At 45.5% G+C, this 71,580-nt stretch overlaps 3 protein-coding genes across 6 annotated transcripts in view; 2 read left to right on the plus strand and 1 right to left on the minus strand.

The window, feature by feature from the left end:
- Positions 1-2,395, plus strand: part of TECTB (tectorin beta) — a 21,443-nt gene extending 19,048 nt beyond the window's left edge. Inside the window, exon 11 of the mRNA XM_002756599.5 lies at positions 625-2,395. Within this exon, the coding sequence (XP_002756645.1) occupies positions 625-674 (50 nt within the window). The 3' untranslated portion in view covers positions 675-2,395. The remainder of the gene's footprint in view (positions 1-624) is intronic.
- Positions 2,396-8,486: 6,091 nt separating this feature from the next.
- LOC100406390 (guanylate cyclase 2G-like) lies at positions 8,487-46,233 on the minus strand. Its single transcript, XM_078346863.1, is given in 21 exon segments — positions 8,487-8,525; positions 8,527-8,647; positions 9,451-9,591; positions 12,045-12,062; positions 12,064-12,217; positions 16,611-16,766; positions 19,081-19,115; positions 19,117-19,247; positions 27,452-27,523; positions 28,043-28,147; positions 31,301-31,438; positions 32,976-33,249; positions 35,245-35,488; positions 38,131-38,275; positions 40,320-40,354; positions 40,357-40,501; positions 40,926-40,948; positions 43,390-43,723; positions 45,843-46,075; positions 46,078-46,119; positions 46,122-46,233. Coding segments are annotated over 21 exon segments (2,697 nt in total).
- A 14,036-nt stretch (positions 46,234-60,269) lies between these two features.
- The window catches only part of ACSL5 (acyl-CoA synthetase long chain family member 5), a 52,911-nt gene continuing 41,600 nt past the window's right edge, over positions 60,270-71,580 (plus strand). Inside the window, exons 1-3 of one of the 4 annotated variants that reach the window (XM_054243314.2) lie at positions 60,270-60,417; positions 62,119-62,544; positions 64,916-65,016. In XM_054243314.2, the coding sequence (XP_054099289.1) occupies positions 62,474-62,544; positions 64,916-65,016 (172 nt within the window). In that variant the 5' untranslated portion in view covers positions 60,270-60,417; positions 62,119-62,473. The remainder of the gene's footprint in view (positions 60,418-62,118; positions 62,545-64,915; positions 65,017-71,580) is intronic. The other 3 variants (XM_078346491.1, XM_078346492.1, XM_009010281.4) reach the window with 3 other exon arrangements.

A 71,580-nucleotide genomic window follows, 5' to 3' on the forward strand; every position in this document is an offset into this window, starting at 1 on the left:
AGGGTGAGCCATGATTATGATGACTGTACCAAGAAGTGGCCTTGTGGCTACTGCCATGAGCAAGACGGACAAGGCTCCCCAATATGTGTAAAGTAGTGGGAGCGATCGGAGATGTGATTTAGAGAATAGCCAGGGACTCCCCTTAGAGGAAGAAGCATTTCAGCCAAGACCCAAGATCTCGCCTGAATGATGAGAAGGAAGCAACAACACAAGAAAATGGGGTAAGACGGTTCAATTTATTAATAATCTCACGGACATACATTCTGCTCTCATCATTACAGGAAAATCGTGTAAATCAACTTTTAAAACTCCAATCCCAAATTCTCATCTTTTTTAAGTTCTACAGTGAAAGCCCTACAGTGCAATGCACCATCACCGTATTATCAAAGTGTTTATTTCTGTTTGTCGGAGGTTCACGACCTAGGTTTATCTGTCAGGTGCTTTGTACTCATAAACGTGAGCTACAGAATCCCCAAGCGATGAACATAAATGACTTTGTCTAAAATGTGTGGAGTTTTATGAAGACCCCTGAGTTGACTCTTGTGGCATTAACTCTTTTGTTGAGTTGGCTTTACCCTGTAGAACTGTCTCTAAGTGCCATCTCCCTCCCCTTCTGGTCCACAGTTGTTCTCTACCACCTCATCGTGATGTTGGGGATTTGTGCTGTGTTATAGGAGTCAGCCGGGCAGCTCCGCTCCTCCACCCACAAGTGTCCTCAGCAAATGACAAACATGTTTCTTGTGCTGCCAAAAGAACAAACAGAAGAGCAAAGAATAGCACTTTGCCAAATATGTGTTCCAATCATTTCTGTGAATTCGGTGATGGTTTTCTCTTCCTAAGAAAAACTGAGGCCACTTCCTTTGGCCCTTAGCTCCCACAGTCCTTCTAACGCTGGGGGAGGAGCCTTCTTTCTCCATACTCAAGTCAGGGCTGCAGTGAATTCCTTTGAAAGCTATTTTAACTTTAAAAGGTTAGCAGACCCAACCAAGAACTGCTGAGCATTTTGAAGAGAATGTAGGGTGCAACTACAAAGTCAATGCTAAATATAAAACGCACATTAATAGCCAACTTTGCCTAAAAGGGGCTTTGTCATTGAGGCAGTATCATGCTACCTAAGGACCAGAGCTGAGTCCCCAGGCAGGGGGTTCCAGCCTTTCAACTGATGACGTGGGAGATGATATGGGAATCAGAGTGAAATACATTAGCTTTGCTCAAACCTAATGATATAAAGGAAACGGATTCTTGAAAGCCCCTAGTACTGACCTAATGTGTTTCTATTACACAGTTTGTTAAATATAGAAATATAATATAGGTATAAACTCCTTGTCTTTATAGCTGATATATACTTCTAAGGTCAGAAGGAAATCACAAATTAAATAGGAATATTTGCAAAAAGAATAACTACAAGAAGAATGCAACTCACATTAATTTAACCTAATAACGTGGCATTGCCCCAGTGAAAGTGCTGCTGGAAACATGACCGTGAAGTGTCTCCCATGACATAAGTGCTATGACTTTGGTGACCCAGTCCTACAAATAAATGCCTTGTGATGCTCAACGCTCACTATTTTTCCTCTATTTGCTCTACTACAAAGTTTTCATTTATAAGAAATGGTCTAACCTCATTTAGCTTTTACTTAAACATGGAAGCTGACATCTGTTGTTGTCTTTTTCACTTATGATCATTAGAATGAAGCCCACACACAATCAGAAATGGAAATGCAGATGCAAATACAGCCAATGAAACTATGCAGCAGAACATATTGGTAACTGGCCACCCCAGTGATCCAGAATATGCCCATAGAAATGATTTACGTTGTCAACAAAATAAAAACTGAGTGAACCAATTCTGGTAGAGAATGGGCTGGATTGTGATAAGAAAAGGCAGAGTTCTAAGTTCTTCTCTTAGTTATATAAAGAGTTAATTTAGTGGGCTTATGATTTGAAAACACCACATCAGTTTGTCTCTCAGTATTTAATATATTTGAGAAGTTTTGCCATCTGCAGTTTTATGATTCTTTTACAACATGTTTTAGTGAACTCAGAAATTAAACGAGTTATGAAATCTCCGGATACATGAAGTATATGTTTGTTTAGCAATAGGCTACAGTAAAAGGACTCCATATAGTCTAGACTTGGTCTCTAAGCTGGAGTTCCAACCAGTTTAGAATCTCTTCTTTCTGTAAATTTAGAGTTTGTGTAGTCAGGAAAACAGAAGATCTATTTTATTGGTTATGGTAGGAAACTCTTAAATAGCATATGCATAGCCACACTCAAATCCTCGGCTGTCAGAATAAACCAATGTGGTATTAGTTTTGCTGTATTTTATCATTATGTTTTATGATCTTGTACCTCTACCTGGTGCTGTGGAATAAATAAAATGCCTTCAAATAAATAACCTATGACTGCAGTTTACAGTGTGAATACATCATGTTGATAGCCAGTTCCTCAATTCTCCCAGGGCTCTCTATAGCTTGAGCTTCTCAGACTCACATATATGCCACAGACTTTTAATAATTATATCCTACATTTACATGTGAAAAACTCTAGTACTGGGTTTCTGGTTCAAGGAGGTAAAGCCATTCTGTATGATTAACATTTTGGGGGAAAGGTCTCTTGGGTCATCCCTGACTATAAAGCCCTCATGTCTCTCAACAGCGACTGGATGTGTTTCGACTTGTCTCACAGCCTCGTGACGTTTCCTTACCCTTCTTGTCTCATAACTTCTCCTTTGAGAACATAAGAGAAAGTACTCACAGAACAATCTCTTGTAAATGTTCATTAGTTCTAAACATAATAGGAACATTAAGAAAAAGAAGAAAAGTCATTCTCTCCTAGGTTGATATAGAAAAAGTACTGAATATAGATTTAGGAAAGTGCTCTTATCAAAATTCTTAGTTGTGATCCATAAAGACTCTCTCTCTCTCTCTCTCTCTCTCTCTTATATATGTGTGTGTATGTATGTGTGTGTGTATATATATGGGGGTGTGCACATAGATGTATATATGTGCATGTATGTGCACGTGAATATCTGTGTATGCACACGTGTGTGTATGTTTTTGGATGTAGGTGTGTCTAGAGGCCAAATATTTATGTTATCATGTTCAATGAGAAAGGCAGAACAAATAAATCTGTTGAACATAACTTATGCAAGCACATGGGCTAGGACTGGAAGAAAAACACACACACACACACACGCACACACGTACACAATACAAAGACAGGATAATAATAGACAACTGCCTTATCTGGCCCCATTCCTTCTTCTGTGTATTATTTTCTAATGTTCTTTTAAAGTCACAGTAATAGACCACTTAGTTACTGCTATGCTTTTGTATATAGCTCTATTAGCTTTAATACTGCTTTGCTAATATTTATGCTTTCTTCTCCCTGACTAGACTGCAAGCTAAAGATCAAGGGAAAGTTCATATCTTCTTGTGTACCCCAGAGTGGCACAGAGGAAGCGCTTAATAAATGCACTCCTTGGATTAAAGAAGTGTTCATATGAATAGATGAATGGGTGGATGGAAGAATGGACGGACGGATGGATGGATGGATGGATGGATGGATGGATGGATGGGGACTACCCCAGCTCTCTAGGAGGCCTCATAGTAGAGGTGGTCTTGTTTTCCTTCATGGTTGAAGAAGGTGTTTGAGATCCAGAGCCATTATCTCAAACAAGGAAAGAAGTTATGGGAAATGAGAAGATAAATGTGGCCCACTATCTCCATGCTAAAGTAGCAGGAGAAAGTGTTCCTCTCCTCTTCACATAAATGTCTTCTACCTCCCCTCCTTCTAAGCATCAGTCTAAAGCCTTTGGTCCTCAATGCTGAAGGCCTCTGAGGAGGAGCGAAGCCTACCACAATGAAAACAGAATTTCATATAGAAAACGGAGCCTGTGACAGATGTAGAATTCAGTCATCCCTCTCTGGGCAGAAGAAAATACCAATACTGGAAATGGTTAGGAGCTCAATGAAGACTGGATTATTTGAGAGTGGAAGTGCTTTTGTGTCCCTCTTCCTAAAGAAAGACAAGAATGCCACCAAACCTTTTATATAATTTGTGTCAAAAGCCTTCAATAAACCAAAAAGTAGTTTATTTCCCATAAAATTCTCAAAATTATCTCCACAAAGGCAGCTCAGAGGCTTAGCAAGAAAGAAACGATTCCTGGTCTCATTTGTTTTTGCTCCTTCGATCATGGGAAGTTCAACTGGAAAAGGTTTCAAACACATCCTTTCATTCAAATGGCTCTGCCAGATTCAGTAGCAACCACACGAAAGATATCTGGATGTGAGGTGTTACAAGAGATGAAGAAAGAAGTACTATAAATGCATCAGTGGTTCAGTAAATCTATTAAAAGATCCACTCAATGAAACAACATGGAATCCTATTCATTATGTAGAAGGGAAAACCATCATAGCCAGGATAGATGGGTTCATCTTTGCCTACTGGAACTTTTTACAAATTAAACTCTTCACAAATGATTGAGAAATTCTACTTAAAATTCAGGCCTTGACTGCAGGAGTTTTTGCTCAGTGAGTAGGAAAGAAATTAGGTAATACATTGGGAAGAGGACGTTATGCATTTGGGAGCTGCCTGGTTCACAGTAACTCGGCTCAGAACCAGGCTTTCCCGTAACTGCAGAGAGCCAAGCTGCTTGAAACAGCAATAGCCTCCGCCCTGTTGGATTTCAGGGGCTGTTCATGCCTTAGAGCACTTTCTCCCAGAACACGTTCTCAGACAGGGGCTCCTATCTCCTTGCAAGCTGATTAGCTGATAAGGAAAATAAGCACCAAAGGTTAGAGAGCGGGCACCTTGCACAAGAAAGAGGCTCATCCTCTCCACTTTCCCTTCCTACAGAATGAAACCGGGGTCACTACAAATTCATGAGTTAATGGGCTGTGAATACCCGACAGCGAGGGCAGTCACACCGGGCTGGGAGCCACAGGCTACAGGAAATAAGTTAATCATCTTCAGCTCCTCCAAGTCTACATTTGTGGGAGGCACAGGCTGGGAGCAAACACAGGGGTTGGAAGAGGAGGCCGGCTAGACAGCTCCCCCTAGTGGGAGACTCTTTCAATGCCCCGGAAACACCCCTCTTAAATGGGATACAGACTGCGACCCAAAGAAGGGTCGGCAAGGACTTTCATGTGACTCCACAAACATCTTGAAAGAAAATAGCCACCTCACAATATCTCTGGGACTTTGGCTTCTTCCTCAGCAAATTCGGGGAGTGGGAGAGTGAAGCCTTCTTTACCTTTTAACCAGAAAGTTGTTTTCTCTCCTTTGCCCTGTGGGAGGCAGAAGAAGGCCCTGGGGCATCGCTGGCAGGGTTGGGTGGGGCTGGGGGGCTGCCTGCAATGCAGGACCTCTGGGCAGATGTCTGAGGTCTGGCTGGCTGGCTGGGACTTTGCTGATAAGCCTGCATGGACAGGCAGCAATGTCCTAGGGGGTGACAGTCCATGGAGACTAAAGCTTGTTGCAAAGAAAATCTTTTAAAAATAATAATAAGGCCAGGTGCTGTAGCTCATGCCTGTAATCCCAGCACTTTGGGAGGCCAAGGCAGGCAGATCACCTGAGGTCAGCAGTTCAAGAACAAGCCTGGCCAACATGGTGAAACCCCGTCCCTACTAAAAATACAAAAAGTTAGCTGGGTGTGGTGGTGGGGGCCTGTAATCCCAGCTACTCGGGAGGCTGAGGCAGGAGAATTGCTTGAACCCAGGAGGTGGAGGTTGCAGTGAGTCGAAATGGCACCACTGCGCTCCAGCCAGGGCAACAAGAGCGAAACTCTGTCTCAATAATAATAATTAATAATAATAAAAGCTATTGCACTCAGTATGAGCGGGGCACCCAGCAAAGCACCTCACATACCTGTCCACATTTACTCCTCACATCCACCCTTCAAGGACAGTATTCTCACCACCCCCATTTTGCAGATGACAAAAACAAGCCCTCAGACTCAGACAGCAGGTCAGTAGCAGGAATGGGTTCCAAGCTATGTCTAAATGTTGCCTTCTAGAAAAGTCTTCCTCTTACTGAAGTCAGTTGATTGAATACAGAATGCCAAGGCCAGGCTAAGCAAAACCAGGCAGTTGATGCCACTGCCTTCCCTTCCACTTCTTTATCTGGACTGGGGCATTCAAGAGGATGCTAGGGGACCATTTGTTACCAAAAAAAAAAAAAGAAAAGCATCACTTAAGGGGCTGGTGTAGATAGGAGTTCAGGTGTTCTCTGTTGAAGATTCCACATTTGTTCATTCCTGTCCTCATCAAGGCTCTTCCACAAAGCCCCTTCATTTTCCTTCCCCCAGCCTCTTTCCCCACAGTCACTGCTTCCTCCTCTGAAAGCTGGTAGTAATGGTGGCTATTTCCCCAGCCCAAATTCAGAACCAGTGAGACAGGGAGCAGTGTACTCATGGAGTCAGCCTTGAAGGATGAGGTGGATTTGTCAAGCAAAGACCGTCTCACCCAACCTGAAATGCCCTCGCCCCATACAAGGGCTCTTACACATTTATACATGAGGATGCATTACACATTATACAAAATATATTCATTCATATATATAATGTATATGTCTGCCTGTCTATCCTCTTCCCCCTCCATCCTCCTAATAAAATCAGCTTTCAGATCTGTAATTCACAATAGAGAAATCAATGACAAGTAGAAGCTTAAAGTTACAGCCCTTTCCAGAAACATTTTCATTGTAACAGAATCCAAAGATGATGTGGTAAAGACTGAATGCCAGGCATTAGCCAGACAGTAAGAACGCCTCTGTCCTGGCAAGCCCGAAATTACTCAAAGTCAACTAGTCAGCAGCCTCACCTGCTTCTGGGTTACCTCTTCCCACTGTGATAACATCCTTTAGAAATACAAACTAAGTTTTAATATGAGCTCAAGCAAAACACAACTGAGAAAGTAATAAGAGGAAAATCCCAGAAGACATCCTCCTAAGCAGGACAGGTTCTGGTTTTGTTGGGTGTGTGTGATCTGCTCCTAAAGGTTATCTATACCAGCTGGGCATGGTGGCTCACGCCTGTAATCCCAGCACTTTGGAAGGCAAAGGTGAGTGAATTAGGAGGTCAGGAGTTCGAGACCAGCCTGGCCAACATGGTGAGACCCTGTTTCTACTAAAAATACAAAAAAATTAGCCAGGTGTGGTGGTGGGCACCTGTAATCCCGGCTACTAGGGAGGCTGAAGCAGGAGAATTCCTTGAACTCAGGAGGTAGAGGTTGCAGTGAGCCAAGATTGTGCCATTGCAATCCAGCCTGGGCAACAAAAACAAGATTCCATCTCAAAAAAAGAAGAAAAAAAGGTTATCTATACCATCCTTTCTATCACCCTTGAACAGAGGCATCATTTGTGGAGAACACTGGGAGACAAACATTGAAGATGTGTCAGTGAGATATGGGACCATCTGACCACACTGTCCCCCAACCTCGCTGTCCCCAGGGCCACAGACAGAGGCAGGGCCCTGAGATTGGGGTCAGAGCTGCCGCACTTGTGGCTGCTCACAGGTATGTCTGAGCACAGGCACATGGTGCTGTCCCTGGAGTCAGGATCCGACCCCATCTAAAGAGTCAGAACACACAGAAAGCAGTGGTCACCACCACCACCACCCAGCAGTCCTGAACAGCCAGATTACTACTGTTTTTTTTCTGTTTTCCCCATCAAAAATGGTTGTTACTCTAGCTGACCGTGTCCTTCTAGCTCCCAGAGTATCATTAGATAGGTAATTGTTGGTGTCCCCCTTTTAGCCACGAGTCTGATCGTCTAAAATTGGGAGTCTTTCTTCACTCTGAATTGCTAAGGATCAGGACAATGAAGTGAGACCCACACAAGATCCAAGGACAAGCTTTGGGGGAGAGTAAACAAGAGCATCTGAAGGAAATGAATATAGGTCAGTGACTCTTTTTAAAAAGTGTTTAGTCTGGGCACAGTGGCTCATGCCTTTAATCCCAGCACTTTGGGAGGCCAAGGCAGGTGGATCACAAGGTCAGGAGATCAAGACCAGCCTGGCCAACATGGTGAAACCCTGTCTCTACTAAAAATACAAAAATCTGCCAGGCATGGTGGTGAGCACCTGTAATCCTAACTACCTGGGAGGCTGAGGCAGGAGAATCGCTTGAACCCAGGAAGCGGAAGTTGCAGTCAGCTGAGATCAAGCCACTGCACTCCAGCCTGGGCAACAAAGAGCAAAACTCCATCTCAAAAAAAAAAAACAGTGCTTACTGTGAGGTAAAATAATGGAAGGAAACAGAGGAAACTGGTGGTTTTTGACAAGCACATACATCTGTGACTAATCAAGACCTCTTCCAAGAAAGCAAAAGGAAATAAAATATTAAGTTTCTGCTGTGAAACAGAGCAGAAACAGAGCTTCCTCCTGGCTAATGTCTGGGGTCAGTTCTATCCTCAGTCATGCCCGGGAGACAGCTGGCAAGGAGCACTGCGGCCTCACAGCCAGGATGAGGAGTCTCATCTTATACACATCATAAGCTGTACAGGTCATTGAGGAGCTTGATGACTTGGAAGGGGGGAGCTGAGAGAACACAGCTTTGTGAATCCAACAATGTCAGAGAAAAAGACTGTCACAGACTCAAAATGTTCTGGTTCCATGAACCTGCCAGCTAGGAGTTGTTCGCCAATGAAGCTGAAACAAGAGAAAGGATCATTTTTGAATGGGATCTTATTTACCTCATCTCCTACAGACTCTGCGAAGTTGTCCTCATTGGTCCTTTCGCTTCAATGGCTAAGCTTTTGGTTAACAACATTCATTATCGAGAGGAATTCTTTTAACATCCACTTCTCCACTTGCATTCCCTCTAAAGAGATATTTTAATTGATGGGTATAAATTGTGGGGGAGCTAGGGGAGAGGGTCACATAATGCCTCTACAAAAAGGATTTTCTTCATGTATATTGGTTATAGAGTTAGAGTATAAAGACTGTGCAATTGTGGAAGCGAATATAATCATTCACCAATCCACGAATCAATTTTATTTCAGTCAACCGATCTCATTAAAAATCCCTGCCCCCATTTCTGGGCAAGAAGTGCAAAGGAATTTTAACAGCAAATACTTCTGCCAAGTGTTGAGAGGGTGAACATGTAGAAACAGAACCAAAAATGAAGCAATATTTGCATGTGAAGCCACAGGTACATATTATATACTGTGCAGAGATTTTGAATCTACAAATACCGGAGAGGTAGCAAGTAGTCGGACTCGTGAAACGAGGGCGCCATCTAGTGGCTACTCTCCTGTTCCTGCATCCATCAGCTAAAGACCAACTACAGCCTCGACTCACGGATTTGTACCAAACTGCACAAAATATGCTGGACCCCTTTTAGAAGAACCTGACATGCTCTTAGAAAAGTAAACATAGAAATAATAGCCCTTCGTGGGGCTTCTTAGATGGCAATGCTACAGCTTCATCAATGCCCCAGTGCTTCCAAATACCTGGGCACCATCATGGACAGAAGCTTCTCCCCCTTCCTCTTCTCTGCGGTCAGCTGGCTGGTCCTCTCTTGCACCACGTCCTCCAGTTGATTGGCATACACTTCCAGCTTGCTCATCATACTAGCCAGTATGCTCACATAGCTTTAAAAGAACAGACATTCATGTTTTCCCCTTAGGGCCTCAGTGGAACACAGCTTCCAACTACACATTCCAGGAAAACATCTCTTGCCTTTAAGGTGTCCTAGTTAAGGGTTACCAATGGGCATTGGGGAAGTGACGAAGTGACGATGGCAATACAGCCACGTGACAGGACAGAGCCTGCCTTTCACCAGCCCTCTGAACCTAAGCTGCCTCCTTCATTTCTCTGAGCCTCACTTTACTCATTTGGAAAATGAAGATAATCATACAGACCTCATAACATTGAGGCCCATGTTTTCTAAGTAAAAAGTCAGGATGTATCTTAAGCTTACTTAAGATGTACCATTAGGTTAATTACCCTGATTTAATCATTCCACACAGTATACATATGCTGGAACATCACATGATATAACATAAATATAAACAGTGTTTCACTTATTAATTTAATTTTTAATTTTTATTTATTTTCAAGACAGGGTCTTGCTCTGTCGCCCAGGTTGGAGTGCAGTGGCACAATCTCAGCTCACTGCAACCTCTGTCTCCGCGTTCAAGCGATTCTCCTGTCTTAGCCTCCCGAGTAGCTGGGGTTACAGACATGCACCATCATGCCCAGCTAATTTTTGTATTTGTAGTAGAGACAGTGTTTCACCGTGCTGGTCAGACTGGTCTCAATCTCCTGACCTCAGGTGATCCACCTGCCTCAGCCTCATTTGTTAATTTTTAAAATAATTAAAAAAAAATTTTTTTTAATGTCTGCGCTGAGAAATGCAGAACACAGGGCTATTATGTTAATGCATAGCTGAGGCCAGGTGTGGTGGCTCACTCCTGTAATCCCAGCACTCTGGGAGGCTAAGGCAGGCAGATCACTTGAGGTCAGGAGTTCAAGACTAGCCTGGCCAGCATGATGAAACCCAGTCTCTACTAAAAATGCAAAAATAAGCCAGGAATAGTGGCACATACCTGCGGTCCTAGCTACTCAGGAGGCTGAGGCATGAGAATCACTTGAACCTGGGAGGCAGAGATTGCAGTGAGCCAAGATCACGCCACTGCACTCCAGCCTGGGTAACAGAGCAAGACCCTGTGTCAAACAAAATTGTTTTGTTTAATATTAAAAGAAGAAGAAGAATGCATAGCTGAAGGTCCAAATTAAGAGTAGACATCTGCCGGGCGTGGCGGCTCACGCCCGTGATCCTAGCACTTTGGGAGCCCAAGGCGGGCAGATCACAAGGTCAGGAGATCAAGACCATCCTGGCCAACATGTGAAAACCTCTCTCTACTAAAATTGCAAAAATTAGCTGGGCATGGTGGTGGGCACCCATAGTCCCAGCTAGTCAGGAGGCTGAGACTGGAGAATCACTTGAACCTGGGAGACAGAGGCTGCAGTGAACCAAGACTGCACCACTGCACTCCAGCCTGGCAACAGAGCAAGACTTCATCTCAAAAAAAAAAGAGTAGACACCTGATTCCCAGCCTGGGGCTCTTTCTAGCAACTCAAGCTACCTCTGATATGGTCGTGTCTTCCTAAATTCATGCACCAAAAAATGATACAATTATCCTGGTGTATAGGAAACTACTATTGAGAAAGTTGTTGGGGAGGCTTGCGTAATTGAAGTTATACCTACTAGGAGTGGTGAGTAATTTGTATCGCATAGTCTAGTCCAAATTGATTAGTCTAACCCTTGGAATGCTTATTCAAAAAAGATTCTGAAGCCATGTCAAAACTCCCTGGAAACGAGGGTGTTAATTGATTAGTAATGTCTGAGATGGACAAAGAAGGCAGTAGAGTTTTTAACATCTGATCCATTTTCGTAGCATTTATGAAATAAAGGGAGAGTTTCTTACTCCACCGTAAGCAACATGTAGTACAGTGCTTTGTGTGTGGTAAGCACTGAGTGAGTGTATAAGGAAGGAAGGAAGGAAGAGAGGGAGGGAGGAAGGAAGGTGGGCAGGGAGGGAGAAAGGAAGGGAAGGAGGGAGGAAGGGAGGGAGGGAGGGAGGGATGGAGGGAGGCAGGGAGGGAGGGAGGGAGGGAATGAGTCTCACCGAACCAATCATAGCCATGTAGTTTTTTTTGTTTTGTTTTTTAGAAACAGGAGCTTGTTCTGTCATCCAGGTTGGAGTGCAATGGCACAATCATAGCTCACTGCCGCCTTGACCTCTGGGGCTTAAGCAATTCTCAGCCCCCTAAGAAACTAAAACAACTACAAGCTTGAAACTAAAACTACCACCACACCTGGAAAATATTTTATTTTATTTTATTTTTTGTATAAAAATAAAGGAGATGCAGAATCTCATCATGTTGCCCAGGCTGGTCTTGAACTCCTGGCCTCAAGGGATCCTCCTGCCTTAGCCTCCTAAACTACCAGGATTACATGCATGATCCATCCTACCTGGCAGCTTTAAAGCCCTCATGGTTAACTGAGTGAGAACAAACGCCTGTAGCACATCTAACTCACCCTCTGGGACTGGCCTCTCAACGTTTTCTTGATGGAAGAGAAACTGGGTCTTTTCTCCAGAGATTCATCCCAACATGCCCTCACCATGACCTCGATCTTTTCATTGTCCTTCTCCTCAGGCAGGGAAGGTCGCAGTGGGACTGCTGCGGGCTCTTTGATTCAGTTGATGATTTCTGAAATTCGTATTGGGTTTAGACAGCCGAACATCAGAGCCGTGTGCCACTTACTACACTTCACTTTCAGTAGTAATTGTGCTCTTATGTTTGTGAACCAAGTTTTTAAATAAATAGAACAGATAAGAATTCCAAAGAAATCTGGATATTTTAATAGGAATATCCTGAATCTGCCTGGAAAATGAACAATTCTAATGTAAAACATCTGAACACCCTCCTAATTAATGTTTTCAAATCAAGATTTTTAAAATAGAACTGTGCTAGAGGTGAAGCATAGCTCTACATGATTTCAGGAATGTATAAGCACTTCGTGTTGGAAACCCCCAACGTGCGCTTCGTGCAATTTTGTTAAATATTCCATAATATGCTGCAGAAATGCTATTTTAACAAATCATAAATGTTACCATCATGTCCTGCCTCTCTGTCCAATTTTGTAAACCTAATTTTTCCCCCTTCTTCATTGGGATTACAGGTGTGAGCCACCACGCCCGGCCTAACTCCTCACTCATGAGTGTGGCCTTCACACTTATGAGATTTCCCTCCCTAGAATACGTACAGAAGGAGGAAATCAGGGGTAACTTTGCAGTAGAGAAATTGACAAACACTTCCCCAGCCAAGTGATCAAGGTCAACGTCAGCAGTAATAATCAGTGAGAAGGACAATTTACCTGTGCCATCATCGTTCAAAACGCATATCCTCCAAACCGTGAGAGAAGAAAAGCAAATCAGACAAATTCCACACGAAAGAACTTCTACAAAATATCTGACCACTTCTCCTCAAGAGTGTCAAGGTCATCAAATATAAAGTCTGAGAAATTTTCCCAGAGAAGCTTAAGGAGACATGACGACGAATGTGGTACCCTGGATGGGATTCAGACACAGAAAAAACAGGCAAGAACTGGGAAATCTGAATAATGTATGGCTGTTAGTTTAATACAATAAAACACACAGGTTACAAAACTGCATAAAATGTCATCTTGTTTAAGTGTATATGTTTAATGCCTAAAAGTATTCTAAAAGTATGTGCATTAAAAAGCCCTCAAGGAGCCAGGTGTGGTGGCCCATGCTTGTAATCCCAGCACTTTGGGAGGCCAAGGCGGGTAGATTACTTGAGGTCAGGAGTTCAAGACCAGCCTGGCCAACATGGCAAAACCCTGTCTCTACTAAAAATACAAAATATTAGCTGGGCATGGTGACTGATGCCTGTAGTCCCAGCTACTCAGGAGGCTGAGGCAGGAGAATTGCTTGAACCTGGGAGGCGGAGGTTGCGGTGAGCTGAGATTGCACCTTCACACTTCACCCTGGGCGACAGAAAGAGATTCTGTCTCAAAAAGAAAAAAAGAGTACCCTGGGAAATTGTGTTTTATTTCCCAAACTAGGTACAATATGAGACATGAGACAGCAATGGCGCCAAAAGCAGAGACTGAAGAATTACTATGGCATATTCTGCTTTCTGTGTTTAGCTCCAAGAAATGCATGAAAGGATCAGTAAAATGATATAGGACTTCGAGAGCAAATTCAAAGCCATGGGTCTGCACTTCAGAGAACACGTGTGACTCACCTAGCAACTTCTCACCAGCTGTTTCCACTTTATAGTCGTTAACCATCCTTCAGTCAGGTTAGCACTGTTGCTCATCTGCTTTGGCTGGGGAGCTTGCTGAAACAGATTTCTGGAACAATTTCTCCAGTTTCCAATGAAGCAGGTCCGGAGTGGGGGCTGAAAATGTGCATTTCTGATGAGCTTCCAGGTGATGTTGATGCTGCTGGTCCAAGGACCTCACGGACCAAGGCCAGGGCTTCTCAAACTGTGGATTTATCAGCATCACCGGGGAGGGTGACAGAAATGCACATTCTCAGGCCTCATCCCAGACCTACTGAGTCAGAAACCCCAAGAGTAGAACCCAACAATTTTGTGTTTTAACTGCCTCCCGGTGATTCTGATACCCACCAAAGTTTGAGAACCATTGGTCTTGTGTGCCCAGAGAATCCATAGCTACTCAGTTCCCAGTACCAGCTTTGTTTGTAGGAAAGTGTCAGGAGTTAATTGAAGAAGCGTGTTTGCCACTGTATTCTTCCTGGTTGCCATCCTTCGGATACACAGTCCCATGTAGCCAGCTCTCGGTTCATTTTGTGAGCTCAAAAATGAGGGGGAAATACACTGATTGTCTACAGTGTCTTCACCTACAGACCCTAATTGGCAAAAACGAGGCAGTGATGGGGCTGAGGGACTGTCAGTGGGCTGGGCTCGGTCTGGGAATATTTGTGTATTTGCTTGATGCCAAAGTCAGATGCACTCAGATTTCGAGTTACCCTTTTTTGGATTAATCTCACCTCTGCCTTGTTTAGACAGAAATTAAAACTGGAATCTGGTCTAAAAGCAATTGCATATCTTTACAATAGGCTCCTGACTCAAAAAGTCTCCAGGTAATAACAGATAATGATCTAAAGATGAGGCTTCAGATAAGCCACTGGGGAGAGGCTGGAAATGGTAGTCAAGGTAAGAAACAAAATCCAGAGAGAAAGTGGGCTGAGTTTACTTAGAAACTCACACTCACATGCCTGCACACACACACTGGTATCCTCTCTCCAAGGAGCCTGAGCTGCTACATGCTACAATCACCCCGGGAGCTTTGAAACCCTGCCACTGAGGCAGCAGCCCAAACCAATGGTAACAGAATCTCAGGCTGAGATCCAAGCATCTGCAGTTAAGAGACAACCCAGCAAGAACAAAAAGCTGGAAAATATCCCTTGTAAGTGGACAAGTGAACAGCACTTATCATGAATTTTAAATATATTTATCTCCTCAATTTCATGGCTAGAAATCGAGCCCGAAGAAACATTCACCCACGTGTGCAAAGATACAGAACTGCGCATTGCAACACCTTCCAAAATGTGTATCAAGTTACCATTTACGGCATATTCTCATAATGAACAATTCTATAGACCTTAAGAAAGAATAGGGCAAATATGTATATAGAAATATGAGGTAAGAAGTGTCCAGGCAGAGGGAACAGTACACACAAAGGGTCTGCGGTAGAAATTTGTCCTTTTTTTTTGAGACAGAGGCTGGCTCTGTTGGCCAAGCTGGAGTGCAGTGGCACAATCTCGGCTCACTGCAAGCTCTGCCTCCTGGGTTCAAGCAATTCTTCTGCCTCAGCCTCCCAAGTAGCTGGGACTACAAACATGTGCCACCACGCCTGGCTAAATTTTTTTGTATTTTCAGTAGATATGGGGTTTCACCATATTGGCCAGCTGTTCTCGAACTCCTGACCTCATGATCCGCCCACTTCGGCCTCCCTAAGTGCTGGGATTATAGGCATGAGCCACCACATCCGGCCAAAAATGTGTCAAAGTAAATCCCCTACTCATTAAGCAGTTTCTCCATGTTCTCCCTGCCCCCAGCCACTGGTAACTACCACCAACCTGCATTCGGTCTCTATGGATTTGTCTATGTTGGAGACGTATGAAGTTGGCCTGTATGACCGAAAGGAGTGAATCATAAGAGATGGCATTAGGGGGTACAGTGGGCTGAATTGTGGGTCCTAAGGAAGATGTCCCCAGAATCTACAAACATTTCCGTATTTGGGAATGGGTATATATATCAGATATGCAAATATAATTAAGTTAAGGATCTCAGGTTGAGGAGGTCATCTGGGATTATAGGGGTGGACCCTAAGTCCAAGGACAAATGTCCTCATAAGCAGCACAGTCAGGAGAAGTACACAGAGGAGGAGGCAATGTGAAGATGGAGCCAGAGGCTGGGGCCATGTGGCCACAAACCCAGGAATGTTGGGGCAGCCATCAGCAGCGGGAAGAGACAGAGTAGGGAACTTTCCCTAGAGGTTTTGGAGGGAGCAGAGCCTTGACAATGCCCTGACCTTAGGCATCTGGCTTCTAGAACTGCCAGAGAATAAATGTCAATGTTTCAAGCCACCAAGCTTGTGGTCACTGTTATGGCCCCCTAGGAAGCTAATCCAGAGGGTCACAGAGTTTACATGGTTTCGAGGCCTTCAGTGGTCTTGTAGGCCATGAAGAGGACTTAGTTTTCACTCCCCAGCTGGGAAGCCAGGGGAGGATTCTGAAAGAGAAGTGACATCATCTGCCTTCTCTTCTAATAGGATCCCTCTGGCTGCTGTAATACAATAAGTTATATAATTTGGGGTCCCTGGATTTTTTTGGTAACCAAAATGCAATTCATTTTCTAATTTTAAAAAAGACTATGATTTTGCATTTTTCTTTAATTTTTTTTCTGAATCTGCTTACTAGGGAAAGAGCAGGAATTTTCAATAAAATATAATGGAATAAACTATAAATTAATAAAACAATTTTTAAAATCAGCATTTCAAAGCTAGCCCACATGACCAAAACCTCCCAAGCAGGCTCTCCTGCTTTACTATCCGGTGCCTCATGGAGGTCACCAAAGGGCCCGTGGTCCCAGAAGTGGATCAGCTCCCTCATCAGAATGGCGAAGCTGTAAACATCTCCTTGTGGGGTACCTGCCCAGAGCAACTCTGGGAGCTGCAGCAGCTCTGGGGCTGTCCAGTAGAGCTCTGCAAAGCAATGTGATGTCCCCACAGAGTGACGGTGCGGCTGGGCAAAACTGGAAGAGGCACTCCTTCACCCTTGGGGCCACAGGAGAAAGGAAGGCATCCAGCACCAAGCCGTCAGTGATTTGAAGAGCAAATAGGGATCCATGTATGTGAATATGGAGAAAATTAGCAGAAAGGACATGCACTAACATTACGGGTGGTTTACTTGAGACTGTAAAATTACAGCTGGTTTTCATGTTCACGTTCCTCCTCTGTATTGCCTTTATTTTCAAAAACAACTGTGGTATGACTCGTAGAGCATAAAATTAACCATTTTAGGCTGGACGCAGTTCATGCCTGTGATCCCAGCACTTTGGGAGGCCGAAGCAGGAGGACGGATTGAGGTCAGGAGTTCAAGACCAGCCTGGCCAACATGGTGAAACCCTGTCTCTACTCAAAATCCAAAAATTAGCTGGGTGTGGTGGTGAATGCCTGTAATCCCAGATACTTGGGAGGCTGAGGCAGGAGAATCCCTTGAACCTGGAAGGCAGAGGTTGCAGTGAGCCAAGATTGTACCACTGCACTCCAGTCTGGGCAACAGGGTGAGACTCCATCTCAATTAAAAAAAAAAAAAAAAAACTATTTTAAAATGAACAATTCGGTGGCAATTAGCATATTCACAATTGCAATTAATGAAACAATTAAGAAACCAGCATTTCAAAGCGAGTTGTGCAACCAGCACCTGTATCTGGCTCTGAAACATTTCCGTCTCTCTGAAGTAAACTCACTTAGTAAGCACTTTCTCCCTGTTCTCCCTACTCGCAACCCCTAGTAACCACCACCAGCCTGCATTCTGTCTCCATAGATTTATCTATCTATTCCAGATATTTTACACATTTACTTTTTTTGCGGTGAAGTCTATAGGCTTATGTCATTTTCAGTCACAATCATTAAAAGAAAATATATATATTAGAGGACGCGGAGGGGGAACTAGGACAGCTGCTAGCAGGTGTCCAAAATTTCTCCCCTTGGCTAGGTGAAGTGGCTCCCCCCTGTAATCCCAACACTTTGAGAAGCCAAGGAGAGCAAATCACTTGAGGTCAGGAGTTCAAGATCGGCCTGGCCAACATGACAAAACCCTGTCTCTATTAAAATTACAAAAATTAGTCAGGCATGGTGGTGTAAGCCTATAATCCCAGCTACATGAGGCGGAGGTTTCAATGAACCAAGATTGCACCACTGCACTCCAGCCTGGGCAACTGAGTGAGACTCTGTCTCACAATTAATTGATTAATAAAATCAAAATTTCTCCCCCACTTTTTCTTTTTGAGACAGGGTCTCTAAAGCCTGGCGTGCAGTGGCACAGTTCACAGCTCACTGCAACCTTGACCTCCCAGGCTCAAGTGATCCTCCCACCTCAGCCTCACATGCCATAACACCAGCTAATTTTCTTTTTCCAGTATAGATGGGGGGTGGTCTGACTATGTTGCCCAGGCTGGCCTCAAACTCCTGGACTGAGTGGTCCTCCTTCCTTGGCCTCTCAAAGTGCTGGGATTTCAGGCATAAGCCACCACTCCCATCCCCCATGTCATTTTATAAAACATCATCCTATTCTATGTTACAGAAACCTCCCAAATTGACACAAAAAAGCTGCTGGTGACATGCTGCTCCAGCAAAAAGGGGATCGGGGCTGAGAATGTTGGGCTCAAGAGAGCCCAGGATGCATGCAGAGGTAAGAATCCAAAGCAGTCAATTAACTGAACAGGTAGGAAGAGTCATCGAACCCCACTAGGCTCATATGGAAGGAAAATCAGCATTGAGGCAGTGGTTTTGTCTTCAGATGCACAGCAGAATCACTTGGGAGCATTTAAAAACCAATGCAGATGCCAAGACCCCACCTTCAGATATGCTGATTCAGTTGAGAGTCGGTCAGGGGTGGTGGGACCAGGCACCTAAAAGACAGAGAACTATGGAGCTGGATTATCTCTAAAATGCCTGGCAGGCCTATGTTCTAAGCTGAGAACACAGAATGAATGTGGGAGGGAACAAAGAGAACTGAAGAGTGGGGCAATAGTTGCTCCAGGGAGCCCAGCTGAGCTAGGTCAAGAACAGGTCTCCAAACCCAGAAATCACCCCACAAACTCAAGCCATCTTGCAGAGACTTCTTTTTTTTCTCATTCTCCTCAGGTGAACAGAACAGCCATGTATCACCAGCTCCAGAGAAAGGCCCACCTGTGGATACCTGTACAGATGAGCAGCGGGAAGCAAAAATGGAGCAAGGAACCTCTAACTCTTCGGCCAAGAGCTAGTGGGTGCAAGATCACCCAACGGTTACCTGAGCGGTCGGTCATTGTCCTATCGTATGTTCTGTGTCCGGCAATACTTGAGTTCCCACAGCCCGAATCCCGACAGCTTCACCTGCAGCCGACCATCCCCCAGGCAGTTGGAAGGTTTCAGGTTGCCATGGGAACCCAGGGGGCTCCTGTGGAGGAAGAACATGCCCTACAAGGGTGACAATGAGCAAATGAGGCAGAGCAGGTGCTGAGGACACTGCTAGAAGAAACCGAGGCAGAGAGACAGGTGGACAGAAACACAGAGAGGCCTGGGGCAGAGGATGTGCCCGTCTCTGTGTTCATTTGTTCAGGAGCCACCAGTATAGCCCCTTGTCCCTGGAGTCAACTGGGGCAGGAACACCCAAAATGGGGAAAACCATTTCCAGCTCCCTAGCATGAAGCCAAGAAGACCAGGCCAGCTTAAAACAAATACATCCTAGTGATCAGGCTAGAAGGAGTAAACCTGGAGTGTTAAATCGCTCCCAAGAAGTCAGGACTAGAGCTGCAATATAAACCCAGGTGGGATTGGCTTGGAAGCCCCGCTTCTTCCAAACCTCTAGATATTCCTGTTTCCTGTGCCCTGGGTGATGGGAGAGGAAAAGGAGAAGAGGGAAGAAGGACAGTCGAAGCACATACTCCCCCAGCACAATTAACCCCAACGTGTAATTACCGTTACACAATCTAGCTGAGAAAGGCAGTGAAGTCCTGCATGGGAGTGGCTATGAGGAGGTCCCAGGAGGAATTGGGTGGGGGGAACATCCTGAACAGAGGAGTGCACCCAGGGACAGGGTCTTGGGCCTCTTGGGCACCAGTGATGTAAGAGTTAGAAAGAGGCTGGGCACCGTGGCTCATGCCATAATCCCAGCTCTTTGGGAGGCCGAGGTGGATGGATCACTGCTTGGTCCTCTTGGCTTCACGCTAAGGAGCTGGAAATGGTTTTCCCCATTTCGGGTGTCCCTGCCTCAGTTGACTGCAGAGATAAAGGGCTATACTGGTGGCTCCTGAACAAATGAACACAGAGATGGGCACATCCCCTGCCCCAGGCCTGTCTGTGTTTCTGTCCACCTGTCAGGAATTCAAGACCAGCCTGACCAATATGGTGAAACCCCATCTTTACTAAAAATACAAAAATTAGCTGGGCGTGGTGGCAGCCTCCTGGGTGATGGGAGAGGAAAAGCTACTCTGGAGGCTGAGGCAGGAGAATCACTTGAACCCAGGAGGGGGAGGTTGTGGTGAGCTGAGATCACACCACTGCACTCCAGCCTGGACCACAGAGCGAGACTCTATCTCAAAAAAAAAAAAAGGTTAGAAAGAAATTATTTAGACAGTTTATGATGGTATGGGAGTCCTCAGTAAGGTTTTCCTTTAAATAAAAAGCAGCTCCCAATCATTTTCTTTTCTAACAAAGAGCAGCCTGTAAAAGCGAGCTGCAGACCTAGAAAGGCAAGCTAGATTTGGAATGATTTACATACGATATATATATTTTTAAAAGGCAAGCTAGAAACTTGCATGGGTGAATGCCTGCCGCTGTGCTAATAGGAAAGAGGCCACCTGGGGACTAGGGATGTTCAAAATGGCGGCTCCATCATCCCTTTTCTTTGGAAACCACGTGTACGGTAAGGAGCAGGCAATAAGGGCCAGCTAGCCAAAGCCATCATTTGCATAACAGAAGATAGGGTGAGGCAGCCGGCTTCCTTATTCTTATGTAAACATCACACCTGGTCCAACCAATCTTTGGGCCCTACTTAAATCAGACACTGCCTCCTCAAGTTAGTCTATAAAATCTGGTCCATTTCTCTGTGGGCAAGAAGCCCCTGGGGTGGGGTGGGGTGGGATAGGGGGTCCTCTCTCTATGAGAGAGAGGGCTATTCTTTCACTTTCTTTTGCCTGTTAAACCTCTGCTCCTAAACCCTCTTCTTGTTAGGAGAGATTTCCTTGGCATATTTACCCCAGACAACAACCAGCTTCACCAGCACAGGGATGACTCTCTTCCTTCAGCAGTGCTGTCAGGCCGAGCCACTATCCCCGCTGAGCCAGAACCATGAGGACAATATTGCTTGTGAAATATGGGACAGGGGCTGGGCATGGTGGTTCACTCCTGTAATCCCAGCACTCTGGGAGGCCGGGGCGGGCAGATCACTTGAGGTCAGGAGTTCAAGACCAGGCTGGCCAACACGATGAAACCCCGTCTCTACTAAAAATACAAAAATTAGCCGGGCATGGTGATGGGTGCCTGTAATCCCAGCTACATAGGACGCTGAGGCATGAGAATCGCTTGAACGCAAGAGGCAGAGGTTGCAGTGAGCCTAGATCGTGACACTGCACTCCAGCCTGGGCTATAGAGTGAGACTCTGTCTCAAAAAACAAATAACAACAACAAAAAGGAAATATGGGATAATACAGAAAACATCCAGGAGAATGGATACATACCTCCACCCCTGCCCCAATCACTCTCCACCTGTTACCCTATGTTTCTTTTTCAAAGCGCCTTGTTTTTAGATGGTAATGTTGAATCTCATTTTGAAATTCAACTCAAGTGGACCTGGAGGGGCCTGGCTGGGGCTGCCTCTGAGACTTCCCCAGGGAGGCTCCAACAGGCTAAGGTCCAAGCTTGAAAGCGGGTGAGAGCTATGTCTAATCCAGAGTTCTCTCTGATTCCAGCAGAAGACCTCTCCATTCAACAGAACTGTCCCTGAAACACGCAAGGCTCTTCTGCCTTCCCCCTGCCGTTGCTAGTGCCAGGCCTACCCCAGGCACGAGATATTTTACAGTCAACAATTTTACATTCTAGGATTTTAGCAGAACTCCTTCCATTAGGGTGAAAACAACATGCTTAGGGGCACTTAGAATCCTGGGTGTGCAATCTTCTCCAAGAGATGGCATGCATGTCCTTATTTTTATTTTCTATCTCGATGGAAATGTATGATTTTTATGTGTATTGTCGGAGAACAAATAGAGCTGTGAAAGGATTCGTTGTATATGTGCTAGACTTTATGCAGCAGGAATAACACAGGGTGGCCGCAGGAGAACAGAAAATTCCAGGGCAGTTACACATGACTGGCAAAAAGGAATTGAAATAGCTGCACAAGCTATTATTTTCAGGGCCAATAAGACCCTGGGAAGAACAACAGGATGTGAGCCAAGCAGGCTAAGACCAACTGGACCCAACATGGTACTGGATTTGACCTAGGGTGTGGTGGCTCATTTCTCATTATAAGCTCATTAACATACTAGGTCACACACACACCAGTGCTACCACAGTTCCGGGAATGACTATATTTGGTGTAAAAATGGGCAGCACTGCAGTTCCCAGAAAGCTCCATCTTTTTCCAGGAATCCACATGAATATTCTACCCCTTGGTTAAAGAAACCCATGAAGGTAGAAGAAGCTCCAAACTCCGTTGCTCGACTCTCTTGAGTCCGCCCGCGCTCCCCTATCTTAAGTGTGTACTTTTCACCTTGCAGTAAATCTCCATACTTTAACTATTTTTTTATTTATCCTTGAATTCCTTCTCACGACGGTGTCAAGAGCTTGCACACTGGCTGGGGTCGAGGTCCCACCAGCATCTGGGGACTTCCCTAGCCTGCCAGTATCAGTTCAATATCTGTCTGTTAGCTACATTTCTTGCCCTACTGGAAATTCCTGGGTGGCAGACAGGACTCCTACCTCTGGGCCCCCTATCTGTACTCTCTGGTAGTTAGCACAGAGGAAGCGTCACAAAAGAGCAAACACAGTCTCTGGAGACAGACTGGCTGCAACTCCCAATGTGCATCTTATCAGCTGGGCAGGTGACTTCACCTCACTAAGCCTCACATTTTTCCTCTTGGAAATGGAGATGATATTATTCCAATATTACTACTATTAAAGTTAAAAATTAATTAATAATGGAGTTAATTGTTAATTATTGAGCTCGCTGTCCAATAGCCACATGAGTATTTTTAAATTTTTAGCAGCCCCTTTATAAACCAAACAGGTGAAATGTATTTTATAATGTTTTATTTAACCCAATGTATTGAAAAATCTTTTTTCAGCAAGTAATCAACATGAATATATTAGCAAGATTTTTTTTTCTTTGGCTAAGTTTACAAAACCCAGTATAAACTTTATAGCACTTCTCAAAATGAACTAGCTACAATTCCAGTGCTCATTATCCACATGTGGCTGGTGGCTATCACATTCAGAGAGTGCAGACTTACCCCATAGGAGTGTTGAGGAAATTAAAGCAAGAAAATGTCCTCTTTTTTTTTTGAGATGGAGTCTGGCCCTGTCACCCAGGCTGGAGTGCGATGGTGCGATCTCAGCTCACTGCAACCTTCCACCTCCCAGGTCCAAGCAATTCTCCTACCTCAGCCTCCTGAGTAGCTGGGATTACAGGCATGCACCACCACACCTTGCTAATTTTTTGCATCTTTAGTAGAGACAGGGTTTCACTATGTTGACCAAGCTGGTCTCGAACTCCTGACCTTGTGATCCACCTGCCTCAGCCTCCCAGAGTGCTGGGATTACAGGCGTGAGCCACCACACCTGGCCCAAAAATGTACTTATTTTAGTATTAGTAATAGAATTATCTGCGATCATGGTAATCCTACTGCTACTACTAACAATCAACATTTACTGGACACCTGTTACAGGGAGGGCATAGCACTAAGCATTTTACATACGTTAGTCCTCCTACAACCCTATGAGGCAGGTAATGATGTTATCTTTACACACCCTGAGGCCCAGGGTGGTTAAGATCACCTGGCCAGTAGGTGGAAGAGTCAGGGTTCAAACCCCAAAGACAACTTCTATGCAGAACTGTCCTTCATCCTCTTAATCCATCAAGACTTCTCGTACTTAGACACGAAGGCCTATTCATAACTCAAGAAGAGTATTATACTCTCCAAACTCCTTCCCAGGCTTGCCCAACTCTGTTGAACTTTTTGGGGACAGGACAATGAGCCTCATTTGTCTGTGCCTCTTACACCCAGAATCAGCCCTGATCCAAATTAGGTGCTCAGTCAATATATGTTTGTTGCCTTGAAATGTCTATGGCATTTCAGAGTCTCTTTGGTACCTGACACAGAGGAGGTGTTGATCAACTAGACATCGAGAGACTTGTTTGAAAAGTACAATTGTCCCCAAGGAGCTTGGCCCAATGCCCAGACCCATAGCAAAGCTCTAAGAGGACAGTGAATGTTCACTACTCACAGTCCTCTTTCAAAGAACATTGACAGAGTAATTAACCTCAAAGGGCCTGCCTGTGCCTTGACCTAGCCTATTGCATTATCAGTGAGCCTACAAAATTCCAGAATGTGCACACTCTGTCTCAGGAGGTAATGATCCTTCCAAAGCCAAATGCCAAGCTGTCCTCTGTTCTCCTGGCACAGAGTAGAGGGTAGACTGAGTGAGGTGACAACCACCAGGGAGCTCTTCCCCTTCAAAGCCTCATGCTTACCTGCCATAGTGTTTTTCCAGAGAAACCTGTGGCTTAATGCTTCTTGAAATCTGGTGCCTACACAAAGACTCAAAACAAAGGGATGGAGAAAGATTTACCAACCAAATGGAGAGCAAAAATAAATAAATAAATAAAAAGCAGGAGTTGCAATTCTCGCATCTGATAAAATAGATTTTAAAGCAACAAAGATATAGTGGTAAAAGGATCAATGCAACAAGAAGAGCTAACGATCCTAACACCCAGATACATAAGACCTATAAAGAGACTTAGACTCCCTAGACTCCCACACAATAATAGTGGGAGACTTCAACATCAATATCAGATAGATCAACGAGACAGAAAATTAGTAAGGATATCCAGGAATTGAACTCAGATCCGGAACAAGTAAACTTAATAAACATTTATAGAGCTCTCCACTTTAAATACACAAAATATACATTCTTGTCAGTACCACATCACACCTGCTCATAGGTTTAAATGAAATATTGATCGGCCATTATTGGCATAAAAGAAGTTTTCAATACCCATTTTTAGAATTAAAAAAAAAGAAATCTGATGCCTACACTAAAAAGGTCAAATCTGTTAGTCATTCATGGCTTGGTGAGAACTTACTGACTAGCTTACTCTTCACTTCAATATAAATGATATCAGCTGTTTTGACTGGGGCAGGAGGAAGATAATTGGAGTCCAGAATCCTTCTCTGTGCTTGATGGGAAGGGAAGGGAAAAGTGGGTGAAGAGAAGGAGAGAAGATCCCAGGGTAGGAAAAGACACCAGGTCACATTCTCCCAGTTTACAACCACGGCCACTTAAAAATTTTTATATGTCGTCCGGGCGTGGTGGCTCACGCCTGTGAGCACTTTGGGAGGCCGAGGCAGGTGGATCACAAGGTCGAGAGATCGAGACCATCCTGGTCAACATGGTGAAACCCTGTCTCTGCTAAAAATACAAAAAAAATTAGCTGGGCATGGTGGCGCGTGCCTGTAATCCCAGCTACTCAGGAGGCTGAGGCAGGAGAATTGCCTGATCCCAGGAGGCGGAGGTTGCGGTGAGCCGAGATCACGCCATTGCTCTTGTTCGTTCTGGGTAACAAGAGCGAAACTCCGTCTCAAAAAAAAAAAAAAGATTTTTATATGTACCTCTCCAGACTGTTGGTTTCTCTCTCTCTCTCTCTCTCTCTCTCTCTCGCTCGCTTGCTAGATTTTAAGGCCTTCAAAGCTGGAAACAAGTCCTGTCTTCCTGCGAAAGTGACCGGAGTAGGATACACTCTTAACAGATGCTCAACAAAATTTTAATGAAATAATAACGGTGGTGGTCCAGGGTTGCCCATGGAGACCCAATCATAGAGACGCTTCTGTTTATTGACCTTGCTTGATAACAACCTGCTGGCTTCCTACTAAAGCCTAGAAAATCAAAGTCTCACAGAGCTGTGGGACTCAGCTCCCTAGAAACAAAAAGCAATAAAATCCTTATTGAAGGAAAGTCCTTAGACTTCAACTGGGCCAACCTCATTCATTCCACCTACGTGGAGGTTGAGGTCTAGAGAGGGGAAGAGACCTGGCAAAGTCACTCAATAAGTCAATGGGCCATTACTCCAGGAGGGCAGAGCTTGTGTTTCATCATTTTTGCCCTCTCAGCACCCAGGTGAGTCTTCCCCAAAGGACTCTGTTGGTTGCTTGATGGTTGGGCTATTGACTAGCAGTAGACCACCATCCTTCACTGTGCTGCCCAGGACTGAGGGGTTTCCTCACCCAACTGACACCTGGGTCATTGGCTTTGTCCCTTCTGGTGGTGAAAGTATAGGCACAAGCTTAAGAAAGAACAGCTGGATTTAGTGCAGGTGGGAGAGGGCAGCCTCAGGATGCTGGTCCATACTGACATGGCTCGCCCCACAGCTAATCTCCTCCCATGCCTGCTGGCTCCATCCCTCATCACTAGCTGCATGCCTAGGGCATGGCCCTTCAAGACAGTGTTATCTTGGGCTTTGGATCCAGCTGTCACCTCTCAGCATATCCATTGCCTTCCTGGCAACAGGCAGGAATTGGTCTCTCTTTAACTCGCTCTGAATGATCCCTCCCCAGCCCCTAATGGGCTACTAGATGTGAGACTGACTGACTTCTTCCTGTGGCAAAACACAAAAGCAAGCTCTAGTGCTTCCCACTGAGAGGCAGTATGGAACAGTGGTTAAGGGTGTAGGACTTGAAAATGGCTGGGTCTGAATCCTAACTCCACTGTGTCATAGTGATGAGACTTCAGGAAGGTCACGTGAACTTTCTGTGCTTTGTGTTTTTTAATCTGTAAAATAGAAATAACAATAGATCTACCCTACATTTTTGTGAGAATTCAATAAATTAATATCTACACGGTACTGGAAAGTGCCTGGCCCAAAGTAGGCACTATATATATTTTAGCTGTTACTATTATTTCCTTCTTTTTGTAGCCACCATGGCCCCCTGTGCCAAAGCAAAGATTCTACCTACTCAGATGAGCATCTCTGGCCCACCTTCTAGGTCAGCAGCTTTGTGGTTAATGTGTCATCTCCATTTCCTAGGGAAAGATTTCAGGAGCTAGAGAGCAGGAAAAAATATCAGGAATCATCTTCCCCAGCCCAATTTACAATCTAGTCGTGAGATTCTCTTTGAGATAGAAAGTGCTACCCTGCAATGTAAATACTCTGCTCTTTCCTCGTTGGGTAAGCTTAGCATCCATTCCAACTTTAGCGTAAAATACTTTCCTCTCTATATATTTATTTGCAATCAGGGAAAAAGAAAAGAAAGGAAAATCGAATAGAAGTGATAGATTTTAGACCTGGAATCACTTTGAAGAGGAGATCTGAAGAGGGCCAACATCTTCAAGAAAAATTGCAGTTTAATTTGAGACAGAACAACTCAAAAACACTATCATATTTATTTTTGATAAGTTTATGTTATACTCACATTGAATATGTCATATGCAAATGAGAGTTTGAATATCCAATCCATTTCATAATCCGAGTTTCTCAAAACATCCTGAAAAACACAGTTCTTCAGAAGATTCCTAGTGACTCAACCTGAAGCACAGTGAGCTTTAACGATTGAACAGATAGGACACTAATATAGCTTGTATTTTTGGCCAGTGCTAATACAATGTGAGGAAGGAGACATTAAACCTAATAACGGGAAATATCCCCAGGATATACCATAACCTGACTCAATATTGAGAATTCATGTAGTCTTGAGTTTTGCAAACACTTCCTTGTTGCTGACATAAAGCTGTCATTACATTCCACAGTAGGATGGGCCCAGGAACACAGTTCAAGAGTAGCCATGACATCTTAAGAGAAGAAACCATGCTCAGTTTCCCCCCAAAACAAAATAAACCAGACATTTGGCTAATTTGATTCCCAGAAGGTAGCCTGACAAGGTAATTTAGGTCTTGCAATTAGACTAGAGAGGAACTGCCCTTGGATGAATAGCAGAGGGCACAGAGAAACTTCCTTAATATCTGTCAGTAATCAAACCGAAGGTGCATTTTACTATTTTGCTTACCTTAAGACTTCCTTTTTTGCAATACTGGGTGACAATACAGATGTTAGGTGGTTTGGTGCAAATACCAAAGAAGGGAACAATGTTCTCGTGCCTTAATTCACACATCTGGAAATAATCATGGTTACAAGAGCTCATGCATAGAGCATGTCTCTATGCCCAGGACCATGCTGTGTGCTTTGCATATTTTCAGTCAATTCCTACAAAGACCTTGCGAAATAAGAATTACTACAGATATCATTTTACAGATGAGGGAACGGGTGCTGAAAGGGAAGGTAAAGTAACTTGAAGACATGCCTATAAGTGGTAGAGCTGGGGCTGGGCACAGTGGCTAGCCAAGCACAGTGGCTCACATCTGTAATCCTAGCAATCTGGAAGGCTGAGGCAGGCAGATCATGAGGTCAGGAGTTCAAGATCAGCCTGGCCAATATGGTAACACTCTGTCTCTACTAAAAATACAAAAATTAGCTGGGCATGGTGGCATGCACCTGTAATCCCAGCTACTCGGGAGGCTGAAGCAGAAGAATCTCTTGAACCCAGGAGGCAGAGGTTACAGTGAGCTGAGATCATGCCATTGCACTCTAGCCAGGCAACAGAGCAAGACTCTGTCTCAAAAAAAAAAAAAAAAAAGTGGCAGAGCTGGGAGGTAAACCCAGGAAGTCTGCCTCCAGCAAATAAATCAGAGGAATGATCAGTGTCTAACCTCAGCCATGGGGATTAACTCAATCACGTCACAGTAAACGGACTCAGCCCTGCTTCCCTGCTTACAGCTGTCAGTGCCAGTGTGGGGCCCACAACAGGTCACAGAGAAGGAGCAGGAAGTCAGACTCATGAACCTGACTCCATCCAAGGGCCAGGTTCACGGTTGGTAGGTAGGTAAGCAGCCATCACAGACACAGAGAATGAAGGGCCAGAATCAAGGTCAGGAAGAATGAAGGGGTAAAAAACAGAGGTAGGAGAGGGAGAGGCCAGTGGTCTGAGATTCAAAGTCTGGGCTGTCAAGCCAGGGGAAGAGGTGGGTCACGTTAAGGGAAGCAGCCTCCCATCTCTGCTCCTTTGGGACCAGGATGGCCACATGGTTTCCCTGGAATTGGAGAAAAAGTAGAATGTTCCTAATTCAGAATGAACTGGGAAAAGCTCCACTTAGGGTTAGGGAGGGGAGCAAGAAGACTGGGAAGAAATCCACCAAGGAGCCGATCAGGAAGCCCCGCTCTATCCAAATCAACTCCTTTGGTGGCTCTGTGCGTGGCCAGGCACAAGATCTCCAACTGGCATCACAGCCCTGTGAGGTCAGTATGATTAGACCATTTCCAGATGAGACTGTTGAAGTTATGTAACTTGCCCAAGTTGCACGTTTTTAGGTAGTACAGCCAGAGCTTGAAAACTTGACTCCAAGACTGTATGCTTTCTATTATACAATAATGTCCCATTATACTCAGAGGAAGTCATGAGTTCCAGTGATAAGCGTAGGTTTGGAGTCAGCTGCCTTATTCGAAGCCCAGTGCTATCACTTACTACCTGGAACAACTTTGAGTTGTTTTTAACTTCTTCAATCCTTTATTTTCTCATCTGTAAAATGGGATTAAAAATAACACCAAACCTAAAATAAAAAGTTGTTTTTTTTTAACCCACCAATCTCATAAGGTTGTTCTGAGCATTAAATCAGTTAAAATACTGACCACTGGGTGACTCAAGGTCTGGCACATATTAAATTTTCAGTAAATGGCATATTTTATTTGTATTGCCTATGGAGTCTGCTTTCAGAGAGTCACTTAGTCACCACAAAAACATATCATAATGTGGTAAGAGCTGGAGAGAAGAAGGCATAGGATCTGGACACAAGAGAAGTAAATATAAACCCAAGTCCTTTCACGTTTAGTATGAGGGCAATTGCAAAGGACTCAGGGCTGTGATGGGAGTGCCATGGGGGAAGGAATACCTGTGGGATGAAGAAAAGGATTCTTGGAAGAGGTGATGTTTACGCTGAACCAAGAAGGATAAGAAGGTTTCACATGGGTTGTTGGGTTGGTGGGGTGACATTGTCGGAAGGTGAAATACACGTGGCAAAATCAGCAAGACCAACTGAATGAGCACAGGATTTAAGCTGGGGGAAAATGATTAGAAAAATAGGTAGGGACTAGGGAGTCAAGAGATTTGAGTCCCTAATTAAAGAGTTTGGGCACTATCACGCAGGCAACAGAATTGGGAAATCCCTCGATGGTGTTTGACAGAGGGGAGAGGAGACATTTTCGGAGGTTCAATCAGACAGTGATTTTCTATGTGTTGTTACTTCTTTCTATAAGTGGCCGGTGACCACCACAGAGAGTTTTGTATGGATGGTGGTCTCTAAGATATTTGGTCATATCCCGGGAGGTTTTTGTAGTTTGAAAACTCAAGTAAGCAAACCTTTAAGAAATCAATTTCTGTTGCAAAGCGAATGATTTTGCTCTAGTCTTTTCTAACCCCAATTTAGAGCAAGTGAACAATTCTTCCCTTGCTCAGAGCTTTCTGCCCTTACTCTCTGGGACCCCCATTTTAAAGAATAAATACAATTTTCTACATACTTTTCCCCCAAGGGGACTTGAATTTGAGAAGGACTGCTAAGTGCAGGCAGCAATCACGGTCTGGGTATGGGAGGGAGGGTGAGAGAGAACAAGCGGGAATTCCATTCCAGGCTGCAGCAGCAGCCACTGTCTACATGGCAGAAGCACCAGCCCCCATGACTGATTCATTGACGCCAAAGTAGCAAGGATGAAATTATCCCCACTCTAGGACTTCACTGTCCATTAAAGGAGCCACTAGCTACATGGGGCTATTTAAATTATAATTAATCAAAATGAAATAAAATTAAAATTCAGTTGCCCAGGCACAGTAACGTTCAGTAGCCACAGGAAGCTGGTGGCCACCTTATTGGACGGTGCAGATTTGCAACATTTCCGTCATCACAGAAGGTTGTATTGGACAGAGCTAAGGCTAAACTAGAAGCCAGCTTGCGAATCACATAGAAGATTCTTTAAAATGCAGGCTCTTGGGCTCCACACCAGACCTACTGACCCAGAATCTGCATTTTAATAAGAGCCCCAGGTGATCCGTATGCACATTAATGTTTGGGAAGCACCAGTCTGGAGTCACAAGATCACCCTGACTTTTGCTTAGAGAATGTTATCCTATTCAGAATGCCCCGCCTGGCAGAAAGGATGCAGAGAACAGGGCAGAGATACACACTAAGACCTACGGGCAGCCACCTGGCCTCAGAAATACCTGATAAAGCCCTACTGGGGCACAGAAGAGCTCTTCCCCCTGCTGGCTCTTGACAAAAGAGCTGAGGTCCACGGAAATCGTCATACTAGGTGAGTTACTGTTGTTGCCCCTTGACATGGGTGTGTCTTTCTGGGATGGCTATAAAACAGGAAATGATTTGGTCACTCGCAGTAGCAAGGCTAAGTACTGAAGGGAATTCATTCTGAAGATAAGGAAGCTGAGTGCCGAGGTCAGACAGTTAATAATAAGAGAGTCAGGATTTGGACCCTGATCTTTCTGACCTGCTACCTGCATCACTCTAGGACGGCATCGCCCCTTCATCCACGCTCTGTGTGGCATCTGTGCCACCATAGAGGTATAGGTTAAGAGGGAAGGCTCTGAGGTCAGACTGCCCAGATTCAAGATCTGGCTGTGGCACTTAATTAGATGTGTAGCCTGGGGTTAGAGTCATTTTCTTAAAGAACATCTAACGAGGTTGTCTCTCTGTTTAATACCCTCAGTGCCTCTCAAAACCTAGAGAGCACCTTCTAAGCACAGGAATCCTGTTTTCAAGGAGAATCTTACCTGGAACCCTAATGTAGAAATGAGGTAGATCAAAGCAGAGCTGCTTTGGTGGAAGAGGGAAGAGTAAGTTTCCAAATCCCCAGGGACGTTTGGAGCCGAGTTACTAATGAATTCCAGTCACCTGCTCTTAGCATGCTGAAGCCTCCCTGACTCAGTGCCAGCCAAGCTTCCCAGCCCCCAGCATCCCACATCTCATTACATCCCATGTGACTTCACTCTTTTTCATCACTTGCAAACCTATACTTTTTCAAATGGCACCTCCTCTCCAAAGCCTTTCAGTCCCTCCATCTGCAGGGCCTTTGTCTCACCGTGGAGACAACTCTGATACTTGCCTCCCTCTGGAGGCATGTCATTTGAAGGATATCCCCATGGCTTGTATGATGCTTGGCCTGTAGTTGATGGTCAGGTGCGTGTCAAGCAAATGGACACTATTGTATTAGTCATCAATTGATTAAATGGGTTAATGTGGTTTTGAAAATAACTAAATCCGACTGGGTGCCATGGCTCACACCTGTAATCTCAGCACTTTGGGAGGCTGAGGCGGGTGAATCACCTGAGGTCAGGAGTTCGAGATCAGCCTGACCAACATGGTGAAACCCCATCTATATTCAAAAAAGAGGGCCTGGTGGCGGGCACCTGTAATACCAGTTTCCAGGGGACTGAGGCAGGAAAATCACTTGAACTTGGGAGACAGAGGTTGCAGTGAGCCGAGATCATGCCATTGCACTCCAGCCAGGGCAACAAGAGTGAAACTCCTTCTCAAAAAAAATAAAAATCAAAAATAAAATAAATCCTCCCAAGGAGACAACTTTAATATCTGAACAGCATCTACAGTTTTTACCCACAGAGTAACAGAGCAAAGGGAACTTTAGAGACTGTCAATCATTTGTGAATATTTAGAAACTGATTCTTGGGGAGGTAAAATGTCATTCTCAGATTCAGCAAGCAAGTAGGAGGCCTAGATCCAGAACTCAGGCCTGGAGACTCTTCATGAAGTGCTCACTTTATAAATTAACTAGCTTCTTGCTCTTAGAAGCTTCTAGATGAGGTCCCTTCCACAAATCTCCAGCAGTAACCAGGAAAAAGATGTCTGAGTTATACGTGGCCTCACCTTTTTCTGGGGAAGAATGATGATCTGGTCAAAATCGATTTGCCACCAGATGTCTTGTTTTGCCTCTGCAGGTTTCCCCTCTGTATCCTTAAAATCAGACCTACGATGGCAGCTCCCAAGACAGGAATCAGGATCATCATTGTGAGAACCACAGCAGGCATGCCTGAAGGGTAGAGGCATATTACCCAGGCCTTGCCCAAGAGCAGCAGCAAGTGCATAGCTGCCCAGACCGGCCCCGCCAGGCAGGCTCCTTGAAGGCTCTCCTCCCGTAGGTCTGGGGTAGGACACACGAAGTCCACTCTGACTTGTCTCTTCCAGGAATTCTTTCCTGACTACCACCCTAGTTCCCATTGCAATTCACCTCCCCCTGTGTATAGAAACTTCCACTGCAGAGATAATAATGATGGCTTCTAGCTCTACCACCAGTGTTATTAAACATTTAACAGTGTGTTCTACTCAGGGTTGTTCTCCAGGAATGAACCATCTAACTCCAGGGCTGGGCTCCTCACCACTGGGGTACACTCCCCTTCTCAGACTCTTTCAACCTCCCTAGAGATGAAGTTCCTGAGACGCAAATCTCAGGAGCCAGTTTCCCTTAGGGCAGTGGTTCTCCACAGGGGAGGCAGGCGATGTTGGCTCCTAGGGGATATTTGGCAATGTCTGGAGACATTTTTCGTTGTTCTAACTAGAGGGTTGCTACAGGTGTCTGTAGGCAGAGGCCACGGATGCTGCTACACATCTTATAATATACAGGAACACATAGCTCAAAACACCAGCCTCCCCATGCACAAACATGATCTGGCCCCAATGTCAGTAGGGCTGCCTGCCATGGAGAGCCCTTGCTCTAGAGAATCTTTTTCTGCTACCTTTTCCAAGCAGCCATACTAACCTGTAAACGCAGGCTCAGTTTCACAGAGCTCATTATGAAATCCACAGCAAGGGAGCCGTGGGGGCCAAGTAATATTGGAGAAATACCTTGTGGGTCTTTAAAAGAAACTAAAGGTCAGCGTCAGCTCAGTTTATTCTATTTGACTTTATCTCATGTACAACAGAGATGACCGAAAAATTCATGTTATTTGCAAAACTCAAGCTTTGGTATCTCAATTCAAACGTCTACAGACCTGTCCAGTTTGTCCAACGCATCTACACTCTTCAAATCCAGCCTTCAGGTAACCTCATTCAAGGAAGGCAAGGTCTTGTTGTTGCTAAAATAGCTTCCTCAACCTTTCCACTGAAACCATGTCTCTTTTGGTTTAAAAGATGACATGCCAAGTCAATGTGGCTGGGACTTTCGCCCGTGTTTGACGTAGACAAATCTTACTATATAGCAGCTTGACATTTCACACCATGAAACATCTCCTCCTGTGTGGAGTGTGCTTGTTCCAACAATACTAAGGACCCAGTTGGCCAAGGTTACTTTGTTTCCTGACCCATTTTGGTCCATTAAAATTCCATAAGAGAAGGGGAGAAAAAAGCCTCAATTTGGCTAGGTGTGATGGCTCACCCCTATAATCCCAATTCTTTGGGAGACTGAGGTGGGTGGATCAGGTAAGGTCAGGAGTTCAAGCCCAGCCTGGCCAACATGGCGAAACCCTGTCTCTACTAAAAATACAAAAATTAGCTGGGCGCAGTGGTGCATGCCTGTAATACCAGCTACTCAGGAGGCTGAGGCAAGAGAATCGCTTGAACCCAGGAGGTGGTGGTTGCAGTGAGCCAAGATTGTACCATTGCACTCCAGCTGGGGTGACAGAGTGAGACTGTCTAAAAATAAAAATAAAATGCCTCAAGGTGAATCTGGATTGGAGGTAGTGGCAGTGGGAGTGAGTGGAAATTGAATTACATTTTAGGTTTCCTTTTAGTTTTCTCACTGATTTATAGCTTAAAGAAGAAAAATAAAGGATTTTTTTGTTTGTTTCTTTTTTGTTTTTTTAATTTCCCAGCTATTCCTAGGTTCTGGTTGCTGGTGTCAACAGGTGTCTGGGAGTCAGGCTGTCTAGGTGAGCCATTTCAGGGACTGCAAACCCATCCCTGTAGGGGACGCTGTGCTCCACCACCCGCTCTGGGTCCAGGGCCTCTCCCCTAGACCATGGCCAATGGGACCACTGATTGGAACATCAGAGGAGAACCAGACCCTGGTGGAGGCACAGTTAGTGAACTCTCTGTTCTACACTGAAATCTGACACCGTCAAGCCGTATCTTCAGTCAAGGGAAAAAAGTCATCTTAAAGGCCCAAAGTCTATCTTCACGAGCTCCCAGAGCACCAGGCTACTTGGTGAGTTCTAGGGACTGGAACTCAAACTGGCCTTCCCAGGGCCCTCCTCTTCCTACATCTCTTTCTGTAGCACAATCTACACTTGCAGAAATGTCCTGCCAGTACATGATTACTTTCTGATAACTGTCATAACGAAGAAAAGGAAGAAAAAGGGACTCATTTTCAGATTGCTGTAGGGCATAGACAGAGTAATCCATGTACCTTTCTCCCCAGGCATCCACAAACACAGGGCTGGTGATTCCTAGAAAGAAGAGATTGCACAAGGTCAGGAGAGGAAGAGGAACGCATGGCTCAAAATGCCAGCCTGCCTCAACCCAAATCAGCAGAACCCCCTTCCCCAGCAGCCGTGAAAAACCAGACAGGGTTTTTGCCATTTCAGGGACTCTGAGACAGGGTCAATGGGGACAAGTAAAGGGAAGAAGAGAGTTCAGAGATGGCATCCTGGTAGGGCTAAAGGGCCACAGTGGGCAGGCAGATGTATTTTCTTAGGTCCACACTGGGGAAGCCCATCCAGCACTTAAAAAACAAAAAAAAGTTTGTTTCCAGTTCATTTCACTTAAAACTTCAGATTTGTGGTTCCCTTGAACAATCAGATGTGACATCATGGCAGCAGTTGTCTGGGGCTGAGGGACAGCTGCTTCCTCCTGTTCCTCGCATCTTTCTCCCCTGACCCCACCCACCTCATGTCTTCATGCTGCCAGGCCCTAGGGCACAAGTTTGCAATCTCTGTTCTCAGGGCAGACCCTTCCCTCCTGGTCTTGGTGCAGAGGCTTTGCAGGGCACTCAGTCCTGGCCTTGTGGGCTCTTTGTTCTTAGGATGTGCTTAACTCCACTCCTGAAGGAATGCATTAGAGATCTTGGAAGCACAGCTTCACTTGAAGCACAGCTCCTTCACGCCCAAACTAGTGCACAGGCTCTGACAGAGGACCTGTTGCTGATTTTGTCCCACTGGGGACAGAACACAAAATTACTGCTTATAAGGCACCTAACAAGTGTCAGGCACTGCAGGTGTTGTTGACTTCCCATGTCTAATCCCAATTCCCTTCAGAGGGGGCACCATAATCTGCTCCCAACAGGCGAAGCTTAGAGGCATGAACTCTTCAATTCTTCCTTCCAGGGCCAGGAAGAGGCGCAGCTGGTACTCAAACCCAGGTCTATCGGGCCCCAAGTGCCATGTTCTTTCCAGCAGGCCACACTGCCTTTCTGCGTACACATGTGTGGGCATCCTGTATGTGGGTATTAAGCACAGCGCCTTCCTGAGGTTTGCACGGGAAAGGCCAGAGCTCCTGCAACAACCGGGACCACTGCTTTCAGTGTGCATCGTGTTCTCTGAGCCAAATCCTGTGGGGGTGGGGGGCCTGTTCCCTAACTTGGCCTCCTGGAGGACACTCTCCTTCTGAAATGGTGCAAAAGCCCTTCAGTACTGGCCAGTGGAATGGATGCCACCATGTAGCAGAAAGGAACACCGGAAGCAGAGACAAATACTCCAATTCTGCGAGATTTGCCCTGCAGCCCATAAGGGAGCAGAAGCCAATTGCGAAGGGGTGAGGAGGGCCCTTTGGTCATGAGTCCCTGAAAGGGGTCCACGGGCCCCAGAACCAAAGTGGGATGACTCAGGCTCTTAAAGGGCCTCACTGCTCTTCATACCCTCCTCTCATTCCAGCATGAAGAATTCCTAAAACAATAGGAAAGAGGAAATGAATTGGTCTGGCAGAGGGGATTAAACTGACTGCAGAAAGACGGATCCTCCCCTTGGAATCCCGACCTTTTTTAAGCAAATGCTTTAGGGTCTGAAAGGAGAGAGAGAAGTAGGTGAATATTTCCACTTGCAAAAGGTATTAATAGGGTAAACATGACCTGCTTCTATGAAAACTCCAAAGAACAGGCCTTGACTGGTGTCTTTAAATTTTCAGACAAATTTTAGGTATCATTTATTGAGTGATAAGCCAAAGCAAGGACAAAAATAGTGACCATTTGGCCAGGCATGGTGGCTCACACCTATGATCCCAGCACCGAGGTGGAAGGCATCCTTGAGCCCAGGAGTTCAAGACCAATCTCAGTGACAGAGCAAGACCCTGTCTCAAAAAAAAAAGAAGAAGAAGAAGAAGAAAAGAAGAAGAGGAAGAGGAAGAAGAAGCAGAAGCAGAAGCAGCTACTATTTAGTGAGCAAATACTATGTGCTAGGTGCATGTCATATTCTCATCACTCCTGTTACAGGACAGCAAAGAACATGAGCCCTGGAGAAGGCAAGTTTATTTTGAATCCCGGCTCCACCATCTAATAACTTTGTGATCTTAGATGCAGCTATTATTGCTTCTGTGTGTGGTAGCAGGTGTTATTCCTATCTTACAGGTGAGAGATCTAGAACAAGGAAGATCAAAGCAGTTGGTCAGCTCTGAGGGTGATTTCAAAGCAGTTCACTCCCCAGCCTATACGCATCCCCACCAGGAAAGCAAGAGTGAGTCTACAACCCATCTTTAGAAGGCTGTGGTGCCAGGGCCCCCATCACAGAGGCTGCAGATGGGAAGTGACCCCAGGAGATGCGTCTCACATTCCTGAGTTTTATTCTTAATAGACTCAGTGAATGGCACTGCAGTGGAGACTTCCCAGGGGGAAAGGGGATAAGGTGCCCAGCAGCCTCCTCTCCTGGTCTGGGCAGGCTCTGGGCAGAAGGATATGTGAACTGTGGGAGCTGGGAGGTCTTAACCTCAACCACCCTTATGGAAGGAAGACTGGAATCTGCACGAGAAAGATGAATTCTGAAGTTCAGTGTGAGGCAGGCCCTAAAAGAGGCTTTTAATTACACGCCCAAGATCTCAAAGCTCCCACAGGCCAGAGCCACAGGTCTGAGTTTAGAACACCCCCTAGCAGTAAGCCACCCACCCTGCACCATGGTCTGACTGGAACCCTTCAGAGCATTCACCAGCTGCTGTCCATCCTGGAAGTTGCCTCCAGCCTTTATCATCTGCTTCACAGACTCAGCATAGAGCAGGACGGCATCGTGAAGGTAGGCAGAGTATGGGCTCTCCTTCAATAAGACAAGTAAAGCTGGGTCTCAAGAGGTTCATGGACTCTTGAGTCACCATCCAGCACTTACTTAGGAGGAATCTCTCTTCTTCCACCTGACAATGGCACACAACACGTTATTCCTTCATCCCACAGAGAAGAGGCCCCAGCACATGCCTGGGCCTGTGCTATGAAACCCAGACATCACAGCCTTCATTTTCCCTCTGAATGCCTGGTTTCCCAATTAGATCTCCTGATCCTTCAGGAATGCTCTTCAGGCTGCAGGTGGGAGGGAGTATGGTTTCAAGGAAAGAGGGTACATTTTGAAACTAGACCAGCTCAACTTTTTACTGGCTATGAGTCCCAGGGTAATTTCTATAGCCTCTCTGAATCTCAGTTCATTTGTTTATAAAATGGTGATAAGCCAGGAGCAGTGGCTCACACCTATAATCCCAGCACTTTGGGAAGCCAAGGTGGGAGGATCACAAGGTCACAGTTCAAAATCAGCCTGGCCAACACAGTGAAACCCTGTCGCTACTAAAAATACAAACATTAGCCAGGAATGGTGGTGGGCACCTGTAGCCCCAGCTACTCAGGAGGCTGAGCAGGAGAATAGCTTGAAGCCGGGAGGCGGAGGTTGCAATGAGCCTAGATTGTGCTACTGCACCCTAGGCAACAGAGAGAGATTCTGTCTCAAAAAAAGAGGGTGAGGGATAAAATAGCTGTCCGATTGAATGTGACATTAGTTAAATGAGGCATAATAAGTAAACTATCCATTGCAGTCTCCGACCCTTAGTAGATCTTCAGGAAGACCTTCTATTGGTCAGTCAAGGAAAATATAAGTGCCTACTAAGTGCCAGGCACTGTTCTTCCATGGTACCAGCTACAAAGCTGACACTTAATAGATTGCTCCTCAAATATTCTTCAATTGATTATCATCTTGTATGTTGGGATCCACAATCAGCCCCCTCATTTCTAATTAAGCTCCTTGTCATCAGTGGCCTGTGGTCACCTGAGGGCTTCAGCTTGGCCCCACACTGGAAGTAGCTCCAGCTCTGAACAGAAGTCCCCTTCGAAAAATTCTCTGTGAGAGCCAGACACTCTGCTTCCTCATCACACACATCCTGGGATGAGCACAGGCGGATCCTCTCTCCTGACCATCTCTTCCCTGTTCCAGCCCATCTGCTGGCCCTGACCTGTCCTAGCTCCACATCTCTGACCACTCCATCCTGGGTCAAGGTCCTGGCATCCTCCTGGGAAAGGAAATTGCCATGGTCTGGGTACCCATTAATATCTGTTCTACACCAGGAGCAATGGCTTATGCCTGTAATTCTAGCACTTTGGAAGGCCAACGCAAAAGGATTGCTTGAGCCCAGGAGTTTAACAGCTGCCTTGGCAACATAGGGAAATCATATCTCTACAAAAAAATCATTTGTTTTAATTATCAGGATGTGGTGGCATGTGTCTGTGTTTCCAGCTACTTGGAAGGCTGAAGTGGGAGGATTGCTTGAGCCCAGGAAGGTGAGGATGCAGTGAGTGCAATTGCACCACTGCACTCTAGCCTGGGTGACAACGCGAGACCTTCCCTCAAAAAAAGAAAGTATCTGCTTCGCTACTTCCACGGTCAGTGTTACTAAATACACAATAACACAGCCTGGCCTGGGAGGTAGATGTCATTATCAGTCCCAGTTCACAGATGAAGAAGACCGAGGTGTAAGGAGGTGAAGCCATTCACTACAATGTCCTACAGTTAGCAAACTGCAGCAGTAGGATGAAGGCATAGCCTCTGCTCCAAAGACCAATGGCCTTTCACCCAGTAACCTCTGGGTGAATTTCACAAGAGAGCATATATTTCACAAGCGAGCATATATTTCACAAGAGAGCATAAAATTGCTGTTTATTTTGGGTGTGGAAGATGGAGAAATGCATGTGTGTGCGCACCTGCATGTGTGTTAAGGGGGTAGCGGGAGATGGGGAGAAATAAGAGAGAAAAATACAAAAGCCAAACACATATATGATCAAAGAAGGGGAGGGAGGAGCCTGAGCTGGAAGACTCGGCATCAGACCTGCTCGTCCAAGGAGATGGTACTGCGGAAGGGTGCCTCAGTGTTCGGTAGACTTGTTTCCAAAAGCCTTCATCTCCACGGCCTTTTCTGTAGGAGCTGAGGGCTATGAGAAGTACTGACCCATACACCTTGGGGAAGTGTGTCACTTTCTGATTTGTCAGTACTTCCTTCCAAAAACAGTCCTAAAAAGTAATAGAATACATGTTGTTATTCCATAGGAAATGCCTTGGCAAGGGAACTGCACGTAAGGCAATGTTTAATTCGAGCCACTACATTCTATGTTTTTTCATTCAAGAAGAATTTATTGGTAGGTGCTAGGCAAGATACAAAGACAACTCAGACACAGATCCTGCCCATAAGGAGCTTACGGTCTAATCATGTAAAGAAAGCACATACATGGGATACATGGTCAGAGCTATATTTCAGTAGGATGAATCTAACATTGGGTATAAAGTAGGCTGGAGTAAGAAGAGGTTGAGTGAAGCTGAGAGACTACTGCAATTACATAGGTGAGGAAGAAAGATGTGAAAGACTTGGTAGAACTGACAGGACTTAGCTGGAGACCGGATGTGGGGAATAACAGAAATGGATGCAAAAGACCCAGACTTTAGCATGGATGATGCCATGAACTGAAAGAAGGAACAAGTTTTTTGCAAATCAATGAAAATTTCATATAAAATTCTTTTGCATAGAACAAACTGGCTGGGATATACTAGGCACAATCAGGAAGAAATGGCTAGTTACCCAGACCAATAACGGAAGCACCCCAAAATGGCCAGCAACTTCCTCCCCTTCTATGTCCATCCCTCAAAATTTCCCAACGATTTCCTCCATGGTATAGTGCGTAATATTGATTAAACTCAAGAACCACTACATTCTAATCCTTGGAAACACAGTGATTCCAGAAGGCCTGCAATACAAGGTCCACGTTCTCTAGCTGGCATAGAAACAGTAGCAGGAAAGCCACAAATTAAAAAAACAAAAAATGTACCTGATGCATGCAGCAGCTAAGATCCAGAAAGTTGACCTACTATCAATGATTGCAGAAAGTTGAAAAGATTGAGATTTGTAAAGATTCTTGCTTTAATTTTTTTTACTTGTGGCTTAAGTGTTTTGTTATCGTCACCATAACCTATATTATTACTATTATGAATAGTATATACTCATACATATGTGTGTGTGCGTATATACATACATATGATGATATCCCTCTCACACACACACACACTCACACACACACATATGTATGGTGATATCATACCATAATGTTCTGCAGCTTGATTTTTTTTCCACTTAAACCTATACTGGCAATACTTTTATAAAATAGATTGATGCTATTCTTTGATGAAGTAGCATGAATTCAATCGCATGGACACTGGTATATTCTTAGTTCTATCTTCTTTCTGCCACTACACGCCAGTTGGAGCTGGATCATCAAGGTGTGGGGAGAAAGCCACAGGGAGCTGAAAAGTTTCCTTGCCAATACTGAATGTAGTCCATCCTCTCCGCTCCTCATCTGCCTGAAGGTGGAGACAAGGGGAAAGATGAAGAGAAAGGCAGGTGGTTACAATAGAAATCTAAGGTAAGAGAGTGTTCTGGAAAGTCTGGCATGCATTTAGAATTCCAGCTGATCAGCCAAAGAAATTTGAGATGCTTTTGTGGATCTGAAAGACTTCATGATAAAGAAAAATCTGGGACATTACTATATATCTTCCTTTACTCACTTCCGTCCCATTTCAGCTTCTTGTGATCATATTTTTTTAAAGTTTATTTTAGAAAGATAAAACTGCTAGAAAAATAATGCAGTGTATCCATAGGAAAAGGCAAGTGGCTTTTGCAGATGCCTGCTGTGTAATATGCTTACAAGCAAAGACACAATAGCCCCATGAGGCAGACACCATGAGCATTATTTCCATGCATCAGTGTCCTTGATGAGAAGTGGAAAAGGAACCCAGCCCACCTGGATTTGAATGCTAACTTTCCCTCACACCAGTTGGATGGCCTTGGGCAAGTTTTGTACCTCTCTGAACCTCAGTTTCCTCTTCAGTAAAGTAAGGATGATAAAAGCATCTACTCCATAGGGTGGTTGAGAGCTGAAATAGGCTTTAATGTATTAAGTACTCACAGTGGGGCCCAGCACTCCATAAACCCTCCAGAAGGCAGAGCTGTGTGGGGTGAGCTCAGAGTCTGAAAGGCCCCGTCTGGAAGACCAGCTTTTACTTAAAGTTTTTACTTCTTTAAAAACTCAGGGACTAGTTTAGGCATTCCTGTTTCCCAAAGCATGCCGTGTGCAAACTAGCAGCCATAGCACTGAGGTCTTTGCTGCAGCCTCCCCACAGTGTACAAGTCAAAAGAGTTTGAGATCACTTCTGTGCTCTAGGTTGTTTTGTTTTGCTTTGTTTTTGGCTCAAAAGTTAGAACAGCAGGCCTGGCTTGTGACTTGTCAGCCACACATCAGTTAAGAGGATCTCACAGAGGACCTAGAATCAAGCGCATTTGGACCTTCCGAGTTATGCTGGCAGCGGGCAGGAGTAGGCCATGGTACTTCTCTGCCATTTAATCACATCCCCATTCATGTTGAGAATATACAAATGAAGTAGTGGGTTTTATTTTTTATTAATTATTTGTTTATTTTTGAGATAGAGCCTCACTCTATTGGCCAGGCTGAATAGAGTACAGTGGCACGATCTCAGCTCACTGCAACCTCTGCTTCCTGGGTTCAAGCAGTTCTCATGTCTCAGCCTCCAGAATAGCTATGATTACAAGCATGCACCACCACACCTAGCTGATTTTTGTATTTTTAGTAGACAGAGCATTTCACCATGTTGACCAGGTTGGTCTCCAGCTCCTGGCCTCAAGTGATCTGACCGCCTCAGCCTTCCAAAGTGCTGGGATTACAGGCATACGCCACCACGCCCAGCCTCTATATTATTAATTTTGTGCCTTGTTCCTATCTGCTTTTAACACTCATAGAAAAGTGAAGAGTTGTCTTTTTTTTTTTTTTTTTCAAATAATCTGCTTGTCCCATTTTTCTCTCCAAATAAAAGCAACCGAAGACTCTTCTACTTACCCCTGGCAATTGATGATATGCTCCGAAGATGCTCTTGAAGAAGGGCTAGATGACTGTTGGTGTATCTCATGCTGGCCATGATGGTAAGATGGGATTCGAGTTCATTCTCCACAACCCTCCACAATTCATCCACTCCATCCCAGGAGGAAGCCCCAGAGTAGCCTCCACACATCCCAATGTGTTTCCAGCTCAGGTACTGGAGACTTTTCCGGAGCATGACACCAATGTTCTGCTTGGGTGGCACAAGTTTCACACAGGTGTCACACAGTTTTGTGTTTTGTCCAACAAAGTCAAACATGGGGATGTTCCACTCAGAGGCTAGCAAACCGATAACCTTGAAAATAACCCAAAGGATGCCTTTGCATAATTGAGTTTATGTACACGCAAACCCCAGTGTAAGGCATCGGCATAAACCTCAGATTCTGTGAGTCTATGGGTCATACGGGGCCCTCACTTTTGTAATGTTAATGACACTGTCTTGGATCCATCTTGCAGAAGCAAGATCTCAGAGAACAAAGATAACAAAAGCGAGCATTTATTGAGCACTTACTATTTGCCAAGCACTCTAAGAGCTAACATATATCATTTCAACTTTCACAACATTTATTATTATTACCCCCTTTGTAAGATAAAACAGGAAGACACAGAGATGTGAGTTACATAGCTAGCAAATAGCGAAGCAGGATTGGAATCCAGGAAATATGGGTCCATGGCCCACACTCATAGCTACTCATTCTCTTTCTTTCTTAATGTCTCCCTAATTCATTTTTCATTCATTTTAACGAGGGGCCTATCACATACAAAAAACTTTGGAGACCTTGCTCTTAAAGGAGCTCATAGTTTATTTCAAGAACCAAAGTACATAAAAAATAGCTCTAAAGTTAAAGATGTTCTTTAAGATTTATAGATAATAGATCTATAGCAATTTAGAGAAGTCAGTAATTACTTTTGATTAGGGAATTAGGGATATGGAGGGCAGAGGTAGAGGGATAAAGAAAGGTTCCATGACATTTGATATTACCTCTGAGACAGGTAGCCTTTGAACAGATAGAAATGTGTCAGGTGGGGAATTCCAGGAGAGATTGACCAAAATTTAAATGTGAACTTAATCCTGTAGCTCCAACTAATGATAGTTCTGGAGTGTTGTTGAGAAGAGACCTGTGCTGCTCCTTCCTGTTTATCTTTTGCATCAACACTTTTGACATGATACCCAAGGACATCAACAAAGCTCATCCCAACAACCAAATACTAGTCATTCATTTCCCTCATTTTCTTGCTGTAGGTAATATAGTCTGCCATACTTGATTCCTTCTCATTTACTTTCACCATCACTGATTAATGTGTCACATACACACCATGGAATATTATGCAGCAATCAAAACTGATGAGTTCGTGTCCTTTGTAGGGACATGGATGAATCTGGAGAACATCATTCTCAGCAAACTGACACAAGAACACAAAATGAAATACCGCATATTCTCACTCATAGGCTGGTGACGAACAATGAGAACACATGGACACAGGGAAGGGAGCACTACACACTGGGATCCATTGCGGGGAATAGGGGAGGGACAGCAGTGGGGGAGCTGGGGAGGGATAGCATGGGGAGAAATGCCAAATGTGGGTGAAGGGGAGGAAAGCAGCAAAACACACTGCCACATGTGTACCTATGCAACTATCTTGCATGTTCTGCACCTGTACCCCAAAACCTAAAATGCAATAAAAAATAAAATAAGATAAAATAAAATTTATTATACACATCATAGCCTACTCAAACAATTGATAGTTTTCTATTTAAAACCAAGCATTTGTTTCTTCTTAATTTTCCTGAGACTTGCAGCTGACAACCTAAGAGTGAAAAATAAGAGACTATTCACAACAGTATCAAGTTCAAACACTCAACAGAGGAGGAGCAGGGTAGATGAATGAACAATTATTGATTTGAAAGGCTTTCTGGCCAGATGTGGTGGCTCACGCCTATAATCCCAGCACTTTGAGAGGCTGAGATGGGAGGATCACCTGAGGTCAGGAGTTCAAGACCAGCCTGGCCAACATGGTGAAACCCCGTCTCTATTTAAAATATAAAAATTAGCTGGGCGTGGTCAGGCATGCCTGTAATCCCAGCTACTTGGGAGGCTGAGGTGGAAGAATGGCTTAAACTTGGAAGGTGGAGGCTGCAGTGAGCCGAGATTGTGCCACTGCATTCCAGCCTGGACAACAGAGCGATACTTCCTCTCAAAAGAAAAAGAGAAAGGCTTTATTTAAAGAGAATGTTAACTCTTCTAATTATGTAGTCTAATTGTATCTCAAAAATGATATTCAAGATCTACATGGTTATTGTTATGATAATGTGATCCTTGTCAAGAGATTATTAAAATCTGTACCATCATCTTTAAGGCCACCCCTTCCGATGGAAACTCAGTCAAAGTTTCCAGAGGTTGTATATACTCTACCTCAGCTGCTTCTGGGCATGCTGGTCCAAACAGGGCAGAAATCTATTCTCTCTGGACCTGGTTGTTGAAAATAGCAAGAGATTTCTTGGTGCTGCAGGCTGACTTGGTGTAATTGAACTCCCAGCTGAAATTTCCAAGGTCCACTAGCTCTGAGTTGACCTTGTCCATGGCAATCTGGAGGCCTGCACCCAGCCTTTGCATGCTGAATGGATGGGAGATGTTCCAGGGGCCTGGAAGACTACAGTGAGTTTAGCAGCCTGAAAACAAGTCACCAGCACACTGGAAAGAGCATCAGAACTAGTGTTGGGCAGTCAGCATAGCATTCAACCCCTGAACAAAGCCCAGATTCAATTGGGGCCTCAAGACATGGCTTAAGAGCCGTGGATGGCATCTAATACCTGTATCACTGCATAACTGTGAGAGGCTCAGCCTCCTGACTACTCATGCCAGAAACTTATATGACAGTGTAGAATTCCCTCAGGATCACAGCTTGCTTTCTATTCAGTGCCATTAATTAACAGAAACTCTACCTTTTCAGAGCCTGTCTTAATACAATCTAGAAGCAGTAGCCTTGCAGAAGGAGGCCAAGTCAGCAGGACCCAGGATCCAGTGACATCCCTGACAAACTTCAGATTCCTGGGCAAGTCACATGACCCCTCTGTCCCTCTCCACCAGTAAAATAAGAACCATAAAAACTACTCAAATGTAGTCAGATGGCCCGGGCTGGAATTCTGGCTCCATCACATATTAGTTGAGTGACCTGGGACGTACTCGTTCCCTTTTCTATGCCTTAATCTCCTGCTCCATAAAACAGGGATAAAACTGTAATGAGGTTTTCCCCAAAGTGACATGGTAAAGATGAAGAGAGATCATACAAGACTGGCTCTTGGAAAAATACTAGGCAAAGAGAGCCAGTCCATCAGTGTTAGATTTGACAATAGCATTGATGATGATGATAATGACAATCACAGGAATTACAATAATAACGATCACTTGCTGAATCCATCTTATAGGACATTTTTATGAAATAAGTAAGCTTATGGCTATAAGGTTTACTGATAAGCTGGCACAGTCTGTATCCCTCAGTCAGGCCTTTAGGGCACCACAGATTGGTTATTGATGCGTGAATGCTAATTCTCTCTCTACACAGATCAGGGCAAGGAGCTGGGAGCAGCTCTTTATGATGATAGGAAGCCGTTGCTAGTCCCAGGTAAGATGGCCCAGCTGTTACCCAGGAAAATCTACATGAGTATAAATGGTTGAATTCCCACCTCCTGTGGGCTTGCTTTCTGATTACTAGGGCAGGGAAGGGGCTGGCAACTCACATTCATCTCAGGATTATGTGAGCACCTATGTCAACTTGCTATGAGTCTTGATGTTTGATCTAAGGATCACCTATGTCAGTCTCTCCTGATGGTTAGAAATGCAGATTCCAGGGCCCTACTCCAGACCCACTGAACCAGAATGTTTTGGGGTTACTCTGGGAATTCACATTTAACAAGTCCTCATATATCCCTCAGTACACTAAAGCACGAGAATCCCTGGCAGTCTGAAGTGAGAAGTGGGAAAGAATAGCCAATAGCTATTCTCTACTTACCTGCCTTGAGTAGCAGGCCCCCAGGGTGGCGTTAAGGAGCCTTAGCTTTGGCCTGTCTCAGAAGGCCATTTCTATCTGAACCCATGGATTATGGGGATTGCTTTTATCCAAACCAAATTCACCATAACTGCTTCTTCACTGACGTGCAGTTTCTCTCTCTCCTCTGCTCGGACAGCTTGGAGTCGATTCGCAAAATCGTCTGAGTCCAAAAACTCTCTGGAACCTAAGCAGACTCCCATGGATCTTTTTTGGTTTAGATGCTTACCAGTGTACATGACCTTGGACAAGTCAGTTAAATCTGTGCCTCAGCTTCCTGGATGTCAAAATGAGCACAGTAACACCCCTCCGGAAAGGATGTTATAAAGATACTACGAGATTGTGTAATTACTTAGAATGGTGCCTCACATTTATTAGGAAGCAATAAAGGAATGCTGTTAATGGATGTGTCATTGCATGCGTCATAATCTCAAAACTAGGACGCTGGGAAAAATATGTTCTCTATGCCCTCTGTGTTCCCTCTCCCCCTTCCATATGTTCACTTTCTTTAATTTGTATTCCCACACTGGGTAATCTCTGATTCCTTGTGTACAGATTGCCTTTGTCCTGAGAATCTTTGAGCCAGGTGACTCTGTGTGTCCTTTTTTGGATCCTAACACCCAGCACAGTATTAGGCCTCTAGGTATGCAAATTAATACTCATCATAATAAGCATTTTGTATTCTTAAATGCTTACAAGTAGGCATGGTCAAAACCAGGAGAAAATACCAATGATGTTCAGTGTTGTTGAGAGTTTAAGAAACAGACATAGACTGACTGGTAGGAATGTTCATTCACAGCGGTTTTTCAGTACGCACCAAGCCTTAAGAATGTGTGCATATTGGACTCAAAATTCTCATTTGGGGGATTTATTGCCAAGAAACAAATTTATATGATCAGATTGAACCAGAGTGTTATTTCTAACTGTCAAAATTTAGACACAGCGTTCATTGTCCAATAGTAAAGACCAGGATAAATAACATGCAGTGAATCCATATGACTGAGTGGCGTGGCATACAATCACTCAAAATACTTTATATATATTTATTCTCTGAGAAAGATAGCCACAGTATATTGCTAATTGATGAAGTGCATTATACAACAATATATATATAGTATTCCATTTTGGTCTTTTTTTAAAGGAAAGATTACATACAACAAATCACAAAAAGTGACTTGCTCTGTGTGACAGGAATTATGGGTGGTTTGTCCTTGCTTCGTTTATATTAATTTTCATTTTTTGTTTTAATGCCTTTGCAATAAGAAAGAAAAGCGAACATTTTAATTAAAAATAAACCCCACAGAGTTGTATTGCTGGAAGATCAACACAGGTTAAACTTGTGCTGCCTTAATCCCCAGGTCAGGCGCACCCCACACTTACAGATACACCTGACTTGCCTCTGTAGGCCCTAATTATTCTCTCCTGAGCTCAGCCCCTTCCATTTCTCCATTGCCATCAGGGACTGAGATGCAGCGGTCCAGGTAATGGCCACCAAGAGCTGGAAGATTGTTACCATAGTTACGAGCCCAATTTGTGTGTTGCATTTAATTGGCTGGAATGGAAAAGCCTGAGGCTAAAACCAGGTTGGGGGGCGATGGGTGTTGTAAAGACTGTGGCTGCTGGAGGGGACACACTGTCCTCTACTTTGCTTCCCAGTCCTTCCTTCCTTCCTTCCTCCCTTCCTTCCTTCCTCCCTCCCTCCCTCCCTCCCTCCCTTCCTTCCTTCCTTCCTTCCTTCCTTCCTTCCTTCTTTAGGCCTAGAAGTTACTGTATGACTGGGAGACGTCACGTTATTTCACCGGATGGTGCTTTAGAACAGAAGTTGCCTGCTCTTAGCCAGCAGAGGTTCAAGTGCAGCCCCCTCTGCCTGGGGTAACTTTTTGATTCCTTGCTACTTTGTCCCATCTTTGCTTCCTGAAGAGATTATTACCAGGGGAGGATTCTTTCTGCCTGATTTATGTCTTCCTCAATACTGGCCAGCCTAGTCCATAAAACAGGCACAAGGCCAGCTGTTCAGCGTTTGAGATCAGATAAAATCAGCTGTATCCAGGATGGTAGCGTTTTAGTCAAACCTCTAGCAAGTGTCTAGCTGCCCTTCCTCCAGCTCCCCCTTTCTCCCTGCCTCCCTTTAGTTTATAAATCAGTGGTCTGATCAAGTTTAGGTGAAAGTAAAGGTTTGGCGTGTCTGGGCTCTACTTCTCCCCCAGGGAAAAAGTGAGAGGCAGTAAAAGGTGGTGGGCCTAAGTGGAATGCAATGCAGTGAGCCTGTGATCACATTGTGGGAGGGCAAAGGGAGCCCCTACTGGTGTGTTTCTGGAAAAGGCTTCAGCAAGTCAATAAGCCTACCTGAGCCTCAGTTTCCTTATCTGTGAGATGGGGAGATGGCAGAGGGCAGAAAGCTCTGACCTTACCAGCTTCCTATCCTAAGATACCAAGCCTCCGGTGGATTCCTAACTAGTGGAAGACAGTATTCCCCGGGGGCATAATGGGTGTTGGCAGAAAGTTTCTCTTCAGTTCGGGCTTACAGGTTCCTAACGGGGAAATTCCTGAAGGTAGAGTGCACCCTGTACTCACCATTCCACAAACAATTGGGGCTGTGACCTGTCAGGGTGTGAACTTCCAACTTCCCTGTTGTGTTCTCAGCTCTTACACACAGCTGTGGTGCAGGTTCTGAAGATGCAGCTTCTACTAAGCAAAAGTTTGAGGAGCCAGAGGGAAGCGTAGTTAAGATCAGATTGGGAGATCGTGGTTCTTAGGGCTGCAACAAACAAATTCCCCGGGATACAAATCCGGTCGGTAACCACACACATTGGCACACACGACTCCTAGAAGGCTGAGGATGAGGCACAGCCTTGGATGATTGACAAGAATACTCTGGTCTTGTGTGTGCAAAGAGAAGACAATTCCTCCCTTCTGGGCCCTACCTGTGTCCTGTTTGCTTCAATCATCTGCTATTTATCCTATGTGGCTGAAATAGACTTTCTCATACCTGTTCCCTAAAGGAATGAGTCTTCGGCACCTGAGCATATTTGGGGCTTTAAGCAATACTTGAAACAACCAAGTTTTCTCCCAGATATCACTATAATCTTGGGGGTGGCAGGCTAGTCTGGCTGAAATGCCAGATTTCTGAATATTTCTTTTGCGGTATCTGTTCCTGCTATTTCACAGTCTCTGCTCCTCCTCCTGCCCTCATTATGCCTTGGCATGAAGAGCGAAAACTTTCAGAGGTCGTGAGGAGGAGAAGCTGAGTACCTGTTCCAGGTACTCAGTATTCAAAGATACAGAACGACTAACAGTGATGTCATTAATCCCAAAGCCACTTGCCATAAAATTTTAGGTTTGCCAAGACACCTTTGCTGTCATAGTGTCCCAAACACTGAGCAAATAAAGAATGTGCCCTGGCCAGGGCTCACGCCTGTAATCCCAGCATTTTGGGGAGGCAGATCACCTGAGGTCAGGAGTTTGAGTCCAGCCTGGACAACATGATAAAACCGCATCTCTACTAAAAATACAAAAATTAGCCAGGCATAGTGGTGGATGCCTGTAATCCCAGCTACTCAGGAGGCTGAGACAGGAGAATCACTTGAACCTGGGAGACAGGTTGCAGTGAGCAGAGACCTTGCCACTTCACTGCAGCCTGGGCAACAGAGCAAGACTCCACCTAAAAAAAAAGAAAGAAAGAAAAAAGAAAGTGTCTTAATCCATCTGGTGATGACACACTCTTGACCCAGAGAAAGTTTCTCCATCTGTGCAAATTGGCGACCTGTGTGGCACTGGGCTTGGTATCTGGCAGCTTCTTTCTGGTGGCTAGCCATCTAAAGTGAGGCAGGATGTCCCTGACCCCTCCACCCTCTCCAGCTTCTTGTCTGGAGAAACCAGGAGCCCTCCTACTTCCTGGCATTTCCTCTCTGCTCCTGGCAAAGGCTCTTGAGCCAGACACGTGGTGTGGCTCTCTCTAAGCTGTGATCCCAGGGAAGGGAAGCTTGCAAAGCAAAGGATAATATCCTTAGAGGCTTGAAGAAGAGGGAGGTGCTGGCATCCCCCCAGGGCACAGGAACCCTGGCTTCTCCCTCCACCCTCCTGAAGAAGACAGTATTGCAGAATGGTTGGGAGCACAGGTTTTAGAATGAGGGAAAGCTGGCATGGACAAGTTATGTGTTATCTGAACCCAATTCCCTCGTTCGTAATTATGCTGACGACCTTATGCAAGGGTTAAATAAGGTAATAGATGTAAAATACACAGCATAGTGCCTGGCATGTAACAACAGCCAGTGAGTGGTAGCAGTTTTATAATTACGGTCTATTGCTCCAGGAAAAAGATCATAAATTCTGTCGGATGGATTCTGGGTTGACCCAAAGAAACAAATTGCTGCTGCTGCAGAAATCAGAGGAACAGGTAAAAGATGTGGTTTTGACAGGTTTCTGAAGATGTCTGGATTTATAATTGCTTACATATATGTGCACATATATATGTAGTTTTCAAGAATGACATGGGATGACGAAGCTCTGGCTGGTTATTACAGGGTAAAAAGTTCTGCCGAAACAATGACAACATGTTCATGCTGCCACTGGATTAACACTACCTTTTGCTTATATTCTGTAGGCATTAAGTCAAAGGGCCTTTAGGTTTTTTGTTTTCTTTTGTTTTATTTTGAGACTGAGTCTCGCTCTGTCACAGTTTGGAGTACAGTGGTATGATCTCGGCTCACTGCAGCCTCCACCTCCCAAGTTCAAGTGATTCTAGTGCCTCCGGCCAGGCTGTTTGCAAACTCCTGACCTCAAGTGATCCGCCCAACTTGGCCGCCCAAAGCACGGTGATTACTGGCATAAGCCACAGTGCCTGACCAAGGCCTTTAGTTTCTAAATCAGCACTGTCCATAAAAATAACATCAGTAACCATATTTAAAATTTTCTAGCAGACACGTTTAAAAGAGTAAAAGGAGCAGGTAAGATTACTTATCAAGAGTATCCTAAATATTATAATTTCAACACATATTGTTTAAATGGACATCATATTTTAAAACTGGATGTATAAATCAGTGGTCTGATCAAGTTTAGGTGAGAGTAAAGGTTTGGCATGTCTGGGCTCTACTTCTCCCCAGGGAAAAGGTGAGAGGCAGAAAAAGTGGTGGGCCTAAGAATGCAATGCAGTGAGCCTGTGATCGCGGTGGGAGGGGCAAAGGGAGCCCCTGTTGGTGTGTTCCTGGAAATGGCTTCAGCAAGTCAATAAGCCTACCTGAGCCTCAGTTTCCTTATCTGTGAAATGGGGAAATGGCAGAGGGCAGAAAGCTTTCTTTATACCACGTCTGTAAAACTTGGTGTGTGTTTTATACATCTCAATTTAGACTTGCCTCATTTCAAGTACTCAGTAGCCATGTGTGGCTAGTAGTTACAGTATTGAATAGCACAGGTCTAAACCACTCCAAGCCACCCTTCTAATCCCCTTGAAGATAGCAATGTTTTCTATGGGGTGTTGAAGGTTCTGGGAATGTCAGCTTGACACCTCTCTCAATGGCCTCGACCCTGTCCATCTGATCTGATTCTTTAATGCTCTTTGGAAGCGCTGGCTGATAAAAGAGCAAGCTGCCTCCATCATGACACTGAGAATAATATGTATTCAGCACACTTAAAGCCTGAGATGGGGCTGTTCATGAGCACACCCTGAGGACTGAGGGGGATCAGTGTCTATTGGCCCTTCCATGTATCACGCCCAGCTCATTGGGAAGCTCAGATCTAAGGCTGAAAGGCAATTTGCTTTGTGTGTGTGGTTCAGGAAAGGGGAGGAGTGTCTGGGGTTGGGGGAGCTTTTTATTGTAATCTAGACAAACACCATTCTTGTCAGCCAAGTGCTCACACTTGGGTAACACTTCCTTCCCACAAAGAAGGAGCATGTGTTCTCAAGAGCCTGCAGGCCCAAGCAATTGCTATCAGCAGCTACAGTTAAAAGAAAGAGTTGCTGCCATCGCTGAGCTGTGGGGTCAGCTTCTTCCTCGTGCCCTGTGAAGTTCCCATGGTGCAGGGTTCACCGCGGGTCTCAGAATGGAGATGTGAGCCCTCATGGCAGAGCGGATGGCTCAGAAGAAAGAGCTAGGAGGTCGCACAACCGTGACACATGGAGCATTGGCCCCTCCAGGGGAGTGAAGCAAGGCTCTGAGTGGGTAGTGGGCTCTGTAGCAGGTGGGACATGGAGGCTGCAAGGAGGCCCTTCTCAGTGGGGAAGGTAGCTGTTGCTCCGCCCTTGGCAGCAGGTTTAAGTGTCTGGTTTTGGGTCTGACTTCCTGCAGGGCAATGGTCCTGAAGGGCAATGGTTCTTAGTTTTCTTTGAGAGACTAGAAAAAATTCCAAAGAGAAACGCATATATAAACACACCAGTTTGCTAGGGGGTCTTGGGACAGATGGTACGCAGTCACAGATATGTGCATGGGTTCTGGACTCAAGACCACCTGAACTCAAAATCTGACTCTGCGACTGAGCTAACTGTCAGCTGTGTACCGTGGACAAGTTACTCGGCCTCTCTTAGACTTTCCTCTCCTTCCAAATAGCCATAAAAACTTCCCTAGGGCTGCTATGTGATTAAATGAGATAGTACAGAAAAAGCTCTTGTTTATTTTTTGAGACAGAGTTTTGCTCTTGTTACCCAGGCTGGAGTGTAATGGCACAATCTCAGCTCACTGCAATCTCTGCCTTCCGGATTCAAGCAATTCTCCTGCCTCAGCCTTCCAAGTAGCTGGGATTTCAGGCACTTGCCACCACACCCAGCTAAATTTTTTGTATTTTTTTAGTAGAGACTGGTTTCACTATGTTGGCCAGGCTGGTCTCAAACTCCTGACCTCAGGCAATCTACCTGCCTCGGCCTCCCAAAGTGCTGGGATTGCAGGCATGAGCTACTGTACCCAGCCCAGACAAAGCTCTTAAATGCAGTTCGGCCGCCACGCGGTAGGAGATCAGTCATGTCCACCATCATGAAGGCCTTCCGAGAGGACCTGGCATGAAAGACCTAAATCACTGCCCTGTAAGCTGTACTTTGAGACTTTGAGTGCCATTAGCCTTTTGAAATATCAGATAAACAGGAGAAAGGGTGGGCATGACATTCCATGACTGATTATGACACCCTAGTTAAGAGTAAAGGGACTTCACTCCTTCCTCCTCATATCTCAGTACAAGGATAAACTTCAGAGTCAACTCTGCCATGTGGGAAACTAAAGGTCAGTGCATTACAGCTCTATTTCTGCCCACTGCATGCCATCGCAACCTCTGCTCTGCTATTCAGCTAACTCTAGGAAGGGACCATCTCACCTCTTTCTTTGTGATTCATCATTGTTAAGTTAACATGAATAGATTCAGCCTGTATAGCTCTAGGTCTTTTCTTCTCGTTCCTCTTGAGTCATGTTGTTTGACTTGAAAAGACTTGATGTAGGGGTCAAAACAGCCTAAGACCCTTCCTAAATAAGTGTTTCCCTTGCCTCACATGTCCCAGCTACTGCAGATATCACATGCTTTCCCTTTTCTCTCTGGTCCTCACATTTCTTCTTTGCTCTCACCAAAAATGCTTACGGTAAGCATTATTTTGTGGCTGTTCCATCATCTGAATCCAAGGAAATATTCTAAAACAAAAGATCTAGAGGTTTAAGATGAATCTTCTAGATTCTGAGGTCAGAGGTTATATTCAAAGGAGAAATCTGGGTCTGGGCATGGTGGCTCAGATACATAATCCTAGCACTTTGGGAGGCCGAGGCAGGTGGATCACCTGAGGTCAGGAGTTCCAGACCAGCCTGGCCAATATGGTGAAACCTCGTCTCTACTAAAAATACAACGACAAAACAAAATTAGCTAGGTATGATGGCAGGTGCCTGTAATCCCTCAGCTACTCAAAAGGCTGAGGTAGGAGAATGGCTTGAACCCGGAAGGCAGAGGTTGCAGTCAGCCGAGATCATGCCACTGTACTTCAGCCTGGGCAACAGAGCAAGACCCTGTCTCAAAAAAAGAAAAAAAAAAAAAGGAAAAATTCCACTTTCCTTTATAAGGACTTCATTAGGTTCAGAGGTCTCTGGAATCTGGATGTATTCACTTAGACCTTTAAATAGCATTTGGTGCCCTGCCTGACTCCTCTCAACCTGCTATAAAATCTGCTTTGCAACTAACCAGCTGTGCTTCCTGAAGAAAGGCAGCTTTTCAGAGACAAGCTGCAAATCAATTGGCTTCTCAAAATCACCTGAAATTATCAAACTATAACACTTGCCTCCTTCCCCCAATCCCCTCCCCACCCCCACCGCCACCATCATCATTCTGTTATCAAGCTATAGGATCTCAGGAAAAGACGTCATTTATCTGAGCTTCTATTTTTCTTGTCTGTGCAAATTATAACTACCTTTCAGTTGTATTGTAAGGGTCAAATGAAGTGTTCATCCCAGTACCTGGCTCCCAGCAGCCACTGGAAGTTTGGTTGTTGAAAGTATTGTTCCCACTCAGACCTTATAGGTTTTTGCTAAGAGACAAGCTAGAAGCATTTTTAAAAGTGGGAGGAGCTATGTAAATACAGGATGGCACTATGTAAAGTTAGTCTGCTTATATTATCTGTCTTTCTCTGCTTTCTAAGACATGGGGGCACCGGGCACAGGGGCTCACACCTGTAATTCCAACACTTTAGGAAGCCAAGGTGGGCAGATCACTTGAGGTCAGGAGTTCGAGACCAGCCTGGCCAACATGGTAAAACCCCGCCTCTACTAAAAAAAAAAAAAAAAATGTAGCCAGGCATGGTAGCAGGTGCCTGTAGTCCCAGCTACTCAGGAGGCTGAGGTGAAACAATTGCTTGAACCAGAAAGGCAGAGGTCACAGTGAGCCAAGATCATGCCACTGCACTCTAGCCTGGGCAACAGAGTGAGACTTCATCTCAAAAATAAAATAAAATAAAACACAGGGAAAGCCTGGTTTCTGTTTCTGAAGAGTTGCCAGCCTCTGCCATTAAAGATACAATGGCTGTTTGCAGGCCGTGCTACAAAACTCTGGAACGTTAGACTCTAGTATTCCAGACCTGTTGTACATGTGTGGTTCCTTCGGCCCTGGGAACGGGGCGGTCGTGTATCCAAACAGATTCAACAGTGTGGGGGGTGAGTATGTCAGCACTGTAGCTGCGGGGAAGACTCCTCACCCTGAGACCTCGCCCATGAATGACCTTAAAAGTGAAAGTTTGCGCTTTTTAGGGGCTGCAGCATGCCCAAGCTTAAAGGTTATTTGTTTTTGTATTGGATTCTAAATGGATATGGCTGTAAGGAGGGGAGAGAGTGATCGAACTTGTTTCAAAAAAGCTTACCTAACATGTTTTCAAAGAGAGAGGCTGTAGGAAGCAATGGTTTGTCAAGAGATGCTGTGGCCTGCTTGGGCACTGGAGACCTGGTTTCTGGGCTTATCTCTCTCATTAGTCACTGAATCACCTTAGCCAGCTGCTTCACTTTTTGGCATTTTAGGTACCCTCACAAGTAAAATGACTGTTGTTAGATCAGCTGACGTCCCCCACACATCCACTCTGATACTCACCTGTGCTGTCTAGCGGCGATGCTGTGCAGCTTTGCTTTGTATTTACCTAAAGAAGTGTGACCGTGACTGCCGATACCTCCTGCTGTGGCCCAAGCGCTGCTCTGAGACTTGGCCTGCAGGCTGCTCTTGAAGACTGCCTTTCTCCTGGAATGTGCTGAGTTCCATTCTGTGTCAAGTTTTCCCCACAGCTCCAGGCTCACCATGGCCAAGATTACCCCAAATGCAATCCTTTGTGACATTTCAGTAGCTGGGCCCTTTGAAGCCAGGATAGCTGCTTGAAGCAGAGATGCTCCTAATGTGGTCCAAGTGTGGTCCCCAGACAAGCAGCCTCCACATCACCTGGAATTGTTAGAAATGTAGATTCTTGGGCCCCAGATCAGACCTATGGAATTAGAAATTCTAGCCAGAAATCTATGTTGTAACTAACATGCCCTCCGTGGGGATTGTGATGCTGACATTTGGGAACCACTGGCTTGGAGTGTCTTGCTCTCTGGTAAGTATGGTGTCAAAGGAGTTCAGTGGTTTGCTACTTCACACAACGGGCACTAGTCCAATCAAGTAGTACTCACACCCCCAGACCCCATTGAACTGTGTCTTCTTTAGCCACTTCTTAGAAGCCCTTTTCTTTCATGTACTAAGGAAGAACTAAGACTCTGTAGAAAAAAAAGTGACTTTCAAGAGTTAATAAACAGGCTGGGCACTGTGGCTCATGCCTGTAATCCCAGCACCTTGGGAGGCCAAGGCCGGCAGATCACCTGAAGTCAGGAATTTGAGACCAGCCTGGCCATCATATAGTGAAATCCCATCACTACTAAAAAAATACAAAACTTAGCCAGGCATGGTGGCACCCTCCTGCAGTCCCAGCTACTCAGGAGGCTGAAGCAGGAGAATCACTTGAACCCAGATGTCGGAGGTTGTAGTGAGCCAAGATCGTACCACTGCACTCCAGCTTGGGGGACAGAACAAAACTGCATCTCTCAAAAAAAGAAGAGTTAATAAAACAAATTGGGTGCAGAGTCCCATGCCTGTAATCCTAGCATTTTAAGAGGCCGTGGTGGGTGGAGGATTTGAGCCCAGGAGTTAGAGACCAGCCTGGGCAACATCTTAAAACCCATCTCTACTAAAACTAAAAATTAGTGAGCCCGGAAGGCGACAGTTGCAGTGAGCTGAGATCGCGCCACTGCACTCTAATCTAGCCTGGGTGACAGATCAGACCTGAGATATGTCTCAGAAAAAGAAATATTCTGTGTGTTGAAGAATCCAGGCCACTGTGACTCAGCAAAGGTGGGTGGCTGGAGAGAAGACTGTCACCTAAATTATGTGGTAGCACTGACCCCTAGTCCTAGCTGCTCAGGAGGCTGAGGTAGGAGGATTACCTGAGCCCAAGAAGTCAAGGCTGCAGTGAGTTATGATGTTGCCACTGCACTCCAGCCTGAGCGACAAGAGTGAGACCCTGTCATAAAAATAAATAAATAAATAAAAAGACCAGGTGCAATGGCTCACACCTGTAATTCCAGCACTTTGGGAGGCTAAGGTGGGTGGATCACTTCAGGTCAGAAGTTCAAGAGCAGCCTGGCCAACATGGTGAAACCCCATCTCTACCACAATGCAAAAATTAGCCGGGCATGGTGACACATGTCTATAGTCCCTCCTATGAGATTAAGGCAGGAAAATCGCTTAAACCTGGGAAACAGAGGTTGCAGTGAGCCAAGATCGAACCACTGCACTCCAGTCTGTGCAACAGAGTGAGACTGTCTCAAAAAAAAAAAAAGTTAATGCACATGAGACTCTGACCTGAGAAGATTTCTGTTAATATGCTAGTCTCTCCTCCACACAAGAGTCAACAGGAAGGGGTATTAGCTTCTGATTTTTATATTGGCCACCTGACCAAATACTGGGAGAAGAAACCTAATACAGCATTTCCCTGAATTTCTGCAAACTGGATGCATAGAAAGCTTTCAAGGATCTAAGGTCTGCTGGTAGCTAAGCACACACAGATCAATGGGACAGCATAGGGGCCAAGGCACTGCAGGGATTTCTGGTGACTCTGAGTCAGGTGCTGTCCTGACCAAGTGGTTGTATGATTTCGGGAACCTTCTTTCACCTGAGAAGGCCTCATTGTGTATGACCTCTACTGTATTCTCCTATACAATAGAGGTCATACACAGTCTCAGGGCTTCTTCATTTCTACACATTGTTTTTGTTTAGTAATGATACCTTGCAGTCTTAATGATCTTGGAATCGAGAATGGTGACTAGAGAACTTCAAAATGGAAAGAGAGGCCAGGTGCAGTGGCTCATGTCCATAATCCCAGCACTTTGGGAGGCCGAGGCAGGCAGATCACTTGAAGTCAGGAGTTGGAGACCAGTCTGGCCAACATGGAGAAACGCTGTCTCTGCTAAAAATAAATTTAAAAAAAAATTAGCCAGGTATCATGACGTATGCCTATAATCCCAGCTACTCAGGAGACTGAGGCAGGAGAATTGCTTGAACCCGGGAAGCAGAGGTTGAGGTAAGCTGAGATTGCACTACTGCACTCCAGCCTGGGTGACAGAGTGAGACTCCATCTCCAAAAAAAAAAAGGAAACAGAGAGTAGGATTAGGATGGCCGAGCCGTGATGCAGTAGCAATGCTTCTTGTTCGAGTGCCTTGCTAGACGGTGTGTGCTGCAGACTGTGTTCAGGATTCCTAATCTTGAATACAACCCTCCTAGACTTGTCTCTCAGCCTAGACTTTACACTGTAGACTGATTTGAATTATTTGGTTCTCTTGGAGACGTTCTAATTCTGAAGGGGACAGTGGTCCCTTCTAGAAGACAGCTTATCTCCAAATGCACACCTCTGCTTAGTCTGAATCTTGAGGTTATAGCTTGAGCCAATTAAAGTGGCTTCTCATTTTTCTCTCACTCTGACCCCAAGAAGCCCTTTTTCCTCTAGTGATCTAGACCTTTCTCTTCTTATCACAATCTCAAGGGTTGTGTCCCAAGGGAAGATGCAAAGCCCTGTCTGTCCCTTCCCCTTCCCCTGAGGTAGAGCTTTATCAAAGGTTTCTCTTGTTAAGCATTCGCTTTCTGAGCTGAGGGCTGTCTATTTTTTTTTTTTTCCCTCTTAAGCCCATTGCATAACAATCTCTTGTTTTAATCTTTTGTTGAACACTGCATTTCTTACTGTCAGAGGTTACTACGAGTGTTTCAACAGGTAACTTCTACCTTTGAACTTCTATTGCGACAGGTTCAAAGGTTGCAAGGGAACGTGTTGGCCACTCTCAGGACAGTACACAGTAGCTTCAGGTGTGTCCCAGTCCCGGGAGTTGCGGAATGAGTAGAAGTGCCTGAATGCTGCTGAACTAATACAGCCAGCTGCGAGGGGAGCACTTCCTGGACGCAGGAAGTGAGAGCTTTCTTCCACGGTAAGCTGTGATAATACTCCCTGCTCTATATTGAATGTATCTGTGAGATAGTGGGGATGGGGTGGTATGGGGAAAGAAGGTGGCATGTGTTATGCTCAGCCTAAGGCTCTTTTAGGAGATGAAATTACATTTAGTTGAGTAATAATCTCGGCTGACTTACGTGGGAGGCAAAGAAAAAAAAATCAATTGGAAAGGGAGTGGAGACATATGAGTTGGGGAGGGAATTGGAAGGGAACACTGATTTCACTAAGTGTTCTAAAGCACACAAAGCCAGGATGTGAGTCTACTTCATCTTCCATTAAGAAATCTCTGTCTCAGTGTAGTTAGAAGGACCATCCTTCAGCTGCTGAGGGCAGAGAGTTCCATTTGGAAGAGAGAAGGGAAAGGGAATCAGCAGATACTCAGGGACTGGGGACTGTTCTGGGTAGATGATGTTTGCTACTTCATTGGTGTGGCTCATCCTCTCAGGCAGGTGGTATCACTCCCATTTCACAGATGCATAGTGCATCTCCAGGTTATCAAACAGCATGGCCTAAGCTACGTAGCTCGGAGGTGGTGTGGCTAGAATCTGAGTCTTGATTGGTCAGTTTCCATAGCCTGCTCAACAATACAGAATTCTTGTGGATTGCCGTAATTTTCAGTTACCCCCTAAAATCCTGAGGGTGTCACTCATGTGCACAGAGGATTGATAGGAATACAACTCTGATGGGCCTTTAGAATGACCCAACCTTCCTGAACTTGAGCATTTTTATTGGAAGAGACCAGTTAGAAAAAAATAAAGCCTTGTCTTCTCCTGGCCCTGAGCCCTGAAGGTAAAGAGCACCCAGTGAAGGGCCCAGGGACATGAGCCTGGCTGAGATGTGACACCCGCTCTACCATCCTCTGCTCGCCTCTGGAGGAAGTTGCCTCTTGGGGAGCTGAATTCCTGAAACTAAGCAAAAGCCAAGCGCTCATCCAGCCGTGAGATGAGCCAGAGGATGGAACACCGCAGGCTCCCCTTCGCCTTCCAGGCCATCTTTCCCCCACGTCCTAAGCTGGCTCCCCCTGGGCCAAGGAAGGGCTCAGCTCTTGTGTTCTCCGAGATTGTGGCATGGCTCACCCTTGCTTCCTTAGTTGAAGGCTTTTAAGACCTGCTCTGTAGAAAGAATGAACCCTAATCTAGCTCCAGCAAGGAGCCAGGCTCAGGCTAAACTTCCTGTGAGCTTCGGTGGGGGATCGAGGCTGGGGAAAGTGCCACTTAATTCTGAGGCATCTGAGAGGTGGAGAAGGGGCAGGAACATTGGTTATTTCTGTTTCCTAATCTGAGACTGGCAGCTCCAGGGCCCCTCTGCGTCCACAGCCTTAGGCGGATCAAATGAGACTAACACAGGTCCTGGTACACTGGGGGTGACCAAGGTGGCAGAATCGATTTTTAAGTTAAGTTTTGAAGAGTGAATGTGTCAGAGGGAAAGGAATCATGCCAATCCATCAGCTCACTGTCCTGTCGTTCCTGACTGGCTTTGTCAAAATTGCTTCAGGGACTGAGACAGGCAGCTCTAGGGGGCTGGAGAGAGGGGTAGAAGGTCTTTGGATGGATCTGAGGGCTGAGGTGCCTCTAGCCAGACATGCCTGTCCTCCAAATCAGTCCAGCAGGGAACAGCGTCGCCTCTGCCTCTGTGATGCTGCTAAGTCATTTCAGTTTGTTTTTTTTTTTCCTCTTAGTTGAAAGGTGGTTGGCCACAGGAGGATGGGGTGAATTGTGTGGATGAAGCTGGCATTCGGATCGGCCCTTTAGGGGCTGGGATAAAAGACTTTGACACCGAGCCCGGGTAGCTTTGGCGGCTTCTCCCCTTCTGCTCAGAACACTTCCACTTTCAGTTGTGGAAAAAAAAAAAAAAGCAAACCAGGAAGTGAAGTCCCCGAGCACGTTAGAAAGCCTGACATGGCGTGACTCGGGACAGCTCAGAGCGGGGCAGAACTGGGGACGCTCTGGACTGCCCTTCTGCCTACATGGACGCTCCGAAGCCACCCTGTCTCTGGAGGAACGGGGAGTGAGGGAAGAAGGGCAGGGAGTTGTATGCCAGGAAGAACTCGGAGCCAGGAAGCCCCGTTCTCTAGAAGCACTGAGAGATGCGGCTCCCTCCCAGGGTAAGGGAACCATCCGGGGGTGTTATTCAGCAAGTGGGTCTTGCGAGGGTGTGACAAGGGCCAAGGGGGCATCCTGACCCCCGACCTCTGTGAAGTGACTTAGAATCGAGGGCTGGCTGTGTTCCATGGGCACACCATGCTCTCTCCCTGCTGGTCTCCGGCTTGCCTTCAGACCCCGTGTCAGGAGGGGCAATAGGAAGGAGGGATATGGGGCATGCATGGGCCACACTTTCCTTCTCCTGCCTCTCTTGGGGGAGGTGAACCACAACAGAGACCTCTTTTTATTGGTCTGAACTCCCCTGAGGTGGGCTGGGGGTTTGCCCTCAATTTTTATATTGGACAAGACTGAGGAATGAAACTAATGGGGTGGGAGAGACAGATGAATGAAGCTGGATATATTTTATGGGGTAGGGCCAGCGGTTAAGCCTCAGGTGCTGCTTAATTCCTAAGTACTTCCTTCCCAGTGCCCCCTCCCTGAGGGTCCTAAGATGAACTTCAAAGACCCTCAGGGAGTAAGCACTAGAATGGGACTCTACTGCTGGGGCTTGGTGCCTTCTGAGATATCGACCATTTTTTGGTGGTCTGAAAAGTAGAATTGAATCTACAGCTTCAATGTGCAGGGGATTGGTATTCTATATCAGAGGCAGGATCTTAAAAAATAACATTAAGGCCAGCCACAGTGGCTCACGCCTGTAATCTCAGCACTTTGGGAGGCCGAGGCAGGTGGATCACCTGAAGTCAGGAGTTAGAGACCATCGTGGCCAATGTGGTAACCCGTCTCTACTAAAAATACAAAAATTAGCCAGGCATGGTGGTGCATGCCTGTAATCCCAGGAACTCAGGAGGCTGAGGCAGAAGAATTGCTTGAACCTGAGAGGCAGAGGTTGCAGTGAGCTGAGATCGTGCCACTGCACTCCAGCCTGGGCAACAGAGTGAGACATTGTCTCAAAAACAACAAACAAAAATTAAAAATTGACTTTAAAAAAAAAAAAACAAGGGAGTAATTGGGTTTCACTTTTTTGTTTTTTTTTATTTTGTTTTAACACGGAGTCTCACTCTGTCGCTCAGGCTGGAGTGTAGTGGCGTGATCTCGGCTCACTATAACCTCCGCCTCCCAGGTTCAAGTGATTCTCCTGCCTCAGCCTCCAGAGTAGCTGGGACTACAGGCACGCGCCACCATGCCCAGCTAATTTTTAAATTTTTAATAGAGATGGGCTTTCACCATGTTGGCCAGGATGGTTTAGATCTCTTGACCTTGTGATCCACCAGCCTCCACCTCCCAAAGTGCAGGGATTACATGTGTGAACCACCACACCCAGCCAGAGTAATTGGTTTTGTTTATTTTTCTCCATATTCTGATATGGAGTCACTCTGTGGTGGTCCCCTCCGACTGATCAGTATTCAAGGTACACACAGGACATGTCTTGAAAGAGACATGATGTAAACTTTGTAGGCATCTCTTGTGTATTTGGCATAATAAAAGGAACAAAAACCTAAATAAAACAAGAAGTATAAGTGCAAATGCTTATAGGACAGGCAGGGAATATAGGGAAGTAAAGTAGATGGTGTGGGATAAGACGCTAATATAGAAAAAATTCAGAGTAGGCGTACCCCAGATAAATGCATTCAAATTTAATTATTTAAAAAAAAACCACATGGCCAGGCTCGGTGGCTCACACCTGTAATCCCAGCACTTTGGGAGGCCCAGGCATGCGGACCATGAAGTCAAGAGATAAAGACCATCTGGCCAACATGGTGAAACTCCATCTCTACTAAAAATACAAAAATTAGCCAGTGTGGCGGTACAGGCCTGTAGTCCCAGCTACTCCGGAGGCTCAGGCAGGTAAATTGCTTGAACCTGGGAGGTGGAGGTTGCAGTGAGCTGAGATCGCACCACTACACTCCAGCCTAGGTGACAGAGCAAAAAACACACACAAAAAACCACCTTGTAATCCAGACCAAATAGAATGTTTCAGCCAAGCATTTGGCTAGGTCCTGACCTAAAATAGTCTCTCCCAAGCTATATTATAATTTCTTGAGGGCAAAGACACCAACAACAATATCAGTGTGTCATTACATACCTAAGCGTCCCACATACAGTGAGACCACAGATACTGCAAGGAGGCTGGGGGTGGAGGAAGGAGAGAGGAATTAATGGAAAGAGGGAAGATCCCGCAAATAGTAGGTACTCTTTTTTTTGAGAAGGAGGCTTGCTCTGTCACCCAGGCTTCCAGGCTGAAGTACAGTGGCGAGATCGCTACTCATTGCAACCTTCACCTCCTTGGTTCAAGGGCTTCTCCTGCCTCAGCCTCCCAAGTAGCTGGGATTACAGGCATGCGCCACCCCGCCCGACTAATTTTTATATTTTTAGTAGAGAGAGAGTTTCACCATGTTGGCCAAGGTGGTCTGGTCTAGAACTCCTGACCTCAAGTGATCCGCCTGCCTGGACCTCCCAAAGTGCCGGGATTACAGGTATGAGACAGTACGCCTGGCCTACAGGATTTGCCAACTTCTTAGAAACCAGGAATACAGTGTCTGCTCCCGTCCGTCTCTCCTTAGCAGATGAGCAGACCCTCAGGTGGAGTACAGCCAGAACTGACTCTTGTGCCTGGCAGTACCTGGCAAGAGCGAGGCAACCCCAGCAGCCGTGAGTTCAGCCATCATTGCTTATCACGTTCTGCTGGAAATGCATCTGGGTTTGTTTCTCCCCTATGTGTCCACACATCCTGAGATCAGAAAGGAACTCTCTCACCAGCTCTTCCCCCTGGCGCAGGGCCCTGACACTTCTTAGGTTCTCAACTCATTGTTTGAATAACTATATGAGATTTGGTGTTTGGAAGGTCAGACAGCCCATGCGCTGCTGTGGTCAGGCTATAATATATCAGCTTTCTTTAGGGGAGCTGTTAGATTTCCCAGTCTTCATGAGTCATTCTATTCTAAGAGTTGTGAGATTGTGAGTGGCTGAAGTTGAGAATGTGGGGGCTGGGGAACAGCAAGGTTGGAGACGGGCCATGGCTCCTACAACTAGAAGCACTCTGTTTAAATAGAAATGAGGGCTTGTTGGCCAAGAGCAGTGGCTAATGCCTGTAATCCCAGCACTTTGGGAGGCTGAGGCATGCAGATCACCTGAAGTCAGAAGTTTGAAACCAGACTGGCCAACATGGTAAAACTCCATTTTTACTGAAAATAGAGAAATTATCTGGGTGTGGTGATAGCCACCTGTAATCCCAGATACTGGGGAGGCTAAGGCATGAGAATCGCTTGAACCTGGGAGGCAGAGGTTGCAGTGAGCTGAGATTGTGCCATTGCACTCCAGCCTGGGCAACAAGAGTGAAACTCCATCTCAAAAAAAAAAAAAATAAAGAAAAGAAAGGAAGGAAGGAAGGAAGAAAAGAAAGAAAGGAGAGAAGGAAGGAAGGAAGGAAGGGAGGGAGGGAGGGAGGGAGGGAGGGAGGAAGGAAGGAAGGAAAGAAAGAAGGGCTTGTTAAGACCTTTGCACAGAAGTGGAGGGGCAGTAATCATACAAGACCGTGATCATCTCTTCTCTTTTGGAATGTCTCATAATAGAACATCTGATATTGGCAGGGATGTGAAAACTGAGGAAAAGGGAGCTAGACTTGATGGAGGACTTCCCATGCGCCTGACAGCATACCAGCAGTTCTACACACAGCGTCTCCTTTAAGTAGAATTTTTCACCTGCTTCTTCTGTGTGCCGTGGTGGGAACCAATGCTCAGTGGCTTTAAGTAACAGCCCCAGGGCTACACATGTAGTGTGGAACTGTTGCTGTGATACCTGTAAGGGCATGGCCTTGAAGGTTTGTCCCTGGAAATGATGCCATTGGCAATAAAGCTCATGGTCTGTACTCTGAACCTGTTGACCCCTGGTTGGAACAGCAGTGCAAGGGCTGAGTCTGCAGAGAACCAAGGCAGGAAGGCCTCTTTCCCAACCTCTTGCCTCACCCTGGCACCAGTAACAGGGTCTGAGCACTTTGTCCAGCCTATCTTTCTACAGACCCCCTTATCAGATGCAGTAGACTTCTGATACTGCTTCCTCTTATCCCAGGTCTCTCAAAATTCACTTGGTCAGCAGCAGGCCTGCGATGCCCTTTGGGGGTGTTAGTGACAAAAGTTGTCCTGGGGTTGGGATTTGAACTGTGACTTGCTTAAAGCCCAGTGGTGAATCAAGGTTGACTCTATGAACCTGAGCTCCTGTGGGATTTGTCACTTCTGGAGTCACATCCTGTGGGTGACTCAACTATCCTACACTATCTGAATGAACTGACTTCAGAAGCCCTTGGTATTTGACCTAGTATGAGTTCTTCTAATAAATGCTACTCAGCTCAAGTGGCCAATACCCAGCCCCACCCAGGCTCTCTGGAGTGTGTGAAGGGAATGACTCCAGTGGTGCAGTCTTGGCACTGGACCCCACACACCATCTCATTCATCCTTGGAGACCTTTCTCTTTCTTTTTCCCCTTTTAACTAAAGATGGACCCTCCACCTCCAGCAGAAATCCCTCTTCACCATTTCCCTCCTTTAAATGTCCCACTTGTCCCACTTTACTGCCTCTAGCACACCTGGGCATTCCCCTTCTCTATTTCCACTTGGCTCCATCCAATCTAATGCGATGATTGGTCTCTCCATGAAGAAAGTAGATAGACAGACACAGACAACAGTTGCGAAAGATGGTTGGTGGCAGGGCTGCTGGCTGGAATCATAGTTGAGGTCTTACTAGACATCATTGGTATAATTGTCATCCTTTTTTTTTTTAGACAGAGTCTCTTGTCACTCTGCACATCGAGCCTGGAGTGCAGTGGTGGGATCATGGCTTACTACAACCTAGACCTCCCAGGCTCAAGCAATCCACCCACCTCATTCTCCTAAGTAGCTGGGACTACAGGCATGCCCAGTTAATTTTTTTATTTTTTGTAAAGATGGGGGCCCCACTATGTTTCCCAGGCTAGTCTCGAACTTCTGACCTCAAACGATCCTCCAGCCTCAGCCTCCCAAAGTGTTGAGATTATAGGGATGGGCCATGATGTCTGGCCAGATCATTATCTGTGCCCCTGGAAAAGAGACAATTTGGCAATAAAGCCAGGGTATCGAGGATCACATATCTTCAAGGCCCTAGTATTCCATACAGCCATTTAAATGTGCTCCAATCTGCACTGGCGCCCTCCTCCCTCAAACTCGTGAGCTCACTGCACACACTAAAGCATTCTGTAAGAGTTTCTAGGATTAGACAGACTCATAAATACCCAGATAGCAGGAACTGTATCTGCCAAGTTTTTGTCCCTCAGCACATGGCACAGAGCTGAACATGCAGGTTCACAATCTTTGTTTTCTTTACTGAGAGTAAATGTATAGGCTGAGCACAGTGGGATTATCACGCCTATAATCCCAGCTCTTTGGGAGGCTGAGGCGGGTGGATCACTTGAGATTGGAGTTCGAGAACAGTCTGGCCAACATGATGAAAGCCCCCTCTATTAAAAATACAAAAATTAGCCGGATGTGGCAATGCATGCTTGTTGTAATCCCAGCTACTCAGGAGGCTGAGGCAGGAGGATTTCTTGAGCCTGGGAGGTGGAGATTGCAGTGAGCTGAGATCATGTCACTGCACTCTAGCCTGGGTGACAGAGTGAGACTCTGTCTCAAAAAATAAAAAAAAGTAAAAAAAAAAAAAAACAGAAAAGAAAAAAAAGTATAGATAAGTTAAAAGTGCTGAGGATAAATGTATCCCTTGCCACACACACACTTCTCCAGCTCACCAGGTACTGCCAAAGCTGGGGTGCATGCCATAGAGTAATGCTCTCAAAAGCATCCTGACTACCTGGGGAACTGGCTTTATCCTCTACTGGACCAGAAGCTCTGAGCATGCTTTTTTGCCCTAAACATACCGCCAGGTACATAGTAGGTGCATGAATACCCAAATGCATGCATGATGAGGGAACCTTGACCTCACTCAGGTTGGGCTGCTTAGCGTTGCCCTGCTTGTGGCATGAAGCCCCTGGCTGTGGCGCTGCTGAGGAAGATTCCGCTGACCCTGTCCCGCTCGGTGCATAGGAGCACGTTCTGTTCCTTGTGGGATTGAACACTGCACATTTTCCTTCAGCAGACTCTCGCCAGTTGCCTTTCTCTCAAATCATGCTGATGATGAGCAAAAGATGAAGGTGGCTTGGTCACAGCGGCTTCCCACAGTGGCTCGGGTGCCGTGCTTGGTGCGGTGGAATCCACAGGTGCAGATGGTCACTACGTGCACAAGTGCTCACAGCACAGTGAGGCCTGTTAACACACAGATGTCCACTGAGTCACAGGAAGCCTCACTGGGACCCAAACCCATGGAAAGGACTAATTCTACTCCACCTCTCATAACCCTTCTGAGCTCTGGCTCCTGTAGCTTTTCCTGTGCAATTCAGCAGCAAAGATCTCACCAGCGGATGTGCTTCGAATGCCCTAATGATTTATTTATGGTATTGCTTGCCTGTGGTCCCAGACATCTGTCTCAAGCCTACACTCTTCCCCTTTCTCTGCCAGCTGTCTCATACATTGGGACTGTTAGATGCAGTCTAGCAATTGGGCTTGGAAGAGAGATATGAGAGGTTATTATCACTTATCTTTAAAAAATTATTTAAGCGATCAAATCGAATCTTTCCATGATGTGGAAATGACTACTTAACCACCACCTGGTGTTTCAATAGGGCTCCCTTTGGTAATGCTGCTTCCCTGCTCTGTCCACCACATCTCTGCAGAGATGCTAAGAAGGACCTTCCCTGCTGGGTGCCATGGCTCATGCCTATAATCCCAGAACTTTAGGAGTCTGAGGCAGGTGCATTGTTTGAGCCCAGGTGTTCAAAGCCAGCCTGGGCAACTTAGGGAGACCCCATCACTACAAAAACCTTAAAAATTAGCCAAGTGTGGTGGTGCACACCTTTGGTCTCAGATACTTGGAAGGCTGAGGTGGGAGGATCACTTAAGCCTGTTGCAGTGAGCTGAGCCTGGGAGGTTGGGGCTGCAGTGATCTGTGGTAATGTCACTGCATTCCAGCCTGAGCAACAAAGTGAGACTCTGTCCCAAAATAAATACATAAATAGATAAAGTAAGGCCCTTCCCAGCCACCTGGGGCCATGGCTATTGCAAGACAGTGGCCTGAGTATCCAGGTGCTGATGAGTGTCTGAGAAGTTATCAGCATGCTATAGGTCAGGATCTCAGACCATCCTTCCTTCTCAGCTACTTGGAATAAATATTGAAAGACACACTTTCGGGGCCCATCTGGCCCTGTGACTCAGCTTCCACCTTTGCTCTGGTTTCTTATCAGCTAGAGAAATAATGAAAAATGTTTCCACCCCCAGAGCTGCTGTCTGGCCAGATTACACAGTGGCTGACAAACATTTTACACAGCATGAGGGCTTGGAAGAGGCTGTGTGTCGAATGTAGTTTTGGTAGTAGGAGAGCCATGCTTGCAGAAACAAAGCTGAGGTGTATGCTTAGGAGCATTCATGTGAAATGCCACCAACCAAGGTGGTAAAATGTTTCTAAAATGGAGCTGTAGTACTTTTCTAAAATAGAGCTATTCATTTTGTTGTTCTTTTTTTTTTTTGAGACGGAGTTTCGCTCTTGTTACCCAGGCTGGAGTGCAATGGCGCAATCTCGGCTCACCGCAACCTCCGCCTCCTGGGTTCAGGCAATTCTCCTGCCTCAGCCTCCTGAGTAGCTGGGATTACAGGCACGCGCCACCGTGCCCAGCTAATTTTTTGTATTTTTAGTAGAGACGGGGTTTGACCATTTTGACCAGAATGGTCTCGATCTCTCGACCTCGTGATCCACCCGTCTCGGCCTCCCAAAGTGCTGCGATTACAGGCTTGAGCCACCGCGCCCGGCCTGTTCATTTTTTTTAAAGCATGCGTATTTCAGAGGAAACAGTACAAACCAAATGTTACCTTCCCAGTGAGACTACTCTAAACCCCCCTAATTAAAATTCATCCCCCAGCCAGGCACGGTGGCTCACTCCTGTAATCCTAGCACTTTAGGAGGCTGAGGCAGGTGGATCACTTGAGACCAGGAATTCAAGACCAGCCTGGCCAAGATGGCAAAACCTTGTCTCTATTAAAAATACAAAAATTAGCCAGGCAAGGTGGTGGGTGCCTGTAATCCCAGCTACTTTGGAGGCTGAGGTATGAGACTTGCTTGAACCCAAGAGGCGGAGGTTGCAGTGAGCCGAAATGGTGCCACTGCACTCCAACCTGGGCAATAGAGCCTGACTCTGTCTCAAAAAAAAAAAAAATCCCCCTGCTGTACCCCCAATTCTCTTTCCCTGCTCTTGTTGTTGTGGTTTTTATTGTTCCATAATACCTTATAATCTAGTTATTGCTCAGGCTTGTTGTCAAACTCCCCAGTATAATGCAATCTCATGAGGGCAGGCTTTTCCCTGCTACATCCACAGCACCTGGAAAAACACCACATTTATAGCCAAGCCCTCCAGAAGCTTTTGGATGAATGAAGGAGTAGCCAAGACTTTCAAGGAATCCAGTCATGAGGTCTCCTCTTCCATCTGCCTTCTTCTTGTTTTGTGTTTTGTTTTTGAGACAGGGTCTTGCTCTGTTGCCCCGGCTGGAGTGCAGTGTAGGGTAATTACAGCTCACCGCAGCCTAGACCTCAAGCTCTCAAGTAGCTGGGACTACAGGCAGGCACCACCACACCAGGCTAATTTTTATATTTTTTGTAGAGTCAGGACCTCACCATGTTCCCCAGACAGGTCTCGAACTCCTGGGCTCAAGTAGTACATCTACCTCGGCCTCCCAAAGTACTGCGATTATAGGCATGAGCCACTGCACCCAACCTCCATCCCTCTTTATCTATGGGTGATCTTTTCAGAAACATAAATGCATAGATAATTCATTGCAATTGAGAAGATAATGTACACACTGTCCAAATACTGTTTTCTTTCTCTCTGGTGGTACATCATGAGCTCTTTTGATGTCAGTACCTACAAATCGACTTTCTTTTTAAAAATACCTGCCCAGAATTCCATTGTGGGGG

This window comes from Callithrix jacchus, chromosome 12, assembly GCF_049354715.1.
Source record: "Callithrix jacchus isolate 240 chromosome 12, calJac240_pri, whole genome shotgun sequence".
Classification (NCBI taxonomy): Eukaryota; Metazoa; Chordata; class Mammalia; order Primates; family Cebidae; genus Callithrix; species Callithrix jacchus.